At 51.3% G+C, this 69,529-nt stretch overlaps 1 protein-coding gene and 2 long non-coding RNA genes across 5 annotated transcripts; 2 read left to right on the forward strand and 1 right to left on the reverse strand.

The window, feature by feature from the left end:
• Positions 1-498: 498 nt before the first annotated feature.
• LOC116278705 (uncharacterized) lies at positions 499-5,721 on the reverse strand. 2 transcript variants are annotated; one of them, XR_012077694.1, is made up of 4 exons: positions 5,538-5,721; positions 4,325-4,401; positions 2,786-3,361; positions 499-818 (listed from the first exon to the last, which is right to left on the reverse strand). It is a non-coding gene; the product is annotated as an uncharacterized lncRNA (long non-coding RNA). The 2 variants fall into 2 exon arrangements; XR_012077693.1 differs by having other exon boundaries at positions 499-1,522.
• A 76-nt stretch (positions 5,722-5,797) lies between these two features.
• On the forward strand, positions 5,798-35,497 carry GLRX3 (glutaredoxin 3). 2 transcript variants are annotated; one of them, XM_072972131.1, is made up of 11 exons: positions 5,798-5,942; positions 11,344-11,452; positions 19,333-19,407; positions 20,149-20,350; positions 25,073-25,245; positions 25,480-25,541; positions 27,652-27,709; positions 29,439-29,491; positions 31,914-31,953; positions 32,043-32,135; positions 35,235-35,497. In XM_072972131.1, exons 1-11 carry the CDS (start codon positions 5,854-5,856, stop codon positions 35,283-35,285), a joined length of 1,005 nt encoding a protein of 334 aa, XP_072828232.1. In that variant the 5' UTR covers positions 5,798-5,853; the 3' UTR covers positions 35,286-35,497. The 2 variants fall into 2 exon arrangements, with proteins under 2 accessions (XP_072828232.1, XP_072828233.1); XM_072972132.1 differs by lacking the exon at positions 19,333-19,407.
• A 19,939-nt stretch (positions 35,498-55,436) lies between these two features.
• On the forward strand, positions 55,437-58,838 carry LOC140699490 (uncharacterized). The gene is made up of 3 exons (XR_012077702.1): positions 55,437-55,664; positions 55,750-55,908; positions 58,702-58,838. It is a non-coding gene; the product is annotated as an uncharacterized lncRNA (long non-coding RNA).
• The last annotated feature ends 10,691 nt before the right edge of the window (positions 58,839-69,529 follow it).

Raw genomic sequence — 69,529 nt, forward strand, 5'->3', positions numbered from 1 at the left:
TAATTCTGAACTGCAGCGTCTCTAGCTCGAATAAAGAAACCGCTCGACAAAGGATGCGCCTTCCCCAGCCTGGAGAGGCGGCTGATGCCACCTACAGCCTGTGAACTGGCTCTGCAACCGGCACCTGCACCCCTGGCTGGTCCTCGATGGGACAGATGAGAATTGATGCAGGGGTTGGAAGACCAGCAGTCAACTCTCAGGATGAATTGTTCTCTGATAAACTGTAAGCAACTAGAAATGTGCTTAAAAATTATTTTGACTAAAGGGTTTTTCAAGATTGTAGCAATTGGATCAAAATTTGTGAAATACATTTCTTACAAATATATTTCTTCTAGAGAGGACCTGATGGGATGTGGTTATATCTTTTTTTTTTTTAACGTATAGCAGCCCCCAGACGTTCAGCGCTGCTGGATTAGGTCAGCGGGTATGTGCTCATCCGCACAGTCTTATCTTCTTAGGCAAAACGGGATTACTGTGAAATCATCAGGTGACACACACTTCTGAAAAGAAATGAAATGTACTTTTATTGGTGGGGCCAAGATGAAGTATGTCTTCAAATCTGTTTTACAAATAAGCTTGCACATAAATTGTCCATTCATGGCTTCGAAATCTTTGTTCACATTTGAGAGGCTGTCAGAGGTCCCTAATAAACATGAGTCTTATTTAGTTTACAGGATATGCAATTCTTCTTTTCTTTGAAAATTATTATTTTTTCAAGCAAGTGCAGCAAAAATACAACCAATAAAAATCCAGCTATGGCAGCATAAACAACCTTTACAGCCAGCATATACATTGAGTTCTTCCAATAAAAGCAGTTCCTGGTAAGGAAGGGAACAGAAAATTGGCCCATGTTGCCAAGAGCAAGCGCAGGGCCTCTAAGGGCTGAGAAAGGAAACTAACAGCCTGTTCCCGCTTCCCTACTGCGGACTCATCTTGCTCTCTGGGTGCCAGGGGAGCAGCGCATTTGCAGGGAGGCCCTTGGGCCAAGGAGAACAAGGGCTGGTTGCTTGGTCGGATCCAGACTCCAGTTTGTCTCAACCTGATTTGTGAGGCAACCCCCCAAAGCCCATTCTTGGGGTCACCAAAACTGATGGATAGTGGGGTACAGTTCCCTGGAGGGCTCTCGAGGGGCAGAACACAGACCAGCCACCTCTCCGGTCCCCCGTGCTCGGTCCAGGCTGGTGGTCCCTCAGCAGGGCTGTGCCACGGTGGGTGGCAGGGCTGGGGTGGCCCCACGGGGGTGGACTTAGAAGGATCTGGCCCAGGGATTCTGCTCTGGGCTTGTGGTCAACTGTTGGGGCTCCCAGGAAGGGGCGATTGTTTCAGTGCCCAGCCACGGTCACGTGACCACGACCCCGGCTCCGGGCCACTTGCATGGACAGAGCCCAAGCCGGCAGCACAGGGCTCCAGGCGACCCCAGCCTGGCGTGGACTCCTCCCTGGCAGCTGCGTTCACAAGTTCTCAGCAGACGAGCGGGTGTTCATTTATGCCTTTTATAGTAGCTCGAAAGATGTTATCGCAGCTTGAGAACAGAAATTAAAATATGTATCCTTCAGGTGCAAATCTACTGTACTTACAGTTTTACTGTTTCTCTGCAGGGGGGCTCCATTAATCTTGTAACAGTGGAATTCCTGAGGAAATTAATTCCCTCCAGTTGGGGTTATTTTCAACTAGTCTTTAGGGGCGGAGTAATTGGGATTTAGGAGTCTCTCTTAAAAGGAAGGAAGAATTGGCCATTTTACTTGAGTAACAACACTTTTTAACGCCATGCTTTGCCCATTAAAAACCCCCTGTGGGCCTCTCAGCTCCTGGAGGGTAGACCCAGACAGGTGGGAATTCAATCCCAAGTCTTCATCTACAGTGACCAGGTGTTTTTCTCCACATGGGTTATCTGTGCCCCCTCGTACTCAGCACTGTGCCCCCTCGTACTCAGCCCTGTGCCCCCTCGTACTCAGCACTGTGCCCCCTAGTACTCAGCACTGTGCCCCCAGTACTCAGCCCTGTGCCCCTAGTAATCAGCCCTGTGCCCCCTTGTACTCAGCCCTGTGCCCCTAGTACTCAGCCCTGTGCGCCCTAGTACTCAGCACTGTGCCCCTAGTACTCAGCACTGTGCCCCCTAGTACTCAGCCCTGTGCCCCTAGTAATCAGCCCTGTGCCCCCTAGTACTCAGCCCTGTGCCCCTAGTGCTCAGCACTGTGCCTAGTACTCAGCCCTGTGCCCCCTAGTACTCAGCCCTGTGCCCCCTAGTACTCAGCACTGTGCCCTGCCGGGGAGGAACATTTGGGTCCAGGAGGGAATGATGCGTCATTAAAATGCATGGTTAAAATATTTCCTCACCTATTCAGGAGAGGTAAAATGTTAGCTGTTGTTAAAAATAATTACACCCCAATCACATACACACACATGCACACACACACCCTCTTTAAAGTGGTCACTTCACGGATACAGGGTGCAGCTCCTGTCACCCAGGAAGCCCCCACTGCAGTCTGATCTGGAGCTTTGGCTCTGCCAGGCCAGAACATCAGCCTCCGGGACCCAGAGCCCCAGCTTCCTGGTCCCCATGCTCCCAGCCTGTAAAGTACCACGTAGTACCCTCTGCAAAACCTGTCTGTCCCATCCTTCTCAGGGCTGTACTGTTGGGACGACTGTTCCTGGTTTCTGATCAAGCAGGCCTGGGAGCCCAGGAGAAACCCCTGCCCAGAGGGCACCAGGGGTCACTGGGTTCCCTAGGGGGATGGATCCCGCACCTCCAAGAGGGAATAGGACACAGCTAAAGGATGCTTACATATTGGGGCGGCAGAATGTCACTGTCTGGGATTCATCCACACTGGGGACAAGTGCCAAAATCACCCCAAACATCTTGCTTTCCTGTTTTCAGTCTTCACGCACTAAGTTCAAGATGATAATGCTGAATTTTTCCCTCTGGGCCTGCACGTGCTCAGAGAAACATAGGGCTGGGCTCTGAAGTAGCAGCAGCATGCCGGTTGGGGTTTGGTGGTGCAGCAGGAGGAGCGCGTGAGGCGGTGCAGGAGGGGGTGCTGGCACGGCCCCGTCTCCGCTGTGGGTCCGGGCAGTCTCCTTAGCTGTCGAGTGGGGGCAGGCACTGATGGTTTTGCATCATCAGCTGGAAGGAACATGGAATGACAGATACAGACACGTGTGTGCGGGGGCTTCGGGAGGCTGGAAGGCACTATAAAGCTGTGTATACCCTTATATACGTGTAACTCAGGTGTGACAGCCCCTCAAAATGTGGCTTGGGCTCAGGGCTGAGTGGAGTCGTCTTTGCTGCCGAAGTCAGAGCATCTCAAAGCTCAGAGATTCACCTGCTGAACGTCAGGCCTGTTGACATCAATAGTGATGACTGTAAAAAGGCAAGGAGGTAGAAATGGAAATGTTAGCTGGGAGTTTTCCCAGCATCTCTTTTTTAAGGTAGGGAGTGTGGTCTGTAGCTGGTGTATCCTGCTTTCAGCAAATTCCATTTAAAGGAAAAACCAGGATTTCTAAAACAGTCCCATTTAAAGGATAATTACAGCATTGTGGGGGGGGGCAGGTGGGTAATTAGGTTATTTATTTATTTATTTTTAATGGAGGTACTGGGGATTGAACCTAGCAACTGTACATGCTAAGCATGTGCTCTACCACTGAGCTACAGCCTCCCTCCAATTACTGCATTTTTTAAAAAAGTTTTACTATAGCACATTTCCCTAGTGTATTACAATTGCGCTATTTTTAAATTACAAAGTCAGTCATATTCTTTGAAAAAATGCAAACGACACTAGGAAGTGTGTAAGGTAAACACTCCCTTTAAAACTCCTCTATTTTCACCTTCTGGGAGCAAGTTCTCGTAACACTTTGGGGCACATGCTTCCAAAGACCTTTTCTGATGCTACATTCAGCCATATAGTTACATGTTTGATGTGAATATAATTCTGTCTAAATGATCATCAGAGTATACATCCTGTTTTGCAACATGCTATATTCTCCTCTCCTGCTGCATGTTTTCATAGTAATCTCTAGGCTTTATTTACTTAAAGAAAACTAACCTTTTTATTTTTAAATAATTGTAGGGTCACATGCAGTCTTAAGAAATAACACAGAGAGTCCATGTACGCTTTCCCCTGAGATAGCATCTTCAAACTGCAGTGCAATATCAGGACTAGGATGTTGACATTCATATCATCGGCTCATCTTCTTCCATTTCCCCAGTTTTACTTTTGTTCTGTGCAATTTTGATCACCTTTAGGTTTGTGTATCTATCACCACAGCCAGGAAACAAAACAGTTTCTTATCACTCTCTTATTGCATTTTAAATAATGTAACTTACCGACTTCAGTAACATCTACGTCTCAGAGGGAGGCACACATGTACTGGCCTCCTAAAAACCACTTTCAGTCATTGGAGCTGTGAGAAAATACAAAGTGAGTCATAAATAAAAGTCATCTATGTAATTTAAAAATTTCTAATAACCACATTTAAAAGGGAAAAAGAGGTAAATGTAATACTACGTTTCACAAAATCCAGTGTATCAGAAATAGTATTTCAACATGTAATCTATATAAAAATTATTAATGAGATATATCACACGGTTTATTTTTTGTGTGTGATTGATCTTTGAACTCCACAAGCCCACCGCTCCACCAGCTGCAGGTACTGAGCATGAGCTGAGCACCTACCATGTGCCTGGCTCTAACTCTGGCATGGGGACAGAGACACAGTTCCTGCCCCTGATGAGAACTGGGGCTGGTGGAGACCACAAGCAACCCTCTAACTTGGCGAGATGTGCACATGGTCAAAGGGCGCACAGGTGCCCTGAACACCCTGGGGAGGCTCCATGCAACCTGCACTCAAACTCAGTCCAGAGCCGGAGGACCCTAGGAGGAGCTCCAGTGTCTGGTTGAAAGCAATGCCTATTGGGATGGAACTACACCAGGAGGGGAGCTTTGGAGACAAGGCCGGGTGCGGTTTGGGGACAGACAAAAAGATACGTCCTCTCGCCCTCTCCCCCCTTCCAGGTTAGATGAATGCCTGGCTCTGGAGGCAGGGGAGAGCTCTTGGCTGGGGGCTGAGGATACTAGCAACATGGACAAGATTCCCCAGGCCCGAGAATGCGTGGGAAACATTGGAATGGGAGGTGGAAAGGTGGTGAGAGGGCACCACCTGGAGTGTTCACATTAGGGGGATGCCAGAGAAGGCCCCGAGGTTAGAGGGGCGCGGATCCTGGAGGCCTGAGGAAGAGGTCCTGGAGCTGGGAGCGTAGTGCCGGAAGGCGGCGCCCCTGCCCAGGCCGTGCTACCCGGAGGTCACAATGGTGATGTGTGTGCGCGCTGGCTGCGCCCAGGGTTGGCACCGCCTGGGGCGCGTGTGCCGGGACTCGCCGTGGCACGGGTTCGGCTCCTTCAGGACCGACTTCGAAGCTCCTGTCAGTACTGAGGTTCAGAGATGGCGCGATCTCCCTTTCCCTGACCTCCCGTTCCATCCCCACCTTTCTGTAATTTCATTTCAGATCAAGACTTCAGGTTGTTAAATACACAACTCACATCACACACGCGCGCACACCCTTCTCCCAGCTGCTGTACGGAGCGCCGGGGTCCAAAAGCCGCAGGAATCTGCACTCCGACCTCCGGGAGCCCCGGGAGTCTGGAGCCCCAGCGCACGTTCCTCGCCCTCAGGAGCCGAGGTCGGGAGCCGCGGTCGGGAGCCGCGCGCTCCCTCCGGCCGCTGCGGAAGCCCCGCCCCCGGAGTCGCCGTCGGGGCGCGGGCAGGCCCGGGGGCGGGGCTTCCGCGCGCAGCCGCCCCGAGGCCCCGCCCCCGCTGGCCGCCCGCGCTCGATTGCTCCTGTCTGGCGGCGGCAGCATGGCGGCGGGGGCGGCTGAGGCGGCGGCGGCCGTGGTGGAAGTCGGCTCCGCGGGGCAGTTTGAGGAGTTGCTGCGCCTCAGAGCCAAGTAAGCGGGGCGGCGGGCGGCAGCGGTGAGGGGACACGCGGGGGCCGGCCTCGCGGGCGAAGGCGGGCGGCCCGGCTCGGCCCGGCCTGGGCGGAGCGGCCGGCGCGGCCCCGGACCCCGAGCCCTGGCCTCCGCCCCGGAAGGGGAGCGGGGTCCGGCCGCAGACCCGCCGCCCCCCGGGCGCCCAAGGCCCGGGTCCCCACCCGCCGCCGGGCGCGGCGACGCGGTGACTCAGCCCCAGGCCGGGAGGGGCGCGGAGACCCCGGCCCCTTCCCGCCTGGCCGCGGCGGGCGGGCCTGGCTGGGTCGGTGGTGCCGTCTCCTTTACGAGGGGCGTTAAAGGTGGTGGGGAGCCGGCGAGCTGCCTTGGTCAGCTGGCGCGGCCGTAGGCGAGGGTTTCCTGTTTCATGAATGGGCTCAGCCGCGGTCTGTTCTTTTGGGCGCACGTGCCCCTCGCCCTTGGGAAGGCATCGGAAGGAGGCCGCGGGGATGCGGGGACTCTGGGGATAGGGGGAGCCCCGAGCAGTGTGGGTTGTCGCGGGTCGGCGCTGGCGGGCGCGCAGGGAGGCTTCCCCGGTAGGGCCTCGAGGGGCTGGGCAGTCTCCCGGGGCGTTACCGGTGGGGACGGTGGAGCTCCAGCCTGGGAGCCGGGCCCCGGCTCAGCCCCCCGCTAGCCCTGTAACCCCTGCGCAGGTTTCATACCCGGGCCTGTCTCTTTTGCGATGCGGCGGGTTAGGACGGCGCCCGCCGCGGGGTGCGGCGTGAGCTGCCGCGGTGCCCTGGCGGCCGGGGCACTCGCAGGACCCGAGCCCTCAGTCCTTTAAGTGTGGGACGGAGTGCCTGTGTGGCGTTCACGGGCATGAATGCTTATTGACCTCCGTGCGGTACCGAATTTGAATTCGAGGCAGGCAGTAAGTACTCTGGGAGAGTGGCGGAGACGCAGGGTGCAGGTGAGGGGAAGAGTTGCCTCTTGAAAATGGGAAAGGGTGAGTTCCTGTCTTACTAGTGGTTGGCCTAGCCTTACAGTGGTGAGGTTAAAAGTGGTAACCGAAACAGCTCTGTCGGCGTGGGAATTGTTAAAAAAGAAAAAGTGTGGGGCGGGGGGTGACGTTGACTCATTGATGAAAGGTGATTCATCCTGCACTTCACACATCTTAATAGCAGCCCGTTTGTGGAGTTCTCCAGAGTGACCTCTTGTAAAGAGCAGGACTTGTGTGGACCTGCCCTTACTAAGTGTTCATCTTAGTGTCACCTGGAAGACTATTTTGCTTTTTATGTGTTTCACGTTTTTGTTTTTATGTTTCACTTTTTAAATACAAAAGTCCTTAAAATTATCACAATGGGTAGAAGTTTAAATGTTAATACCATTTGGATGTGTTCTTGCCACTGGCCTGTGCTTGAAACGAGCCAGAAAACAGTTTACCTTTTCCTTGGTGATTAGTTTAAATGGGCATATGGGAAGCAATGCTGGGCATGTGGAGAAGGAACAGATCTCTGCTACTTGTTTGTGAAAATGGAAGCATGTAAGAATATTAAATAGTACTTGTTAACGTAATCATTTAAAGTCTACAAATAACTTCTCAATTTTAAAACTTCATGTGAATTGAAAATTTTTTTACTTAAGTCATCTAATCAGTTGTTTATGTTACTGAAACCTTAGCTGGTTTATACAGCGGGGATATGCATACCAATTTGCAGAGTAATTACGGTTTTGCCTATTTGTAGAATACTTAACAGTCTACTACTTTATGAGTTTAATAAATGGTGTTATCTGCAGGGGAATAACTGTAGGAGCACAACACCTGTAATAATAGAGAAAACAACCATTTATTGAACACTAATTATTTTACTGATGAAGAACCCAGGTTCATCACGTTGTTTAAAATCACAGTAGTTAGGGTTTGAACCTCGTGTTTCTCTAAAGGTTTTCCTTAAACAGTGTACCCTGCATATTGGGCCACCGTGAAGGTGGAGAGAACACTGTCACATGTAATCCCAGAGTGGGTGACAGCATTTGTATTTGTTTCAGGTTTATGTCCTTATGATGCTTGGCATCGTGTACTTAATTGGAAAGTGGAGTTAAGCATCTAACTCTGAGAATGTTGTGCGTAATTTAAAATAATAGCATTAATATCATCATCATGTTTTCAGAGTGCTTATATGTTTTTGTTGATAGTCTCAGCATCCCATGGTGTTAGTTATTGCTGTTTTACAGATGTGGAAGTTAAGTTAAATTACTCTTCAAAGCCACATTAGTAGTAATGAAATTTAAGTTGTGTATGTGTACTTTTTTCTTTTTTACATACGTTGGCTGATACTGTGAAGAGGTTTGGCACCCTATGTTAATTTTTTTAAAATGTAGTCATATTGTGAGCATCTTCCCATGTCATTAAACAGTCTTTGAATATGACTTCTAATGGCTTCGTAATATTTTCTTGCATGACCATTAAAAACTATATTGTTGAACAGTGGATGTTTTACAGTTATTTGATATGTAAAATACTGGGAAAGTATTCATAAACATAAATCTTTGTCTCTTTAATTTCTTCCTTAGGATAGGCATTTAAAAGTGTGTAAGAAGTTTCTGAAGGTTTCCAATTTAATTTTTACCAGCAGGATATGAAAGTGCTGTCTCACTTTATCCTTTTTTATCATCGAATATTATTATTTTAAAAATCTTTTTTTCAGTCTGGTAAAAGTGGTATCCTACTTTTAAGAAATTGAGGTATTACATACTATGATAAAATGTGCAGAGCTTAACCCTCAGGTATGGTGAATTTTAACATTTGTATAAACACAAAATAATCATCATTCAAAGCAAGAATAATTCTTCAGGCTCTTTCTGGGCGTCAGCCCCCCACCAATGATCTGCCTTCTGTTGCTATCGGTTAGTTCTACCTGTTCTTGGACTTCATGTAAATGGAGTCACAAAGCGCCTAGTCTTCCACGTCTGGCCTGTTTTGCGCAGTATGTTTTTGGGGCCCATCTGTGTTGTTGCATGTATCTATAGTTGGTTTCTTTTTTATTGCTGAGTGGTGTTCCATTGTATTAGTATTTAGCAGTTTTCCAGTTTGTGGGCATTTGGGTTATTTGCGGCTTTTGGCTGTTGTGTCCCAGGCTGCTGTGAACATTCTCTCGCACAGCCCTTGTGTGGGCCTGTTTTCCTGCGCACTGTCCTTCAGGCCTTGGAGCCTCCCCTGCCTCCTCTGCAGAAGCTCTGTGTAGGCAGAGGTTCACACTGGGGGGTCTTGAGGGGCCAGGCCAGGCCAGGACTCGGTTCCAGGGCCCCAACCAGCTGCAAGGAAGACTAAGAAATGTATTCTGGCCGTGTGCTCAAGAGGAAGAGGAAGCAGTGATTGGTGAACTACTCCGTGGTCTCTGCCCACCTGTGCACACACTGAAGCTTCTGAGTTCCAGATACAGTGAGAACCGTTGAGTGGGGGCCCTCCCACGAGTCCTTTACCACCTCCACCTCCCAGGGTCTTCCTTTAGAGCCGCCTGCTTTCCTCTCCTGTGCCCCTGGGCAGCTCTCCCTCCTTCCTCGGTCCTGTCTGTGACCCTGTCCATTTTCCTTGGTTTCAGCAAATGACCTTGCTTCCTACCTGGGACAACAGGACTTCCAGAAGCATCTTCCTGAGCTTTCCCTCTACTTGCCCCACCCTCCGCACCTACACATTTGTTTGTTTGTGGTTTATGAATCCTTGACTCTTTTGCTCCTGACCCAGAGACTGTCTATCTTCTCCAGGCGAGCTTTTCTCTCTAGATTTCCCTCTCCTGCTACCTCCGAGGCCCGGAATCCTCAGCTGTCTCTCGTGTCTTCAGCCTCTCCCTCTCCATGTGCTCTGTCCCCCCACAGAATAAACTATGAACATTTCTTGTATTGAAAAAAGCCCATTCCTCGATCCTGCCTCTATCCTTGGCCCCTCTGTTCATAGCCGAATCCCTTCAAGAGTAGGTGTCCAGCAGTCTCTGCTTTCTCATCCTTGGCTGTCGGCCACGTGCTGCAGCCCAACTTGCTCACCTGCATCCACTGCAGCTGCTCTCACTGTTGCCGGTCGCCCTTCCTGCTGCATTGGATGCTTGTCTCTCCTTCCTTCTTGACTTCTGTGCGACCCTCGCCCTTACTGTACCCACTTAGGCCCCTCCTCTGGGCTGCCACCTGGGCTCCTTTTCCTCCGTCTCTCCTGACTGAGGGTTGATGAGCCCCAGAGGCTGTGCCCTCAGTCACTGCGTTATCCTCTGGCAGGGGTGAGAGTGGTTCCAGCACTGCTGATTTCTTGACTCCCAGACCTGTAGGTCAAGCATGGACTTCTTTCCTGAGCTCCAGACCATCACTGATGGCCCCCTGGACATCCTTTCCTCTCAGCTGGCAGCTTCTGTGCAGTGATTCACGGCTAGTCCACCACTAGCTGTCAGCCACTGAGCCCGAAACCTACTGTGCCCCAGTGTCACCAGGTCCTGCCCCTCCTGCCTCCGAGTCTGCATTGCCTCCCTTGGCTTCCAGTCCCGAGACTGTGTGGTCGGCTCCTTCTTGGCTCACCTGTATGATTGTAATGGGTTACAGTTTGGTGCTGCTTTCTTGGCCCAAGAGTAGCTGGTCTTATTTCCTTTTTCCGTGTAACACGTAAACTGTATTTTCTTCCTGAGTTTTCAAAGTTGTGGTTGAGGGGGATTATATTTGAACTTAGAATTCTGTAAAGCTGAAGGGTTTTTCAGTTGAGCATGAAGGTAGACTTAAAGATCTCTTGCTAAGATAATTTTATATGAAAACGGTTGATAGATACACACCGAGGTTCCTAAGCGTTTCATCAACAGTTTGTTAATCCCCTAGTCTGTTCATACTATTCATTTTTTAGGAAAGCTTTTGTAGCATAATATAAAAAAGTGTGTCTGTAAAGAGTGCTTCCATTTTCCCCTTTTTTCCTGCTTGCACACCTTCATCTGCAACATCTCATTCCTGTCCCTGCAGTCACCTCGTCACAGTACCACATTTGAAAAGTAAATACTAGCATTAATAGTAACAACACATCTGCAGTCATTTTTCACAAATATGGTGCCTTGACTGCAGAAATCTAGTTTCCGTCTTTCCTAAGGGTCTGAAAACATAGTTGATTTACATGGCTAATAGTTGAGGTGGATAAATAATCAGAAACACTTCATATGAGGTAAGTATTGACTCAAGGTGTACCACTAATTTGAAAATTTATCCAAAAGACTCTCAAGACATTACAAGTCATCATATTTCAGTCTGTGTTTAATACAACAAAATTCTAGCAGTACAAAAACAATTCAGACAGTTCTTTTTAAAGATTTCTTTGCTAATGGAATCTAATCTCTATCAGTATTTGCTTGTTTCTAAAGCTACTGTAATTTTTTCAGTCTGTAACTTTATGGATTTACAGGTCCCTCGTTGTGGTCCATTTTTGGGCACCATGGGCCCCACAGTGCACCCAGATGAACGGCGTGATGGCAGAGTTAGCCAAAGAGCAGCCTCAGGTTTCGTTTGTGAAGGTACTGTATTTTCAGTGTCATACCTTTTATGAGTTTAATTCTGACTTACGGGTTAGAGTATATCTTGTTAACTAATGTAAGGGAGGAGTGGTGTGGAATTCCGCACGTTTATAGTTGGTGTTGGGATCTTTTATTTTCATAGTAGCTTATTCTTAAAAACCTTAAAATGGTTTTGCACATCTCAAGTGCTAAGTGGTATAAGACTCACCACACTTTCCCCAACACGTGCTCGCGCGGGAGGACAGGATGGGTGGGTGGAGGCAGGGGAGTGTTTGTGAGCAAAAGCGGAAGAGATCATTAATTGTGGATAGTTGTGGTTTTAATATAGTAAAAATATTAACATGACTTATTTCATTGAAAAACTAGGTGTCATGTGGAAAGTGATTAAAGGAAGCGTGTGTAAAGGCTGCTAGGAGGCAGGGGGTAGGAAGAGGTTGCTGTCTGGGACTGGGTGAACGCAGCCTGTGGGAGAGACGGAGAGTTCTCCTAGCCTGCTGGGCAGAGGACAAGCGAGCCTGTCCTCCCTTGCTGCCTTTGTTTTACTTCGTTTTGCATGTTGCCTTCTTTGTTTTGCCTCTGGTTTTCCATACTCTGAGCTCCTAGTATCTGTCTGTCTTGGGTGGGTAGGTACTAGGAAAGTGAGCCTTGTGACTGGGTTAGCTCGCTGTGGTTTAGCACATGTATTGTTGTCAATTAGGACTTCGTACTGGTTTAGGCAACTGGGCCAAAACATGAGTTGAATTATCTTAGAAATGAATTTTTATGAAGAGAAACCCACCCTGTGTTCAAAAGCTGAATCCTTAGGATTAAAAAAACCAAAAAACAAAAAAACCCAAAAGCCTTTTTTTTTTTTTTAAAACCAGAGCCTATGGGTTCAGAGGGTGTTGGCAAGTGTACCTGTATAAGAGGTTAAAAGTGACATCAACTGTGTCTGTATGTGTACACTTTTTATGTGAACTAAAACCACAGAATTCTGACATTAATTCATTTCTATACGTTTTCAGACAGTCTGTGTATAGACAAGGGTGCTTTGAATAGGCATGACACTTGGATGGTTCAAAATCAAAACAATGTAAAAAGCTGTACGTTGAGAAGGCTCACCCTACTCCTCCCTGGCAGCCTGGTTGTCCCATCCCATAAGTAACTGCTAGTATTAATTTTGTATGAATCCTTCCCGTGTTTTCTTTATGCAGACAGAGCAAGTATGAATGTAATAGTTAGCTTTTTAAAATTTAAGGACTTATTTAAAATTCCAGTGAAATGTGTAATGTAACCTTAGAATGTAACCCTAAAATGTCCAGTATAAATAATAGAAGGGGACATTAAAACTGCATGTTTGGTTAGTGATAGAAGATAATGATTACAAGTGAAATGAATGATTAAACATTTCAATCATAAGATTAATCAAGATGATGGTAATTGTTGTAAGTCTGCTTTTGTGTGTATAATGTTACTGGTTTGGGCGACACATTGTCCTTAGCTGCCATTTGAATGATTTATTTAAAGTGACTATAGGATTACTTCTCACATTGGTACCAAACTTGGCAGAGAGATTTTAAGTTGTTCAAGTGCTTAAGTGTCTCAGCAAGCCAAGGGTTGGGAAGCTTACCTGCTGGGGACACCTGAACCCGACTGCACCTGCCCTTCACGGGGCGGGCCACTGTGCCAGGCGCACAGTCTGTCCAGGTGTCTTTCCTTTCTGGAATTCACTCTGTGAATAGTTTTTCTTTCGGAGACAGACAGGCTGCGTGGAGTTTGTTAGGTAGGTAACTTCAAAGGCCACAGTGCTGAGCAACGGTGAGCCAGTGAGAGGCAGAGTATGTGAGAGGCCGCTGGCATTTCCCCGCCAGAGGAGTGCGGCTCACTTAAAACAGCTTTCTTAGAGCTTTTTGAAACTTCTGGGGTATGGAACTGAGATTCTACCACCTTAATATCCTCTGTTTTTTTAATTTGATTTCTTGTTTTTTTTTTTTTATGACTGCAATTGATCGGCATTTTTGACTTATGAAGTGTAGCAATTAGTTCATTCTATGACTTAGATTTACAGAATCGTAACATAAGTGATCTTACACACTATGTTTTTAATATTATGATTGTAAAGCTTTGTGATCATCAATTCCCTGTTTTGTAGAAGATGGTGAAATACCCTAGAAAAGCGAGCATACATTTTTGGTCCCAGTAGTTTGCGCTCATTGGAATGGTTTGCTGAAAGGCAGGCTGTCGCATTTCCTGCATCTGAATCCCCTCATTTCCTGGCCTGATGATGTGATAAGTACACCCGTGCTCCTTCCGGTGCCACCTGTTGCGCTCACCTGCGTGGGCTACCTTGTCTGCTCAGGTCCTGAGGCTGTGTCCCCGTGTTCTCACACCTCGAGGGGCTTAGAGGAAACACATAGGTTACTTCTGTTGGTAAAGTCTCACAGAAACCTTATGTTTACTAAGAATAAAATTAAATAGGGCTAATTAAAACGTCAAGTGCCTTTGCTTTTCAGGTTACATAAAGTCAGCTTGTTAGCACTTTAAAATGGAAATACATGTTTATTATTAAATCATACTGTTCGGTAGGTGGAGTCTTTCAAGACACAGTGTGATGGAGAGGTGGGGAGGAGGAAGAACGGCATTGGGTGATGAAATTTGGTACCTGAGTCGTGCTCATGGCCAAGTCAAATCTGCTTTTTATAGCAGTGGCATTTATTATTTTTAAAATTTTACATTTGATTTTGTTATTAATTTTATTTTTTAATAAAAAGTTGTGTTTATTTAAGGTGTACAACATGTTGATTTAAGCCGTCTCTTGTGTGTGAAGTCTTCCCTGTATCTCTCTATAGCTTTTTTTTTCCTTTTGCTCTGAACTTAATCTGTGTCGTTGGTTGGACTCTTAATCGGGGACTGTCCTGTGTTTTCATTTGCTCTGCCATTGTGTTCGCGTTGTTTGACTCCTTGACTAGATGGTGGTGCACTAGAGGTAGGGGCCATTACTTTAGCATGTTTTCTTTTTTTTTTTAAATTACTTCCTTTAATGCCAGTGGCTCCTGCCTCCCCCGCTTCCTCCACCCCTCATCCCAGCTTAATGCCTCAGTCCTCTGAGGCCGTGGTGCTCGTCTGACCATGTAGTGCACTTTGGTACAAAAACTTTCCAAGTCAGACTTACCAGCCACCGGTTGGTGAGATTTTATATCACTGTATTTCATTTAGTATTAATCCTGTTCGTATGGTAGCTGCTGTACTTGATTTTATGCCCCTATTAACTTCAGATATAAGGTCAAGGGAACAGAAGGAATTATATACTTAAATTTGTATTTTTTGATTCCTTCAGAAGTAGGAATCTTTATAGTTTGATTTATTCTCAAATGTGTGACCATCTTAAAGATACAGCTCATACTGTTTAATTTCTGAAGGTTTATATGATTAGTATCTGTAGCTTACACTGTTTAATTCTAAATACCTGTACAATTAGTATGTGTAAGCCGACAGTGTAGGGCGATCTCCAGAAGGGTACCAGCCAGCTGTATAAACTAGGTGCTAACCAGCTGAGTTCCTGTCTTGTTGGTGTCAGAATATTTGTCAGTTTATTTGGCATCTTAGCATATGTGGGATTCCTGTTGTAGAAACTCTAAAAATGTCTCTCAGATAATTCTAGTAGAATTGTTAAATCCTAAAAATATCCTACTTTTAATCTATGCTGTCTTGGTAATAAAAAAAACCCACAATTAACATAGTTTATTAACTTACTGGGTTAAATTTGGCAAGTCTTAGAACAAGTTATCAGAAATGTTAATTTAAATACTATTTTGATATTTATACTTGAATATTTGACAAATAAAGAATTTGATTTTGAAAATTTTTCCTTTTGTATCATGTCGCAGAGTAGAAAGAAGCCTCTGTATGAGGTATAACAGAATGCCCCAGAATGGCAGGTGTTTTGTTTGCTTGTTTTCCTGTTGAAGTATAGCTGATTACACTGGAATGTTAGGTTTAATCATTCTCACCTTAACCTTGGAACCTCAGTGCCACCACTGGCAAGTGGTCATTCCCCTTTTCTGGTTTAGGCATGGTAACCACCGTTAGCTCAATATTCTGTCGAAATTATTGAATACTTAATTATATGCTACAAATGATGCTAGTCACTGGGAATATGGAACAGTGAGGATACAGATAATAAATGATAACATATTGCCAAGGTAATTTCAGATGGTATTAAGTTCTGCAAAAGAAATAAACAGGCAGGCTAGGAAAGATGGGGACTCGGGTGAGTGGGGGCTTTATTTGAGGTTGGGCTGCGAGGGTGTATCTAATAAGTCAGAGTTAAAAATGAAAGGTGACAGTCATTGGAAGAGCCAGGGGAGAGCTTTTAGGCAGAGGGTTAGCAAGTGCAAACTTCAGAGGAGCAGCAGGCCGGTGGGGCTGGAGGGTAGTGATGGAGGGGAGGCTCTGACATGAGGTTGCTGAGGTGGGCAAGGGCCAGGCGGCCTTGTGTTGGCTTATTCTAAGTGCATTGACAGTGACGCAGACCAGTTCCTGAGTCGATTTCTCTGGCAGCTGTGTGGAGAATGGTTTGAAGAGGTAGGAGTGCAGCCAAGGAGTGGGGATGCCAGTTGGGAGGCTGTTTCACTCCGCCAGACGAGAGGTGCCCTGGGCACTCGTGGGGAGAACACTGAAATGACATCATGGTCTGAGTCGGCTTATATTTTGGAGGGGGAACCCAGAAGACCTATTGATGGATTGGATGTCGAGGGTGAAGGAACTAGATTCATTAAGATTGTCTCCTTTCTGATTTGAGCAACTAGGTGGATTAAATGAGATAGAGGTGCCCTGGGGGGGAACAGGTTTAGTGGGAGACATTAGTAGGGATCTGGGTGCAGATGTCCAGTGTGTGGCTTGGAGGTGAGGGGAGAGTCTGGCCTAGATAGAACTTGGGTGTCGGTGCCATATCACAGCCTAGATCCATGGGCTTGCGTGAGACCACTCTGGGAAAATGAGTGTAGATGACAGAAGTGGACCCAGAAGCATCTCCTGGGACATGCAGCCCTGTGGCGGTTGGCTGGAGGTGACGGAGGAAGTCAGAGGCTCAGTCGAAGAGTTAGGGCGAAAGAAAACACAGAAAGCCAAGGGCAGGGTATCAGAGGAGGTGGGTGTGGTCATGCGTACTGAATGGCACTGAAAGGTCAGTACAGTGAGGAAAAAGCAGTGACCGTTGGGTTTGGTGAAAAGGCAATAGGGCGTGTGGAGTGGAGTGTGGCTCTGGAGTCAGACTGCCTTGCTCCACCACGCAGCAGGGTTGTGATCTTGACCAAGGTTATCTGGCCTCTTTCAGTTCCAGTTTCTTCCGGTGATGACAGCATGTGGTGTGAGGTTAAATGAAGTGAGCACGTGATGTGCAGTTGGAGTGGTGTCTGGCCTAGAGTGCGTCATGACTGTAGCCCCTGTTCTCACGGTGGCCTCTGGTGACCCCTGGTAATTGAAGATGATGGAGAATTCCTCACCTCTGGATTCATCTTGCTGCAGGAACACCTCCCTGCCCTCCTCACCCCTCTCCCTGCGTGGGAAGGGTCTGAGGTTGGCATGCACGATACAGGAAGCCTGTGTTTCCCCCAAAGGCATTCTGGCTTGGAGTCCATTCTGGAAATGTTCATATTTGTTTGGTCCTGAAGTCATGTATAAAGCCTATCTTTGAAATTTGATCTTTTTGTTGTTGTTGTTAAGAGTAGAAAAGTTAACCATAGTATGGTGAAAAAAGCTCAGGCTTTGTAGCCGCTTGAACATGGGTTTGTTTGACAGCCCTGCTGCTTGTCACCGGTGCCTGGACAGGCGGCCCCTTGACCTTGCCCCATGCGGTCAAGGTGCTAGCACGGCCTGCGCGGTGCAGGCTGTGGAAAGTAAAGGCTGTCGTGGTTTACGGCGCAGTGAACGCCTCTGTGAAAGATAGCTCTTCTGACCACCTTTGGTCTCATCTAAATGCACATCATTTTTTAATATTTATACACTTATTTTTTGCTTTCTCTGTTATAACTTGTGTTGTTTCATACCCAACAGCAGTATTTCTGAACAGCCTTAGTGCTGCGGAAGTTCCCGACTTCAGATGCCCTTGATGTTCTGGGCAACGGCTTTGCCTTTAATGGTCCTCCTGGTCTGGGCTCAGGAGGATTTGTCTGTCACCACTGCCTATGTCTGACTGAGATCTTGTCTTCTGGGAGCTCATTTGAGGGGCGCACGTGTACTGATCCTCCTGGCTTCAGCAGGAGTTTCAAGAGCATCATTTGCCTCCCAGAAGAGCAGTCAGTAAGGGACCCCACTGGGATGCAGCAGGGATATGAGCTCAGCTTTTAAAAGCAGATAGGATTTTGTTTGTAAGAGTCAGGATGCTACCTGTTTTGTTCTGGTTGATTAAGACTGTATTATCTTGTTTCTGGTTAGTGTTGCCCGTTGTTTTTGATTTGTGTGACTTTTCTGTTAGAATCCAGGAGTTCTGGGATGGGGATCTTGACTGAGCTGGCCCAGCGCCTAGTGTGTGGTGGGCACCAACTGGGTGTTAGTCGGAAGACAGACAGTAACCAACTGCCTTTGTCATCACCTCTCTGCTCCTCTTAGGTCTGAGTGTGGGACTGAATGAAAGAACACAGCACAAAATTTCTCCACCCTGAGAAGTTAGCGTCTGTTCTGAACAGCTGTCTCTGCTGCTTTCCCTTCTCTCTGTTCTTTTTTTCAGTTTTATTGGACAGTTGACATTAATTTTAAAATGTATATAGTTTTTCACATAAATACATTAAAAATGAAAATAATGAAAAATAATGTTTCAAAAGGGTGTTCTAAAGAAAAAAGAATTAAAGTGGCAGAAGATGACCCAAGAATATATGCGATCATCCTCGTTCATTTGGGTAGAAACACTGCATTGGTTAAAGCTCTGGATAAAAATAGTATCTCAAGCCCAGTGGAAATCTTTTCATGCTTGGAAAAATACAGTGTATATATTTTAAAAATTCTTAACAATATGACATCAATAAATTTTATTTCCTACAGGTATATTGTGAATACAGATTTTTATTGGTTTTAAAAGTTTATATTACATTGACAGTCCTGTGAAGGAAATATACAGTATGTCAGTTTTTCCCACAAATTATACTGTTTATGAAGTCCTACATAAAAAGCTTACAGTAATTGTGTTCTAATTATTTAGAAAGTGTGTTACTAAATACGTTTAAATCCATGTATTGGATACCACATCATGTCTTGTTGAACTGCTTCAAGGAAATTACCAAACAGAATGCGGTCATCTTACTTAAAATGCATTTAAATGTGTGAGTAGACCCAGAAGTAAGTAATTTAGCAAGATGTCTGCTTGGTGTCCAGCAGCCTGGCAGGAGTTAAAAGTAAAATGTATCAGACATCAATAGTTTATTGAAGAAATACTCCTTTTTGCTTCATAATTTGCAGAAGGCAGCAACTGTCAGTCATGATGTACTGCCTCTTGAAATTAGTCAATAGAGCAAACAGCAAGAATTGCTGTGGGCAGAAAATAAGCACTGTAATCATGACATAACTGGGGTCAGTGATTTATGGATTTCAATATAGTAGTAGCTGCATATGATTGAAAATTTACTAGGTCACTAGTGCACCAAAAATTTTATTCGCAGCCTCCAGGCATCTTTTGAAATGTGCAACAAAATAAAAACCTCTGAACCTGTTTTGACACCACAGACTCAGTGGATGACATGCCAGCCCAGTGAGTCTCATTTAAATGTAAATGTGTCATAAACTTTTGTACCATACTCTTTAAAAAAACGTCAGCTACTTGAAAGGATAATGCCTGTGGGACTGATTTACATATTGAAGTAGTAAAAGGGACCTTCTTATAATCAAGCTTAAATTCTTTTATTTTAAAGTTGGAAGCCGAGGCTGTTCCTGAAGTATCTGAAAAATATGAAATTAGTTCTGTTCCCACCTTTCTGTTTTTCAAGGTAAGGATAAAGATGGCAGAAGAGACTGTCTCTGCAGGGGTCCACGGGGCTCTCTGTCTTGGTTCCTTCACCTGCTCCCCTGACCCCTGAACGTTAGGCGTTTGGTTACTCCTGGCCTTGTCCTTTCTTCTTGTAGTCTCATTGTTTGCTTGCCCTGGGGGTCCTGGAAAAGTGACCTGGACTGTGGGGGTCTAGCGATCAAAATTAGAGAAAAATCCAGATGCATGGCTGTAAAATAAACCCAAAATGTCCCCCGAGTTGGGTTAGAATTTGGTTGTTTGGGGCATATGCCAGGACATAATGAAACATCTGGCTGGTTCTGCTTTGATTAATGACTCTTTTGGGAAGTGAGTGCAAATCTGTGCTTCAGGGCACCCTGGGGTGTTACCATAGTTTCCCAAATACCTCATTTATACTTAATCATAGATTGATCCCTGCAAGGGTGGGGAAGTCCTTTTTGTTTTAGGTTAGACTCTGCTCTGGTTTGAGTTTGAGATGTAGCAATGCGTTCCTACCACGTTCCCAAAAAGGAAAAAAAGGACAGCATTTATTTATTTCTAAAATTGAGATGCGTGGCTGGCAATTTATAATCAGATATTTTAGAAACTTCTCCAGTAATAGTGCTGACCTCTTCAAAAGTCGGCTAGAACTGTGGATTTGTGCTTGTTATGATCTTGGAGCCTAAAATACAGAGATGATGAAGGAATGCGTATGTGTTCTAAATGACTTTTTTAACTTTAGAATTCTCAGAAAATCGACCGATTAGATGGCGCGCATGCCCCAGAGTTGACCAAAAAAGTTCAGCGACACGCATCCAGTGGCTCCTTCCCACCCAGTGGTAACGAGCACCCGAAAGAAGACCTGAGCCTTCGCCTGAAGAAGCTGATTCATGCCGCTCCTTGCATGTTGTTCATGAAGGGGACCCCTCAGGAGCCGCGCTGCGGTAAGAGCTGCTGCCGGTCCAGGCGCCGGTCCGGGCGCCGTGAGCAGATGAGCGCCCTCCCGGGTCGGCGAGCCCTTTGCAGGCTGCCCATCCGCCTCGCACTTGGTTCAGGCACCCTTGGAAGAGCGGAAAGGCTGTAATTCCCAGTGGGTTCTCTAATTAGGTGATAACTAGTTTGCAGAATAGACTCAGAGAATGCTGGAACCGAAAGGCATCTTGGAGATCATCTAAATGAAGATCTTTGCCGTGTGTTCAGTCCCAGGGACATGGAGGCAGCCTTGTAGCAGTGGGACTAGGTTCCAGCCACCGTGCTGTTGCCTCCATTAATGGGCTTTGGACTTGTTCAGTTAATTTTGCTCTAACGCTCATCCTCTCTCACAGCACCTCCTTTTCCTCACATAGTCCCCTCCAGCAGCTCACACGTCTGTTCGGGTTGCGGCAGTGTTCCCGTGTCTGCCCTGCGCGCTTTCCCTTCCCTGTTGTCTCAGCGTCTGGTGCTGCGTTACTCGCCCAGTGCTGTCATTTCCAGTTTACAGCTGCTTGCGATGTAAAGATTCCTAATTCTGTGGCTTATAGTCACTCTTACTGCCTTACCACTATATGCTTGTAATTTCATCTTTAAGTAAGTTTAAGAGTTGCTTGACCCCTCTGGTATTGGATTTATGTTGTTTTCTTTTTGCTAAGCCTCATGCAACATTATTATGCTGCGTAATTGAGCGTCTGATGCCTTTTGATGCTGCTGCTGAGACTCTAAGAGTCTCTGTTTCAGCTGCGCAGGAGGGAATGAGATCGGTGGCAGTGAAGTTGAGTGTGCTGTTGATACGATTATTGCATGTCCAGTGTGACGTTGTAGAAATAGCCAAGCTCCAATATAAACTTAATTGTAAATTCTTCCTTATATAGTGAACAAATTACATATTAAATTATGAAAAGTTCTAGTTTAACAAATAAAGTTTCACCGCAAATTCTGTCTTAGAAAGATAAAGAAATTTATCTCTCAGTTCTGCTTGAAAATTTTCCTTGCCAGAATTTACATGTCAGATGCCTGCTGTTTATGTATGGAAAGGCTCACAGTCTACACGAGAGTGAACCAAAGATGGCAACAGTCTGTGTTTTGGTCGGTTGTTTTTAATGGATACTGCAACTGGTTCACTTTCTGCCATCAGGCATGAAAATCATTTCTGATACTTTGTGTGGTGACCTGATAACAAGGACTTAACAGCATCGGCCCAGTGGGTTTATCCAGTCCCTTCAGTCAGGTCTGCAGTGCTGTGGAGCTGGCTGTGAAATGTGCACGAACCCGCAGGACAGGTTGTATGTAGTAAACCTGTGGTAAAGCCAGTGCAGTAGTATCTTCTTGGGATCCAACAGTGGCGTTCTCTGAATCTTTTCTGGTGACCTAGTGAAACTGGCAGGCGGTGAGAACTGAAGCTTGGGGAAGGTGAGGTACTGGAAAGCATCGCTGACTAGGTGTCACGGCAGGTGAGCTGCAGTCCTGACTGCCCCACGCCACCTGCCTCAGTCGCTTGAGGCACAAGTCAGTTACCTGCCTTGTGCCTTCAGGTCTTCCTTGGTGGTTTTAGGGGTTGGAGCCAATCTCAGAGATCCTTTCCAATTCAGATGTTGTATGGCTGTTCAGATAAATTAGAATTATACTTAGAAATAATCATTTTTCTGCTTACCTTTTACTTCATTAGACTGAATTTATGACATATTTTAGCCACTTTTATATTAACTGAGTGTCATTTAGAAGACTGTATAAATATCAAGTAGACTAAAAGAGCTTTGAAACATTTCAGAGCAACGTGAAAAACACTATTATAGACATTTAGATAATAATTAGGAAATTTAAAAAAGATTATTAGATACACATGGTAAAAGTTTCATTCTGTACAAATACCTATTTTATTTTTTATAATTTTTATAACTACATTTTTACAGGCTTTTCTGTTTTCCACTACTTTGGTTTCTGTTGCATCTCTTTCTGTCACGTGTAGTGAACAGATCGTTTTAGAGTGTTACTCTTTAAAAAAGCGTCTGCTTGAGGAGGAATTGGAAGAGTCTTATAAGTGACTGCCCTGCCGCTCCCTTCACTGACTGTTCTGCATGCCCTTCTCGGGGGGCACTGCCACACAGACATCTTATCTTTAGACTGTTCTCTTATGAGAACACACGTGACTTTCACCCTCTTCCTGTTTAGGGGAAAACTGTTTTTGCTTTCTTGGTGTTACATTAGAGATGAGGTGTGGGCAGAGCCTCCTTTCTGAAAGGATGGCCGTCGGCTCTGATGAACTCCAGCGGCCAGTATTTCTGTATTTTGCGCAGAATTCACTTTGAAAGCACTGCCATCTCCCTTTGACTCCCTTTGTGGAATAGAGCTATGCTTGATTTTTGGTTAGTGGACCCCTACCTTGCTTTCAGTTAATCAGGAAAACGTGGATGAATAACATTTAAATTTCCTATCAGGGAAACCTTGAGAGCCATTTCACGGTCTGCCCTGGAGTCTACTTTGGCTTCAGCCCAGCCTCTGCGCTCATCACGACTCTGTCTTCTTAACCTTTGCTTCTGGGCTCTGCCTACAGAATTGTGTAGTGTGTTACGAGCCTGACATATTGATAGGGTCTCAGTCGTTAAAGAATGAGATTATCCTTATTCTCTGCTCCTCGGGAGGACAGGAAAGCAGGCTCTTGTGTTTTAGGACGATTTCCAAGAAGCACTGAGATGCCCATCTTTTTAAACAGAATGTCAAACCCTTGAATATGCAGGTTAATTAAGTTATTTGGGAACTCTTGTATCTATTTCCATTAACAAAGCTTTTAGCAAAGCAAAAGGTATTTGAACTACAGTATAGAAATTTCTCCTGCAGTGAGAGTCCTCTAACTGAGTTTTTACTTTTTCAATCAGACACAAAAGCATTGCAGGTTCCAAGGGTTTTATTGTTGTCAGATAGTGATGAAATGTGGCGGTTAGGCCCCTTATTCATGTCTTCTGTCATGAGTAGAAATGATTGTGGATAGAAGTGTTTCTGTGACAGTTAATTTAAACATGGTTTTTTTACTTTTAAATATTTTTATTACATGCATGCATTTTTCTTCAAAAAAAAGTGTGTAAACATTTTGTTATTAGAATAAAGCCTTCTCACTATTTTATCCTTAAGCATAACATTTCCAGTCTGCCACTTTAACCCTTAAAAATGAAACACTACCAATCAATCTTTCTAGTCTGCATGTAATTGCCTAAAGCTAAAATAAAGCTTTTCCTCAGCCAGTTACAGTAGAAATGAGTTAATATATTGGCAACAGAATAACCATCAGCAATCAGCCGTTAGCTGTTTACTAATGAACTCCCAGATGAATGAAAAAATTTCAGAATCAGTGTTTTACTTCAGGCTGTACATGAACGCAACGCTTGTAGGAAAAGCAGCTCATACGCTACACAAATAAATACTGGTGCTTCATCTCAATGAACGGCAGGTCTAAAAATGTCTGGAGCTCAGGAATAGATCCATGTTTTAATAGTAAAAGTGCTTTTGCATGATGTCAGATAAAACCTATTTGTACAGCTAATCTTACACTGAATTTTGTGATTTGATTTTATTTGAAAATAATTGCAGATGCTGTTAAGTGTTATAGGAATTTTGAACCTGAAGTATAGGTTATTTTCCAGTGAATTACGACTGTATTTGAAAAGAATGATGGAATGTGAGAGTACAGTACATACTATTGAAAAACAATCAGGAAGAATTAGCTTATGGAAAGAAAAATAACCTTTTCAAACAAAACTAATAGATTTATAAAAGACTGATATTCACACTTACTCTTCAGTACTAATGTCATAATAGGAAAATGATGTCAAAAAAGTACAGAACAAAAATGTGTCACAAAAGTATAATAAAATCATGGAACATAAGATTGTCACTACAGTGCAGTAAAAAAAATCACATTACATACTACTTTGGGGAATATAAATAGTTTTAAAAAGGAAACTGTCAAGTTATGACACAAGATGAGAGAGTGCCGTCAGTCTGTTGACAGTTCATACACAACAGCAGAGAAGATAGCTTTGAAATTCAATGTGCTACATCCATTTTAGACTAAAAGAGAACACTTTTTTTCTTGATTTTTAATTTTTTCTATTGAGGGATGGTAAAAATTGAGAACTACTGAAATGGATACTCAGAAAGTAATAAAAGGCCGTGGAAACCAAACAGAATTGGATTCCAAGTATGGTCAAGTAGTAGTTAAAAATAACTCATGGAGTTTGTTTCATCCACCCGGTGTGGATTCTCGTGGGCACACAGAGCAGCAGTCCCTGGCGGATGGAAGTGCAGGCGCGGAGGTGGCTGTCCAGGGCTCACCTGAGCCTCCCCTCGGTGGGCGGGGCAGGGGCCCAGGCTCCAGGTCTCCGCTTTTTGGCCGGTACTGTTTCTCCTGCAACAAAACTGCCCCTGATACTGAAGAGGAACTCCAATAAACACACACACACTTTTGTTTTAGTGTGTTAAAAAGTTAAGCCATACCTGAACAGGTGGTATGGTTCTAGGTCAGGGAAAGGGTTCTTGGAGTTTGTTTTCTCTTTACATACTGTTTAGCCACGTTAATTAAGTCACTAGTGAAACACAGGCAGACATCTATGTTGAGCAGATAATATGTACTCTAAATTAGTTTTAAATTGTGTGTATGTGAGAGAAGTAAGCTCTTTATTTTCTTCTTCTGTACACAGGTTTCAGCAAGCAGATGGTGGAAATCCTTAACAAACACAATATTCAGTTTAGTAGTTTTGATATCTTCTCAGATGAAGAAGTCCGTCAGGGCCTCAAGACCTATTCCAGTTGGCCCACCTACCCCCAGCTCTACGTTTCTGGAGAGCTCATAGGAGGACTCGACATAGTTAAGGTTAGGCCTGAGAAGTCTGTACCTTGCAAAGAGTTTTCCTTTTAAGCGTGCTTTTTGTTAAGTGCTGTGATAAATGTAAAGTGTGAATTTCTCAATCTATATTTATGAATATGAATCTGAAATAAATACAAAGTATTTCTGGTGACATTCACTAATATTCTGTATTCTGGTATGACCAAGGAGGTTTACGTTATAATAAAAATTGTCTTAAACTTACACGTGCATTTGTCTTAGGAGCTGGAAGCGTCTGAAGAACTAGATACGATTTGCCCCAAAGCTCCCAAATTAGAGGAAAGGTAAGTGTTACAGAAGTGTCAGTCTGCTATTTATTATTTTAAAAATATTTTTAAATTTTCAGTTTTTGCATTCCTCTCTCTATATAGAAATCAGAGATTTGTTTTTGTACGCCACGGTCATACTGTGTCGTTTGCAAACTTGGAGGGGGGCTCTGATTTGGACTGGAGAAAGTTTTGCATCAGTTTAATGATTATGTGGAGGATATTCTTTGTTTTCATAGAAATTTTATTACCTCTGCATTACAGAGCTGGGACCCACGGTCTCGGTGTCCAGGTTTAGTCACTGTCCCTGCTCGTGGCATAGGCTGGGCTTACTCGTGTTTTCCTGCGTGGAGCCCTGCTGCCCCTTGCTGTCACCACCCTGTGGGGACACTGGGGAAAGTGCCATGTGGGAAGCAAATGCCTTGCCTGGAACTCCTGTGTAAACATTTTGGGGATTTTTCATTGCCTTTCTAAGAACTGTGATTGCTTAAAATTCAAGGAGACTTTGGAGCTGTAAAATCTGTTTTACGAAGGATCTCAATCCACTTTCGAAGAGATTTTATCTTACAGGACTTGTAGAATTTGGCCTGTAGGAAGACTTAAAGCTAGGGTTTTAATTGTAGTAAGTATTAACATAGAGGATTAAAAAGCAGTTTATTTTGAAGTACAGCAGCGTATCAGCCGTTCACAGTTGGGGCTTTGAGTTTGTAGGGCCAATCGTACTCTTGTAGTTTCCTTGCCATTTAACACCTTGAGATTTTCTGAAAGCATTTAGTAATAAACACATTGACCTGATTTTGATAATAAAGTGATCCTCGTAAATAGTTTGCATGTATGTCTAGCTGACCTCTTGGTGCCACATTCTCTCAAATGGTTTGCACACTTCACTGTCCTTTTGATAAGAAAGGGACGCCTGGCCCTGGGACACTCGGCACCCTCGTCGGGTCCCACTGCTCAGCAGGGCCTGGTGGCGCACGGGGCTTGTGCGGCCTCGGAAGGCTGCTGCACTTTTTCTGATTTCTTTTTACAAATATGCTTGTATTTGCTTTCAGTTCATTTTCCTCTGTGTTGAATACACTCTTGCGTTGTCTATGTCCCTGTCTTCATCAGACTTTCTCTCTCTCTTCAGAGTATGCTGCCTTTATATCGCCTGTGATTTCAGAGATCAGAAGATAACTGGCTAGAATTATATAGAAAGTAAAATTCAATGTATTTTGAGTAATAATTGAAAGGGCTCCAGGAAAGCAGAGTCAGGAGCCCGCACTCCTGGGCTTGCCAGCGTCTGTGTGGGTGGGCAGAGGGACCTCTCGGTTCCCTGGATGCAGGTAGCTGGGTCAGCAGGTGAGTGAGCGGGAGCTTTCTGAGAATTAGCAGGTCGCACCCTGTGACGGCTTTGTGCGTGAGCTGTGTGTTCCATTTGTGACGCCTTTGTTCTCTGAGGAGCTGTTGATTCATCAGTGGTCCAGAGCAGGTGGGAGGAGGTGCTGTGACCACCCTCGGGCCCAGAGGCCGTTCAGCAGCCTGTGGTCCTGATGTGGACTCCTCCTGAGAGTCGCTCCTGGACTGTAGGCTGTATACAGACAGTTAGCATTCCTGACAGCGAGTTGGGTCGTGAGGTTTGAAAGATGGTCCAAAATACCAAACATAAGTTAGGATGAGCGCATTTGGTTTTAGCAGCTGGTATTGGCTGGTGTTCCAAGATTTAGTGCTTCCCCTCCAGGTAGGACCTTTTGGGCATTAAGAGCATAGAGCTCTGCACGGTCTCGTGGTGGAAAAGGGAACACACATGGCTAGTTCTGAAAACTCTGGGCGGGCTCAGTGTGTAGGTCCCTTGCTGAACAGTTCCTTATTGAGTTGGTTGTTATTACTTTCTGAGTTCTGTGAGTTGATGGGCTTGAACTGCAACTTGAAGACACATTCGTTGCCTTAAAAAGCCATATTGTGTTTTAGGGTGGCTTGGGGAGCCAGTGAGATAAGGGAAGACGTCAGTGCATTTGCTTGTTTAATACACTCAAAGCTGTGAACTCTCATCCCGTTGTCCCTCAAAGCTGCGTGTTACCCGTGAAGCGGAGCGAAGTGATGTTTAATAATTGAGCTGAGCCATTTTATGTCAATTTTCTCTCTTTAGGCTCAAAGTACTGACAAATAAAGCTTCTGTGATGCTCTTTATGAAAGGAAACAAACAGGTAAAGAACTCAAAAATGGTTTTATTTGTAATTTCTTTTGATGTTAACATCTGCAACGAGGGGACACTTAAATCTTTTTTTCCAGCTTCAGCTAATGAAGCTGTAGTGGTATCAGGAAGTTATACAGGCCTTAATTGGTGCTTATAGAGATCAAACAAAGTAATCTACATTTTGTTTGACTTTATCATCAACATCTCAGTGGGGTGCATTTCTTTCTGCTGCCAAACTGTCAGCTAACGTGGTCAGCACTGTTAACACCGGACTGGCTCTGTGAGCTTTGGTCCCTTAGCTCCCTTAGTGTGTGACACAGTCACCCCCTGGAGTGCATTTGTGTTCTGTACTTCCCGAGTTCTGGGAACCTCCTAGTTCTAGGTTTGCAGCTCTGGACTATCCTTTAGAAGAGTCAATGATGGAGAAAGAAACCAGGGCTGCATCTTGGGGGCTCAGAACCTGTTTGATTGAATGAGTGAGAAACAGTTTGGCAGTTTTTATTTGTAAAGGGATGGCTCTTGAAGCTTTGATGAACATCATGTTGATTGTGCATCATTCTGAACATCAAGTTTGATAGATCACCCCACTAATAGTTCGAACAAAATTATCCTTTGTATTTGGATTAGAATGGTGGTCTCCAAAAACCAGCCTGTTACCTTACTTTTTTCTCAACCAGTTGTTAAGGTGGGCAAGGATGGACAGAGTCTGGCTTGTTCCAGAGATGAGGACAGAAGGCTCTGAAGGCAAGGCTGATGCAGTAAAGAAACTGCAGGGATGTTCTGTCTGCCTCACATGGTGACGGGGCTGTCGGGTGGGCCACTCAGCTTCCCATTCCCCTTTTGTGACCAGACAGCGTGATCCCTCACAGGATCACTTGAGAATAAGCTTGCCATAAGTGGTGTGAAAGTTACTGTAACGTAACTGATTAGTTAATACAGCTGTTACCACGGAAGTAATAATAACTAGGAAGATGGTAATGTGAGTTTCAGCACGTGGGGATCTCTAGATTAGGGCCTAGATTCTTTGACTGGTTCAGTGTATATTAAAACAGAGGAAGTTAATCATTCCCAGTCATCTGTTTTTTTCCTTCTTGGTGATTACTTAAAGCAAATTTTTATTCTCAAAGATTTTTTTTTTTTGGAAGTCCAGGAAGTATTGATACATTTGGGGAACATAATTACTGGCACTGTTAAGATGTTTTTATGGTGCGAAGTCTTTGCTACAGGATTGCTGGGATTTGGAATCCTGTGGCATGAAAAAAACTAAGATTTCCCCCACCTCAAGAAAGTTTGGCATTTGTAACGTAAAGATGAATTTAAAAAGTGGGAATGGAAGTCCCACTGGGAATAGGAAAACGATGATCCCAGCTGTCGTAGAAAGGTGGTGCTGTGATCGTCTGTGTGAGAGAAGAGGAGGGGGGCTGAGGTCCCAGCAGAGCATCAGGGTTTGACTCCGGAACTCTTGACCACGAAGACTGTAATGTTGGACGGACACATGGCCTCTCCATGGTTTCAAACTGAAGTAAGACTGTACGTCTGGGACGATGTCTGGACGGCCCAGGTCTCCTCGTCTGACTGCTCTTGTTGTGAAGGGGCCCTGGGAGGCTGGCTGGTCGTGGTGGTGGCTGCCTTCCGCAGGTGCTGTCCCCATTGACAAAGCGCTAGATACGAGCATGCTAGTGGGCTTTGTGTGTGGAGGATGCAGTACGTCTTAAAAATGTATTTTTTTCTAAATTTAGGAAGCTAAGTGTGGCTTCAGCAAACAAATTCTGGAAATACTAAATAGTACTGGGTAAGTAAATCTTATTTTCCAAAGGCATATTTAAGAAACTCCAACTTACCATTTATGCCACTGATGCTTTTCAGTTTAAATGTATATCTGTTCATGTATTTTTACCTTTTTATTTTTGCTATGATGTTCTGTGAATGCTTTAACTTAGACCATGATAGAATTTTCTGGCCAATGTCAACCTATCAGTAACATGAAGGAGGTGTTTTGGCAACCATTGAGATGACTGTCTGCCTGCTTCCTCAGAGGGGAGTTCATAATGGAGTTCTTACCATGCATAAAGGTATTTTAGGGGAAGTGTCTTACAGGCTTCTGATTTTCTTGAGACAAATATTCTAGTTTCTAAATAGCTCATGAAACGGCCAGGACGCACATCGAGGTCCCCTGTCTGCGTCTGAGCAGCAGGGAGGTCACCGCAGTGCTTCTGCTTCAGGTCTCCGCGGGCTCTGGCGCTGCCACGTCAGAACAGACCAGTGAGTTTTGTGGTTAAAGACAAAGCCACTTATTTGGAGATACTTAGCACATGTTCTGTGGAGTTGTCAAATGTTTTTTGCTAATTTTTCTTCCTTATTATTTCACAACTGCTTCTTTTTAATATTATAAAGATGCTAACTGTAGCTTTAAATAAATTAGCCAACCCTATGAAGTTACAGGGAACGTAATCTTCAAAATGTTCAGGCGTTCTTGAGCAGGGCTGAGTTGCACAGGTTCAGATACAACTTTAGGAACAAGAGAAGAGACACAGTTACCTTCAGATGACCGAGACGATTCAGAGAGCCAGTCGGTCTTGTCCTGTGGCCCGGTGGGGAGGAGGGGCTGGCTGGCTTTTGCTCATCATTTTCTCTGGCCCCTTTTCTCTGTTTCCTCTGCCACAGCTCCCAGTGGGTCACCCTCAGTCCCCCTCTCCCTAGCCCCAGCGTGTCCCCACGGGTACTGAGGCCAGGATGGGACAATGCTGGGCCTGTCACAACTCAAGTATTTGATGGAAAGTCTCCATAACTTTGCTCCCCCCCCCCCGTCTAATCCCGATTGGATGGGAGGTACCATTTGCCCCAGAGCAGAGGGCCTTCTTGGGGACAGAATGCCCCCCTGGCTCCAGACTTGCTAAACACCTCCCAGGGTCCTTTAACTTGAAGGGACCACGGTCTTGCTGGAGCCACTGGAATGTGGGGGGAGCTCCTGGCGCTTTGTTCCTTTCCTCCTTTCCCCGCACCTGTTCCTTCCCGCCCTTGAGGGGCGGAGTACCACGGGTTGAGGTGTGCAAGACACACTTCCCAGCCAGCTTTAGGAGATGTCTTGGCTGCTGTGATCACACATCTGTGTACTCTTGGGCCCAGGACTTCTCGGAGCCCATTTTATAGGGCGCTCTTACGTGTGGATTAGGAGATCTGCCTCTTCAGCTCAATCTGAAGGGAGACCTACATTGTGTGGGTTTTAATCTTTTTGCTCTTCTTTCACACATTCCTTTTCTGGTACTTGCTGCCGATTTATCCTGACAAGTTATGTTTTTGACTGTTTCCTGCCCCATGGGCAGTTTTCTTGGGAGCTTATTTACTAAGCAAACAAGATTTCCCTATGAAGATGATTTTGGTTTTATGGAATTCGAGATTTGGTTTTTTTGTATGTGATATTTTCTTTGGCCAGTTTTTGGAACTACACATATACCCAGGGTCTCCCTGCAGGGCTTCAGTCATACATTCATACTAACTCCTTCATCACCTCTTAATTTCATTCGTTTATACAAGCAGTGTTCATTACACAGCTTCCAGCCACAGCGCTTTCCTGGTTTTATGCGTACTGTCAATAGCATGTGCGTCTGAAGGAAGCCTGTTTCTTTCTGGACAGTGCATCTCCCTGGGGTGGAGGTGGCTGGCAGTGTGGCTGCCCCGGCCGGTGAGCCCCCTGCCAGCCAGTGCTTCCCAGCTTCCACCCAGGGGCGCCCGCAGGCTGCTCCGTCCTGCTCCCTCGGCAGCTTCCGAGAGGTTCGAAAGCAGCAGTCCCGAGGGGGCTGGGGATGAAGCGAGGGTGTTAACTGGTGAGTATGAGTGAAACTGCACTCAGTGAATAAAGTTTTATTGGAACCGGCCATTCAGTCCGCCTTGTCTGGCTGCTTCACGCCTCACAGCAGAGGTGAGCAGTTGGAGCAGAGACTGGCTGGCGGAGCTGAAATGTTTACCACCTCACCCTTCAGAAAAGGTTCGCCGACCCTTTTGTTGTCTAGAGAAGAATCCTGATAAGTCTGTGTCTTGGGGTGCTGTGCAGCACCCAACAGACTCAAAAGTAAAAGCGTTTCCATTTTCCACTGCAAATTTTGTTAGCAGCGAAATAGTTTTACTTTTCTTGACTGTTTTTGAAACACCAATTAGGTTTTATCATTTTTGTTTAAAACTGTATTTCTCATTAAAACATATTCTCCTGTTTGCAGTGTTGACTATGAGACATTTGATATATTGGAGGATGAAGAGGTAAGTTCTGCGTTTTGTGTTCCGTCCTGTGCCTTAGCTTTAATCCTTAGGGTCTGATAGGAGGCTTCAGGGTTCTGTTGTTTCTGTAGGTTCGGCAAGGATTGAAAACGTACTCCAACTGGCCCACGTACCCTCAGCTGTACGTGAAGGGAGAGCTTGTTGGAGGACTGGACATCGTTAAGGTAAGGAAGGCCGAGCTCCTCTTCTGTCCAGAGGCACTGAAACTTGGGCCTGTTGGAAACTGTCGTTTCATTGGGGTTGTCCTTGATGCCTTTGTTTTTTGGCCTCACATCTGATCCCTTCCAGACCAGCATCACCATCTCCATGACTACGACATCTCGTTACTCTCACTGTCGCTGCCGGGACGGGCTGTTCTTACCTCTCACCTGAGTGGGCCAAGTCATCTCCCTTCCTGTGCAGCCTTTCCTGCTGCTCTGGGTCCCCTGAGAGCCTCCTCCAGCTCTCGAGGGGCTGAGGTCCCAAGTGTAACTTGGGGTTCAGAGAAGCTTTGGGTGTGGCCAAGCTCCAAATGTGATTTTACTTACCCTGTACTCAGTTCTTCCATGTTTCAGCTCTTCCTCACACCACCTCAGCTTTGAGCTTCCTTGCATCGTCCATAGTTAAATATGCTTTCTGTTCCCTCAAGGCCCCTCTTAATCACGTACAGATTTTTTTCCAGCCAGAAATGTTTGTTGTGGCCCTGCTCTTGAAGTTCTGTTCTTTTATATTTACACTATCAAATCATTTTCTGGTGTCGGCTTACTTTGCCTTGCTCCTGTGCGCTCACTGGCAGGGTGAAGAGCAGCAGGCTGGGGCCGGGGCCCGAGACCCAGGGCCGGCCCAGGCCTGCCGGCTGCGCCCCTGAGGCCTGAGGTCATTGGCCTCAGTTTCCTAGAAGACACGTGCAGGACTGCACGAGGTCCTCTCCAAGTCCCTCTTTGGTTCTCAGATACTAGAAAACTGGAGAGCTGTCAGATTGTAGGCATGTTTCAGGAGGACACCGTGTCTTCTATGTCTTTGATGATTAATTTCCTTATTTGGTTCGCTTTAAGTAAATTCTAGTTGAAGTTTAAATGGACATGACTTTTCCTACAGGATTGAAAGTCCAGAGCTGTGGGCCACCCCTTACCCCCCAGCCTGGTGTGCTCCGTGCCGGCCTGGCTAGCTGGGGGACAGCAGGGGGCTGCTGGGCTCCGACAGCCCCAGACCCTGCACCCGAACCCAGGCCGTGCCCCCCCTCCCCCGCCCCCGGCTGCATCGCGTGGGGGAGGGTGGCGGGAGGCCTGGCGGGCCGGGGGGGGGGGGGGGGTCTGGGCGGGGAGGCGGCTGCGCGCTGCGCCAGGGCCCAGACCCTTCCCCTCTGCCCTCGCGGTTAGCGAGTTTTTTCTGAGGTCAGACCTCCGACTTTAAGTGGAAAACAAGTAGTACCGCCTCTGGTTACCTCGTAAAGTGCCGGTTTCTAAGGTGCGCTTCCCGCGGTGAGAGGAGAGCGCGGGGCCCTGCAGGTGTGTGGTGGTGGGGGGGGCTGACCTGGCGTGTCATGTGACCCCGCGGCCCCGCCCACGCCGGACGCCAGCTGGCACTCCTGGGGTCCTGGGTGTCCTTGCTGGGGGAAGAAAAAGCTTTCACACAGTAGCTTTTGACTAGCCCTGAAGCAACAAAAGTAGATCTGCATTTGTTATTTTATATGTATTTTTATTTTTGTAAGACAGTCTTCAAACCCCAAATACTCTTGAGCCCGCTCTTGTCTGGATATTTTACAGCCGGTACCTTAGCCATTTGGTGACTCTTGGGAAGATACAATCAATAAATCTCATGTAATTCTAGAGCTGAGCTGCGGGGGCAACTTCCTTTTAGGTATATAACAGGGTGTTATATGACTTTCTGTGTTCACCTGCCAAGAACTCATGCATTTGGAAATTTGTGATATTGTTAACATTTTTCTTTGAGCAGGTGACTGGGAATAGCTGTTGCAGTGCTGGTTTGGTCTGTCGCTGGCAGAGTGCCTTCTTCATCTCTGGGTCTCTCGGACCCTCAGCTGTGTGACCGGCGGGCTGACTCTGGCTGGCCTCCGCAGGAGCGCTTTTTTGGTTGAATGGGTGATTGAATAAATGAATTACTCTGTAACTCAACGACTCGGTTGGTCTAATGTCTTGAGAAAAATGTCTCCTAACTGATTCGTACACAGTGAATTAATGTTACCTCTAGAGAGTGAGCAGCGCTTCACCACCACAGAATGTTTGGACTCAAAAACAGTTTAGAGACAGTCAGTATTTAGAGCTGGATGCCGTCTAACCTGCTGGCTCTTGGTAACTGCGTGTGAAGGACCTGCACTGTGCCAGGCAGTCCGCTCCAGCTGTGCGGTGTTCCCTGCGTGTCACCTCCCGGCGGGAGAGCGCAGACTGAGAAGTCACCCTATGACGGCCAGCCAGTCGCTGGGTCCACGTCCCCGGGGCCAGCCATCTCCTACGCCGTGTGGCCTGCAGCCCCCGAGTCCTGCACTCAGAAGGGCCCTGCTTGGCCTTTTGGTGCAGCTGGGATCTGCTTGTTAAATGAGTAGAGGACCCCAGCCCTCCTGTCTGGGTTTGTGTGACAAAACCACGCCTATTTGGGCTTAATCCTGGGGGCAGCGCGAGAGGGTTTTAGTGGTTTGTTGATTGATGTTCATGCAGCTTTGTAACAGCCTGAAACGTTCTATCAAATTAAATGTTTATTTTAAACTAGAAAATCTTATCTTCATTGTCACATTTTACACTTGATGGCTGCATTCCAAACTTTACATCTGGAGGATAGGCAGAGACATTTCTGAGTGACTCTGTCTTTTAAATGGTTCTGCCTTTGCCTTTACACTCCCGTGCCAGTGCCGTGGCTTTTCCAGGTCGGGGTGAGGGAGGGGCGCCTGTTCACTGCGCGGAGGGCAGCAGGTGTCACGTGTGCTGTGCCCAAGTGGACCTTGCTGTCGTGTTGCTTCTCTTTTCACTGAGACTCTTCCCTGTTCATGGCTGTTGTTTACCGAGGAGGCTTCATGGTCTTGCTCCAATTGCTGTGTACGCTAAAGCTAGAAAAAAGCGTTGGTTTTAGAATACCTTAGTTTTAATTTTGTAACGGGACCGTGTGCTCAGTTTTTGGCCTGATCCTTACTTTGAGTGTTGGTGGACTGGAGTTTTAATTCAACAAGATGTTTCTTTGGGTTCTCTGATACAGATGCAGCCGCTCATTGTTTTGATGTTTTCATCTCTTACACACATGCATGATGTTATTGTTTCCTTCCTTACTTTTAGGAACTGAAAGAAAATGGCGAGTTGCTGTCTGTACTGAAAGGAGAAAATTAATAAACGTTAGCCTTGGTGCCCGATGATTGCCGGGAAGACCTCACCACCGGGGAGCAGTTCATGACGTGGTCCTCAGACATGGACGAGGAGCAGAAAGCACTCAGTTGTGCTTTGTGTATTTCACAAGGTTGTGCTAAATAAACGTGTATGACTTTTTTTCCACCAAAAATAGAACACAATAAACATCTTCAATTAAAAATGTATAAAAAATGTGTCTTTACAGTGATGCTAGGCATATAGTTACTGTAATTAACCTACTTTTAATCTTTTTCATCATATGTGGGCATTTTGAAGCAGTTGAGAAGTAGTCTTCAGAGAGTGGAGAAGGGTGACCGATCACAGCAGCATTTAGAACAGCTCACAGAGCAAGCCAACGGCTCCCCTCACTGGCCGAAGATCTCCTTACACTCGGGGAAACCCAGCCGCAGACTTTTCTCTGAGAGCGTCCCTGAGCGCGCGCTGGCAGGATCCAGCGGCGGTGCTGAGCGCCCACGGATTCGGGGACCCATCTCCCGAGGCCCCGGGAGGCTAGTCCCGGGACACGGTTGTCAGTGGGGGTGTCACGGCAGGGCTGCTTGATTGGTAGGAGGATGGGGAGCCTGCAGACGAGTGTGTCAGGGTGTGTTAAGCACCACAGCTTACTTTAATTTTTGTATTAAAAGTATGGATTTAGCTCTTCAATGTTGAGAACACCCAGAATTGCATGAAAACTTAAACAACATTTTTGATCCTGAATCTCACATGTTTAAAAGATGGCTGCTCTGTAGGCCTCTGTCGTGCAGACCTTAAGCGGGATGGCTGAGTTCACCGCCACGGTTCTTTGACTTTTGCGTTGCCTGCTACAAGGTCATCTTCATTAAATCTTCCCCGCCTGTTGATCTGGGCAGTTAAAGCTCCGAAAGTTGTCTGGTGGTAGTAAGGAAAGGGGTGGGGGAGTCAGCAATGTCGGTGAGAGAAACGAGGAAATGCGGGCCTTCTGATGAGAGTCAGGCCTCCCCAGGTGGTGTTTCCTCTCTGCAGCCACAGGCCGAGTCCGTGCTCTGACGGTGTGGGGAGGGAGGGCTGATGCATCGCTATTACCAAGGGCGTCCTGCACGAGCTCGTGAAGGTGGACGTGGCCTGGCCGCCTGCTCGGAGCGGTGTTTTCTTGCCACTGTGTGTAATTAGATGGGGCTCTTTTGGGCGTTAGTCCATGAACTGTTATTTTTCCATTTAAAATACTGAAAATAATTGTATAAACAAAACCTTTAAAAGCGCTATGCAGATGGGAATGGAATTTTGAAATTTTTTTAAGCCATAGCTTTCAGGGATGTGTATGAATCACGGCGGGGGGGTTGGTCCATAATTTTGTTGAATGCTTTATCCCAGACCTTCATCATCTGTGTGCTGCTTTCCTGAGTTTTGTTCTCCACAAGTGCTGCCTAAGTCACATTGAACCTCACCATATCCCAGGCAGCAGCACCTTTGCTGCCACGAGTGTCTTTGCTAGGTTTTTCTCCTCTTGCATGTTCAGATAAACAAAATGCGTAACTTCTCACAAAAATGCCGACTTTCAGTTTGGGAGCCACCGTTCTGGCTGAAAGTGTCACCCTGATAACATAAGGTTCGGCTGTGCCGTGGGACAGCCCTTGCCCTGGGGGACTCGCGCGTGATGGAGCAGCTTTGGCGTTACGGTTTGAGTTGGGGTGAGTGCTCAGTTTTCGGGGAGCTGTCCCCGTGTTGGACGTGAGTTTCTCTCAAATTCTGTTCAGTCTTGGCTCTCTTGGCTCCAAGGACATTACAGGTGTTTCCTGCTAGACGCTGGGAAGGCCGACGTGTTCATGCGAACCCAGCCATTCCTAATTAATTTTATTGGGCATATTTTAGGAGTTAGGTAGGTAATTCTTGGGCCCAACTGAACTTCAAATTCCGTAGGCAGTTCCTGATCAAGTTTTCTAACAGTCGGGCCTGCCCTTGAAGTAACGTTTTGTCAAAATTGTGATCCTCTCTCCAGTCCACAAACCCTAGAGACAGAGCGGTTCCCAGCACCTGGGAGACTGAGCAGGGCAGCGTATCACTTGGATGTTGCCCGGGTCTGAGCTTTGCTGGGGGCAGGTGCGGTGGTGGGGGGCTGTAGAGAGCTGGGATGTTTGGGGGAGCAGGGGTGCATGTGTGGACAGAAGTGCTGAGTTGTGCTGCGGGCCTGAGAAGGGCTGACCTGCTGTTGGGGAGCGGGGGGCCCTCTGCACCGCCCAGCTCTGCCTGGGCTCGCCTCCAGCTCCTTGTGCTTGAATTTACTTGTGACATGGAGCTTGTCGTGGGCCCTGGGGTTGGGGGGGTGTGGCAGGTCACCATGCAGGGGGCTGAGGACACGTGGCACTGTCCAGCCTCTCGGGCACAGGCGGCAGCCGGGATGACTCTTAACCCTTGGGACCCAAGCCTCCCGTTGTGCGGGCTGCCCCGGCTTCCTCGTGAGGGGAGGGGTCTTAGGAAATTGGTGTCCACTTGGGGAAACAGCCTGTGGGGATGGACTCTTTTAAACTCTGGTTTTGCTTTGTCACCGGAAGTGGGAAGAGAAAATAAAACCAATGAAAGGAGTTAGGGGTTCAGGTGGGGAACTTGCTCAAGGCCACAGCTGCAGAGTCGGGCTGGGCTTTCCATCCGGGGTTACCTGACTCCCCAAACCTGAGGCCACCCGTCAAGGTGTGTGGAATTAAATTGCCTTTATGTCTGGATGGAGGGACGTGGGGTGACTGGCCAGGACCCTCGCTCTGGCTCTGGCTGGAGTCTGTCGCTCTCCTGGGCGTTGGGAGGGCAGTTGCCCTCCCCTCTGCCCGGCCAGTGGCTCTGGCTCAGGACCCGCTACTGCAGCCCCGCGACCGGCGGGAAGGCGGCCGAGTGGGTAGGCGTGCAGAAGCTGCTATAGACTGTGAGTGGCCCTTGTGAAGGTGGCAGGATGGGGTGGCCTTGCCCCGTGGTGACGGCCGTGTGTGGACGGTGGAGCCCGGCAGCGTGGCCGTGCTGTGGTCGGCTTGTCAGGAACGTCAGGCCCTGTCCATCTTGACTGATCGTTAACTTGCTCAAGAAGAAGGAAAAAATGGTTTTCCATTTCAATTTTACAAAAAAACCTACTGATGAGTTTGAAATAAAGACTAATTTTATTTTTAAATAGTAAGCCTATTTTTATAATTAGAAAATCTCATATTAACTTTTTTTTTTCTTTAAACTACATTCTGGGCATGCAAAGTTGAGTTGACCTCTGCAACAGCTGTAGTGTATTTGAAGCGCTTGGCACAGCTAATCATTACCAGCCTCACTGCAAGGAATTACATAACTGGCCTATCCCACGGCCAAATCAGAAGTAAATATGAAAAGTGATTTCTGACTTAATTTTCGATTAAATCATTCTCTTAAACTTGACAATAGGCACTTGCTACCAAAATTCAATTTTTCTTTCCTAAATAAAAGTAACCTGGTTCTTTGCAGGTAAATTCATTTTTTATACCACATTTCAGATGCTGAGTTCTAGGAACGGGCACAAGTTGACGCCTCCTTCACCAAAATGGGTGACCTCAAAGACAAGGTCTTATAAGTAGGAACCCCACTCTGGTTCAGGACTCTAGGGGCTTTTTCATAGAGCTTTTGTCCGATATTTACAGATTTGGAAGACGTGAGTCCAGTCAGCTTCAGGGGCAGTCGGGGACCCAGCGTGGAGGGCGTGCGCGCGTGGTCGCCTCTTCCCGGCCCACCTGAGGTCGCAGCGTGCACTGAGGAAGCTCTGGTGCATTTAAGTCACTTTGCAAGGTTCCTGGGCTGGCAGCTGGTGTTTGAACCAGGAAGGACACCTGCCGCCTGCCCTGGATACTGTGCTTTGGGCACCATGACAGCTCCAGCCAGAGCGCCACCAGAGGCTGGGCTTCCAGAACGACAGGATTTTTACAGCCGAGTCAGAAGCCTTGTGGGTTTTTAAAAATTAAGTGGCAGGACTCAGCACTTATGACTAAAAGGGCCTCTCCTGTGCTCCTCCACCTTTATCTAAATGGTTATCATTTGTAGATGGTTAGTTTTTTAAACCATCTCCTAAACACATTCTGAGTAAGTTGTAAATTTCCCATATGAACCCCTCGAGAGAGAGCCTGACCTTTTTCGGGGTTGTCTGGGGGATGCTCCCACATGGCCTGTCTCCAGGAGCCAGTGCTGTACACAGGTGCAGCCCAGCTTTCGAGCCAGGGCCTTGAACCTGGTCATGGAAGTCTCTTCAGGAGGAAAAGAAGCTAGATATTTTCATAGGAGCTGAAATAGTGTTTTATGCTATTGCTCTGTGTTTTGCGTTTTAAAGAAAAGCCATGACTTAAAACAGGAGCTTGAATGCCCTTGGAGGGCCCCTGCCCCCCTCCTCCCTCTAAAGGAAGGTTCCAGGGCATTTGGCCTCTGTGGATGCAGGTAGGGAGGAAGCACAGGCTGGTTCTGGGCCCGCAGTGGAGGTCTGGCTGGGACTGGAGCAATCCAGGGCACTTGGCCTTCGAGTTTCCAGAGGGTCTCACCTAGAATCATTGGGTCCTGCTGGGCAGGCGTGTCCCACCCTGCAGGGCACCTCTGGCTGTCAGCTCGGTGGAGGCGGAGCAGCAGAGCAGGACGGCTGCGTCTGGGGCTTGAGGAGCAGGTGGCCTGTACAGTGCTGGGCCCTCCGGGTCGGCCTCCGTGCCAGACTTCTGCCCCCACCCTCCCTCCTTGAGCGAGTGTGCTCTGCACATTCCTGTCCAGAAAGAGAACCCTCCCGGGGCCCTTCCTGCCCCGGGCAGCAGCCTCCCGCATCACCCAGGTGGGGCCTGAGCGCTGGGCCCAGTGCAAAATGAAGACTCCGGCTTCTTGCTCAAACAGCAGATAAAAAGTGCCCGCAGAGGTGCTAAAGCGTGAAGCTTTTTTCTTCCACGTTTTCTGTGTCATGGTCTTAAAATTTTGCTATTTAATATTCTAAGTAGAGCAAAAATTAAAAAATTAAAATTATTAGCATGAGTCCATTTTTCTTTGAATCAAGGATTTAACACTGTACGTGGAGGGCCTGAAATAACGTGGTTTTCAAAGCTTGTCGTGCACGTGTATCTTGCTACCAGGACGCTGGAAACGCTGCACAAAATTAAACTATTTCCCTTCTTGATACGCTCACATCATCTTAGCACTGCCTTCTGCCAGAGCGTGAGGAAGGGCGGGGGTGGGGGGTGGGCGCTGTCTGTGCCTCCTGTCGGTGCAGTGTTTGGCCAGCGCGAGGGGAACCCGGCAGAGGGACAGACGGGTCCTGGCCACTGTGGCTCTTACACGGCTGTGGCCTTCTTCCTACGTATGAACGGAAAGCGTGGCCTCTCGGGGCTGCTGGGTCAGAGGTGTTACACGCTCACCTGTGCTCGCCCTGCGTGGGAATGGGGTGGTAGGGACGCAGGTAGCCGCGCACATTGTGGGCATCTCCTGTCCAAATGCACGCTTCACTTACCAAACCCAAGTTCAAAGATACAATGATGAAGAATCTCAGGGTGATGGTGGCGCGTTAAACAGCCTGGGGCCTTTCTGAGTGCGGGTCCTACCTGTGGGACTGCACAGGCCCACGAAGCCAGGGGTGGAGTGTGTGTGTGGAGGGGGGATGGCGCAGGGGGAGGTTAAGCCCTGACCCCTGTGTTCTTTCCTAGAGGTTCTGAAAGAACCCCTGAGTGTAACTGCTGTCCTGCTAATGAATCTTCTGTTTGAACTTGATCAGAACTGTTCACTAGGGAAACGTGCATATCGCCCTCAACAGTCACCGTGTCCTGTGAGTCCCTGCTCTGGGTGCTTTCCTGTGTTAGTGATGTGGCGTAAGGACAGCTAACATTGACCTGGTCCTTACTATGTGTCAGGTACTGTCCTATACGCTTGACACAGTCAATCACTTAATTCTCACAATACCTTGTGAGGTGGGGGCATTGTCAACCCCATTTTACAGACAGGGAAACTGAGGCACAGGTTAAGCAACCTGCTCCAGGTCACACAGTGCCAGGTGGAGTTGGGACTTGGCCCTGGGTCACCAGGCTCCAGAGCTCATTTTATACATAGTAGAGTCACTGAATCAGCTCCTTCCTCCACGCCTGGGAGACCACAGGGCAGAGGGCTGGCCTGCAGATGGGCCCCAGCTGGCCCTAATGGGGCAGAGGGCTGGTGCAGGAGGTGGGGTGGGGGCCGGCTCCCTCTGCTTCCATCAGGGGAGGAAACCCACGACCTCCCCGCCGCCCTCTGCTGAGCCTGTTGCTGCTGGAAGCACAGCGCCTGTTACTTAGAAACTGCTAAGGACCAACCACAGTGGGTGTCATGGGCGCTATTTCTGTCGGGGGAACAGATTCAGAAATTGGCCAGTCATTCAGCTAAGGGGGTGTTGAGCCAGGGTTCAAACCAGGCTCGCGATCCCTGCACCTCCTGGACGCAGCAAATGGTTGTTCTTAGCCAGCGCTGTGGTCAGGCTGGGTGCGGGCCAGGATGCACTCTGTCAGCAAGGCAGCCCCTCTGCGCAGGGACGAGCCCCTTCCCACTCGTGGGTCCTGGGTGGGTGCTGCTGCCCTGGGGCAGCCTGGGGAGCGGCTGGCGCTCGGGGAGCACGCCTCCAATCCTCCGGGCAAACACTGAAGTTCTAAATCAAGCGAACAAACGTTACAATGTGTGCTGTCCCCTTATCATGACAAATAGACCCTGCTAATGACCTGGAGGACTACGTCTGAGTCAGGCCTTGGAGTGCTGTTCTGGGTCAGGACAGACCGCCCCGCCCGCCCCTACCCCTCTCTCCCCGTCTTGTTTCTCCCCCCAACCCTGTTTCTCTTCGCCTCCTCGAGGGCCTGGGTGCACGGGGCGGGTGCCCCAACCGGGACACGCGGGCCGGGGCTGCCGGCCGCCCCTGGGGCAGGTGCGCGCCCCCGGGCGGGGCTGGGCGGGGCGGGGGGAGGCCGCGCGGGGCACGTGCTGAGCACGCGCGGGCCAGACTGCGCAGGCGCCCGGCGCGCCCCTCCCGGAGGGCTCGGTGCCTGAGTGCCAGCTTTGTGGAGGGGTGGGCCCAGCGCACCCCCTTTCTGGAAAGGTTGGCTCCGGGCACTTCCCCTTCTGGAGAGGTAAGTCTGGGTGCGCCCCCTTCTGCAGGCGAAGGGCCCAGTGCACCCCCTTTCTGGTGGGCCCGGCCTGGGCGCGTCTTCTCACTCCGGCAGACGCGCAGCGCGTGAGCCTGGCCCGGGGCGCCGTGCTGGGGAGGACGCGTGCCAGACCAGCCCTGGCGCAGATGCGGGGCTCGCGAGCCCTGCCTGGCTCGGGCCCCCGCCCCCTGCGTGCCACAGTCGTGGGGTCTACAGGGGTGCCCCTCCACCTCCAGCTCTAGAGCCAGGTGACGGCAGGAGACGCCCAGGGCCCCGCGTGACGCTGAGCTTTCCAACCCCCGCGGCCTGGCGAGGCCCGGGTGGCCTCGGAGGGACCAGGCTGGGGCGCGGACTGTCTTAAGCGGAAAGAGGTCCTCTAGGACCGCTCAAGTGTCAGTTCTGAGGAATGCAGGACGGCCCAGGCCGCTGCTCTCGCTCTCTGGCCACGACTGGGTCGTAGAGGTCCCCGCCAGCTTGGCGCACGGCTGGCCCCAGGGATGGCCTCTACGCGGGCCGCGGACCTCCCTAGCGGGCAGAGACGGCACGCGTCCACGAGAGGGCGCTGCTCACCGCGCTCGGGACCGGCCCGCGCCGCCTGCATGGGCGGCCGCTGGGCGCCAGGGGGAGCGCGAGGACCGCGGAGCGCGCAGGAGCCGGCCCGCGGGTCCCCGAGCGCGCGCCGGGCGGTGGGGGGATGGTCCCGGGCGCCCGCGCACCTGTGCAGGTGACACCTGTCACTTACGTGGCCTTTTAGATGAAGTGCTGGTCAGGCGTTTTGTAAGACGTGTCTCTGCTGGAGTCCGTCTGAGGGTTTTGTGGTGAGGAGACGGGGCCGCGGTGTCCTGGCGAGACGACCAGGGAGGCCGGGGTCCTGTGCCGCACCCTCCGGGCTGGCGCTGGCGGCGGCGTGTTGCTGCAGGTGCGGAGCGCGATCACCTGGCCGGGGGAGGGCGTGTCTGTCAGCCCCCCCCCTCCTCGGGGAGGAGGTCGCTCCGCGGGCCCACCCGTAGGGGCGTCGGCAGGGAGGGCGAGCAGTAAGCCACCTGGAGCCTTCCCGCATGGAGGGCTGGGGAGATCTGCCTCTTCCCTGCCTTTGTGTGTTTTCCCAGCCCTCACTAGTCGGCACGGACCCCGGCACGGACTTCACGCTCCCAGAGGAGGAGGGGGTGTGGCTGCAGGTGCGGTGAGGCGGGTGGCTGTACACAGCCTCTGTTCTGTGGGTCCCTGTGCTCGTGTTTGGCATGTTTCACGTGAGGTTTCCAGAAGACGAGGTGACGGTGATCCGGGGCCTGAACGGTCGCCGTCCCTGCGGTGCCCCCGCGGCAGCGGTGGCTGGGCTGCCCCGCTCCCTGCGCCTGCCCCCGTCTGTGCTCACGTCCAGGGCTCCTGGGGCAGACCCGGCAGCCCTTGGCATCCAGAACCTGCCCTGCTCAGCTCACACAGGCTGAGGGCGGGTCTGGGACCCGCTGGACCAGGGCCCTGGCCTCCCGGAGGCCCCCACTGAGCCCGCGCACTGCCCTGCCCTGTGCGTGGAGGGCCGTGTGGTTTAGCACGGTGCTGGGAGGCACCCACGGGCACTCTGCTCCCCGCCGAGCTCTGTGGTCAGATCTGTGATTTGTCCCCAGATGGGACTCCTAGCCCAGGACTGGACTGTGCCCACAGCCTGAGCGAGGCATGTCTGTGGGGGCCCGGCCCCTCTCCTGAGCCTGCCCCGCGTGCCCGCCCCGCGTACCTGGACCGCCACCCGCCTGGGCTGAAGGATAGAGGCTCATTATCTTGTCTGTCTTGGGGGAAGATACTAGCTTGGCAGTTAATAAAGGATTTTAATTAAGGAGGGAAGAATCATTTTGGCAAACTAGCCTTGTTCCCAAACTCAAATAACCTGTCAGAGTTTTAAGTTTAGTTCATTTCCATCTCAGCCTCTGCTGTCTTGGGGGAAACTCAGCCCAGAGCCTGGGGTGATGCTGGGCCCCCAGGGGAAGCGGGTTCCCTCTCCTGTCCCTTCGATAGCCGGAGCAGCCACCCCATGCTTGCTTCTCCACGCTGCCCCCCGCGCCATGCACCCACTGATCCTGTCTGCTAACCCCTCACCGGGTCGGGCCCCCTCTCCGCGTGCCGGCCGGTGGGACTTCGACAAAACTTCTGGAGATGACTGTAGGCTCCCATGCGACTGTGAGACATCGCAGAGAAGCCCCAGGGACCCTCACCCGGCTCCCCCGGGGGAGCGTGGTGCAGCGTCACAGCCGGCATACGTGACCATGCGACCCCCTAACCTCCGTGAGATCTCAGCGCACGTGTGTGTGGGCACATGCGCGTGTTAGTTCTCTGCAGTTTACCACGCGTGTGAAGTCATGCACCCGCCTCCGCTGTCAGGACACAGAGCAGCCCGGTCACCGCAGGGCCCCTCCTGCTGCCCTTCTGTGGCCACAGCCTCCTCCCCGCCCCCCACCTGGCCAGTGGGTCTAACGCATCGCTCGTGGTCCCCAATTCTCCCTTAGTCTCCTGACCCTTGACCTTCTGCGGCTCAGCGCAAGGGCTCTTGGTGATGGTGAGAGATGTGGCTCCTGTCTTGAAGCCGGCTGCCTGCATGGGGCTCTGTCTGTTCCTGTGGTTCTTCCCCTGTGCCCAGAGCCCCCGTCACCCACTTCACGTCGCCTCCCGCGCACAGCCCGCACACAGCCTGCACTCAGCCCGCACTCAGCCCGCGGTGGGGGGGATGGGGTGCTTCCCGGGAGCCTCTCGCATCTCTGCCTCTGTCTCTCTGTGTCCCTCCCTCCCCTCCTCCCTCCCCCTTCACTGCTGCACCCCTAGCCTGGTGTGAGCCAGCCCCCTGCTCCCTCCTGCCTCTTCTGAGCCTGTGGCCTGGGAAAAAAAAGCAAGTATAACCTAAAAAGAGAGTTAGCTTCACTTGGCACACGGTTCTGAGGACTTAAGTCAAGACTTAAGCCCAGGATGACAGCCTCTCAGGCGGCTCCGGAGAGGCCGGGAGGAGCCAGGATACACGGGAGTTTTTACCACAAAGACCAGGCAGTCGGAACATCAAAAGATGGCTGTTAAAGAGAGAAAGCCAGGCGTCTCAAGGAATTCAGTGCTTTTCTGTGCATGTGAAGATGCAAAGGTCTGGGCTCACAGGAATCCTTCCTCTGATCTGCACCTGAGCTGCCGGGACCAGTGTCCTGTGCTTTCCCGTCCTGCGTCCCCTCGGGGGCACCGCTGGGGGCCTCCTCCTGGTCTCCATCCTGAGTCCCCTGCGCTCACTGTTGGGGTGGGGCAGTGGCTGGTGACCTGCTGGCCACAGCGTTTTTGTTTACTGTTAGGCAGGCAGTATTTTTCATTCACAAGCCCAGGCACCTCTGTATGGGGACATTGAACATGGGATGTGGGGACATGGGGGCGTGTGCCTGTCTCACCTCCTGCTCCCTCCTCCTCCCACACCGGGACCCACCAGCCCCTGGGAGTCCTCCTCCTCTCCCCGCTCTGTCCCCCACTCCTCCTCCTCCCCCACGCACCTCAGTGCCCCTGGTCCATGACTGGCCCTCCTATGTCTGCTGCCGGCCAGGGGGTCCGGGCCTCTTACATACGTGGGGTACGTGGGGTACATGGGGTTGCCGGGGGCTGGCTGGCCTTGTGGGGTCCCTCATCTTCCCCCAGCCAGCCTGGGTCACTGTGGTCACAGGGTCAACTGTTGCCAATTTTTATGGGCTCGGTGGCTTCATATGCTAATAAGTGGAAGGACCAGTCTAACGACCCTGGGGAAGGGGCTGGGATTCCCAGGAAGTTGGCCATTTTCCACTCTGACCTTTTGTGGCCAGCCTTGGGACTGCTGTGGTGCCTGTGGGCGTGTTATTCACCATGTTAATACAGTACAATGGGCGTGTAATGAAGTTCAAGGGAGTCAGATCTCCCACCATCTTGAGCCTCAAGGCCCCCTGGGGGTTGACTCCTCCGCCATCCCGATGTTAATTGTTGTTCCTTGAATGGCTGTGCCCTGCCCCCTTCCTGTCTCAGTGTGGGCCCTGAAGTCGGGGGAGGTCCCCTGGTCCGCACATTCTCTGTCTGTCCCAAACCCTCTGTGTCGCCTGGAATCAGTGGGGTTTGTTACTGCTTTGAAGTGGACGACGCCTCGCAGATTTAGGTAGAAACAAGATGCGCCGGGCCAGTGCTCTGTCCCCGTCAGGGGCACGCTCCACGGTACTGTTGCATAAACATCTGTATGAAGCCCCGAGTCCTCCTGAGATGCCCTTGGACTTTTACTTGCTAATTTCTGGAAGCCCAGATGACAAGGAGGTGACCCTGCCCCAGGACCGGGCTCCAGGTGGGGTCCTGGAGCGTGTAGCCTGGGTGACCCTGGCCGCCCTTCCCAGCTCTGACTGCTGGGCTGTGGCCCAGGTGGTGAGGCAGAGGCACACGTCCCATGTCCCCACGTCCCATGTTCAGTGTCTCCTGCTGGCTGCGCCCGAGCCCTGGTGGCTGTGTTGTTGCAGCTTGCTTTGTACAGTGCGCTGCTCTCCAGTCTGGACTTCACTGAGAAAGGAGACTTCAGAGCTTTATGAAAGTCCACATGCCCCAGAGGGATTTACAGGTCTGGGAGGTAGAAATCAGTGACACTTTGCTCTGATGGTGTTCGAGTTGCTTCCTGCCTAGAGGGATGTCAGATTTCAGAGTATCTGCGTATCAGTGGGGCCGGCTGTTCTGAGACATCAACTCCTGTGTTCACTTCCGCCCTGTTTCCCTGCCCCCTGCAGCAGGTGTCTGCCTCCGGAGCGTCTGTGCCTGGGGTTGGGGAGGCAGAGGAGGCCCAGTCCCACTTCCTGGGCTCTGGTCCTCCTTCACTTATAGATGGGGTCGGGCCGGGGGAGGAAGGGGCTTGGTTGGGGGGTGGATGAGAGAGGGGACAGGGAAGGGGAGAAGGGGAAGCTTCTCTCAGTGACTCCCTTCCCCGTCGGGGGTCTGAGAGAACCCGGTGGGCCCCTGGGATGGTGGTGGGACTCCAAGGAGGAGAGACACGGAGGGAGGTGGGATGAGGGGAGGTGGGAGCAGCCGGACCCCTTCTCGAGGCTCTCCCGGGGTAGGGTGGGGCTGTGGCCCTGGGGCTCCTTCCCACCCCCCGCCACGTCTGGGCATCGTGCTGCAGAGCACAGGCCACGCGTGCTGAGCCTCGGAGGGCCCGGCTCTGCAGTGAGACGTGGGCAGCCCACGGGGAGGAGCCACTCCATGTTGTTGGGGTGCTGAGCAGGTGGCCTGCCGGGCTGGTTGCCCTTGGCCGCAGAGAACAATGCCCCTGGGGTTCATGATTCTTACAGCCTGGGACCTGTGGGGGGCCCCCGGGGGGCACATGGCATCCCTGGGGACCGGGTCATGAACCGCCATCATCATTGTCCCCTTGTAACTATTTCATATGGGAAACCTTTTTCCTGTGCCCAGTGGCCCTCTATACATTGGTCAGACAGGAGACGTGGCCCCAGAATCCACCCCTGGTGGAGAGGAAGGGACCCATGAAGGCGAGGCCCACCTCTCTGGTCAGACCCACTGTCCAGTGGCCTGTGCTGGCCTAAAGCGTTGGGAGCATCTGTGCACAGGGCTGGGGGGTGCTCCTGTCACTCAGAGGAGAGGGTGACATGGGGGACTGAGGCCAGGGGAGGAGGGCAGCTCATCCAGGGCCTCCCAGGGAGCGGATGGTGGAGCTGTGCGGAGACAGGACACCCCATGCACAGCAGCACAGCCTGCGCCGAAGGGTGCCGTGGAGGATGGGGGATGGGATGATGGGTCCCAGCATGTCCACGTGGATTGATGGAGTGAGGACAGAGGTGAGCGGGCCCGCCCCCGGGACCCTCCTGCCTCCTTGGAGCTTCCAGCTTCGTCTGCACAGGACACACCAGAGAGGCCGCGGGCACACCAAGGGCTTGGTGCAGGGAGGTCACGCGCCCCCTCCTGAGCCCTCAGCCTCTGCACCGCTAGCGCACGTAGGACTGGGGACATCTGCGTGGGGCCGGGACCTGAGTTACCCGTCTGTGCGAGTCAGGGTCCGTTTACCGTGGAGGTGGTTTTACTCAGGGGTTTCCCGTTCAGTGCTCCACAGGGTTTGGGAATAAACGGCCCTCCCCCGCCGCCGTGCTCCCTCCAGGCTGCGCGCCTCCCAGTGCGCTGCGGGCGCCCGTGTCGGGCGAAGTGTCCTGTTTGCCCGGGGGCCCTGCAGCCTCTGCAGCCGGCAGCTCGTTCCCGAGGAGTCCCGGCGGGCCCTGGCAACGGGCAGAAGGGCCCCCCCCCCCGTCAGCGTGGCACGTGGCCCCAGAGCCGCACGGGGCCCCTGGAACGGGTGAGCGGGGACGAGCGCCATCTTTCAGAGCTGGCTTCTCCTTCCAGTGAGCGTCACGTCCCGAAGCTTCGTTAGGAGCAGCCTGGGTCTCCGTCTGTTTCTGTTACTTTGAAAGCTGCTCTCAGGGCACGTGCGGAGCGGCCCCAGAGGACAGGGCCGCTCACCAGGCACGAGGAGGAGAATCCAGCCCGCGGTCTCGGCCAACGCGCCTGCCGCCCAGCCCGCAGGCCGGCCTCTCCCACTGGGCCCTTCTGGCCTTGAGGCAACCTCAGAGGCTGGGAACGGCTTTCTGTTTTTAAAAACCCGCATGCCCACCTGCAGTGGACTGTTGCTTGGCATTAGAAGGGGGTTCCGACACCTGCCACAAGTGGATGGACCTTGTGGCGGTGTGCTGGGTGATGTCAGCCGGCACCCAGGGACAAACACCAGATGACTCTGTGTTTAGGAAGCGTCTCGAGTAGCCAAAGTCGCAGAGGCAGGAAGTAGGCGGTGGGTGGGGTGGTGGGCGCCAGGGGCCCCGGGGGGAGGGGTCGAGGAGCTGGTGTTTAACGGGGGCAGTTTCAGTTCTGCAGGACGGGGAGTTCTGGAGATGGGGGGTCGTAGTGATGGTTGTCCAGCACTGAGAAGTCCTTAATCCTGACTGTGTGCTTACAAAATGGCAAATTTTATGTTCTGTGTATTTTATCATCATTGACAAGATAAGAAATGGTGAATTCTCTTTGGCATTGACCTTTGAGCCCCCAGTAAACCTGGACGCTCATCAGCGCATGTGATAAACCGGCGCTGGATCTCAGGTCAGGCTGCAGCGTGTGGGGGACCTGGGGGCTTTCGCTGCAGGCGCCTGGGTCATCCTGTGCGCTGGGAGCTGGGGCATCTCCCCCGGCCCCGAGCCCCTGGTTCTCCTGTGAACAGGGGCGGTACCATCAGCACCTTTCCAAGCGTGGAAGCCGGGGGACGAGGAAAGCCTGAGAGTGTGTGTTTGCATCAGGTGACTGTCTTTGCTCTAGGTCCCCAGGTACCAGGGTGAGGTCCCTGCGACTAGGGTGCCTGCACATGCCAGCTCAGCTGGTCCAGCCCAGTGCCTGCCTGCAGAGTGAGTAGTGGGACCCTCTGGCCATTCTCTAGAGCGTCTCCTTGTGTGGGTGACATTATTGGGCTGTCCTGATACAAGATGCCGGAATGAACCCCAGCTCCTCTTCGTGTGCAAAGGCTTCTGCCCTCAGCCGCTGGGAGGCTGCCCTCAGGTCATCCCTCTCTGGGAATGGCCCTCCGCTGGCTGAGGTCAGGCACCTTCCTGGGGCATCAGCTCCACCAGCCCCTCTGACGAGTGTCCGGTACCAGAGCTCCCTGAGGATGGACTGAGGCCTTTGTGGGAGCCAGTGACAGCCCATGCCTCCCCTGCCCCTGCGGGTTGGTGCTCAGAGCATCCCTGTAAACCTTCTGGACACTGGTCTCCATCCCAGCACCGGCTCCCCCAGAAAGACCTCCAACGGCGGATGCTAAGATGGGGTTGGGAGCTGGCAGTGAGGACCCGCACTTGTGGTGGCAGTGAGGCCTGGCCTGGCCCAGGGTCCCTCACTGGAACTTTCAGGGGTGGTGAGCTGGAGAAGGTGAGGGACACGCCTGTGGGTGTTGGAGGAGTCCCGACAGGTCCTCCAAGAGCCCCCAAGCTGTTGTAATTGTCCCGCTTTGCTGGCGACTTTGTCCAGTCCTTGGTGGTCGCAGAGGAAGCACTGAACCTCCTCCTGGTTTCCCCAAGTCTGCACAATTAACCTCTTTCCAGTTGAGACCGAGAATGACCATTTGTTCCTAGATCTTAATTGGTTCTTAACCCTTGAAAGAATCTTACTGTGACCCTCCCCTAAGGAAGTCCTCAGCCTTTCTGCGGGGCTTGGAAGTCAGAATAATTCCCGCCGATTATTTGAATGTTCTCCTTGCAGGAGTCGCACGGGCAGCAGTCAGCAGCCGGATGCGGCTTCCCTCCTTCCCTCCTTCGAGCTCCGGGGTTGTGTCAGCCTGGAGAGCCCCGCCCGCTGCTCTGGCCCCGCACCCACCGCCGTCCACCTCCTCTTCCCTGTCTGGTGGCTCTGGGGCTTGCAGCTGTCAGGCTGATAGCTCGGTGGCTCCTCCACGTGTGGTCCCGTGTCTCATGCCCGGTGCTCTGAGTGGCAGGGGTCCCTAAGTGCCTGCTGTGGTCTGAGCGTTGGTTAGTGGGTACCTGCTGTGGTCTGTGCTTGGGTAGCAGGTCTCGGCCACCCTGCCTGGCTCAGGCCTGCCGGGCTGGCTCAGAGGTGGTGTCTGGTGTACAAACTGTCCACCCACGGGGGCCAGAAGCCCAGTGTCCTTGGTTTGGCCTGGGGTTCAGGTGGTTTTCTGGTCCATTGCCTCATTCAGGGAAGCAGTGTTCTCCACGTCTGTGGCCACAGTGGGTGACGTCCAGGCCAGGAGGCACCCTCATGGTTGTGGGCAAGGCCTGCTGACAGCCCTCAGCCCAGGGCCATGCTCTGTGTACCTGCGGACCCTTGGCTGGGTGTGCACGAGGGTCCTGCCCCAGCCGGCCCTCCAGTGAGGCTCTCGGGTGAGGCCCTCCTGGCTTCTTGTCTTTCTGACGTTGGCGGCCAACGCTGAGAAACACTGCTGAGAATGTAATGTTACAGATCCCTCAAATACTGTTGTTTCATGTTGAAGATGCTGGCCCGGAGACTTAATCAGTCTTGAAGGTCACAGAGCGTTTATGAAGCCAATTTGGAAAGGTGCTTGTGATGAACACAGACTTATGGACATTTTTCTGTTTCTTGTGGGTTTTCACTATTCAACAATGAAATTTATCTCACACTTTTGTTCTCATTTTCCTCCAAAGATAATTATGTGTGGTATGCTCTGGTGTGCTGAGTTCCCCTTCCTCGTTCCTTGACTTTGAAAATGGGACGGTGTTATAAATTGTACAATAAAAAGCTGATTCTGTATCGAATGAAACAAAAAGGCTCTTTTTCTAATTGCATCTGTTAATCTCGTACATGTCTTCATTAGGGCCTTTGGTATATTGGAAACATGCATCAAAGTTGGCAATTAAGAAGGCATCCTCATCACACACGGGTTAATACATCTTTCTCAAGTCTGCACCCAGGACGCCGCCTATCCCTCTCTCTTGGCTGAGACAAGTGTCCGCATCTTGGGGTGCATAGACTTGTGTGTGGGGGGTGCTGCGAGCCAAGCACTTTACATGTCCTTAGCTTCCCAGCAAAACCGAGTGCTAACCCAGACTCCCTTCTGCAGACGGGGACCGGGTTCAGAGAGGTAAGGAGAGGCACTGGGCGCCCGACAGGGATTTGAGCCTGAGCCCCGCTGTTCCCCGTCAAGCACGGGCTTCTCAGCCTGAGGGACAGGTGCCCCCAGGAACAGTCAGGAAGCAAGGTGTCTTAGAGTGTTTGTCCTTTTTCCCAGCGGGGACTCAGTCCATGGCTGCCTCTGGTCCTCCTGCTGGTCAGTGGAGGAGCTTGGCCCCCTTCCGGCTGGTCCCCTCCAGCACCATGGACAGAGGAGGGAGGGGAAGGGGCGAGGAGGGGGCCGGGGGAGGGAGAGGGGAGAGGATGGGGAGAGAAAATTTAAAACTTCCGTCTCTGCTAAATGTAGACATTTGGCTTCAAGAGCTCAGAGGAATTAGGAGAACTTTTAAGTGGGAAAAAAACAGTGAAGTAACAGTTTATTCGTCTCGTTGAGGAAAGAATGATGGGAATTTATTTTCCAAAGGAGCTGGGTTTTCAGTCAGACGCTGATGAACAGGCCTGCTCGAGTCTTACTCAGAATTTTGAGGGGCTTTATTTTCCTGTTGCTGCTGCCATGGAGAGCGGCGTAGCTCAGTGTGTTTTTACCATTATTTTCGTTCTTAATTAACTCTGCCGGCCAGATGTGGCATTTATAAAAGGACTGTCCTGTGCAGAGGCCACGTTCACCTGAGAAGGCGTCCTGCTGCGAGTGGGGGGGAGGCGGTCCCGAAGGGCCCCCACGCTTGCCCCGGCCCTGGAGCGTCCTGCGCCCGGTGGTCAGGAGCGGGGTTTCCAGGCCGGCGCACTGGCCTAGCATCAGGCTGGCAGAGCAGGTAGGGCCGATGTTTGCTGGCAGGAGGAAGCCTTTGAGGCACCACCCCTGGGCCCAAGAGCGTGGCTGGGGGACGTGCCAGCCCTGCCCGGGGGAGGGGGCTTTGCATCTCCAGTGAGTCTTCCTGAGGCACCGGCACCTGCCGCCCGGTCGGGCAGCACAGGCGTAACTGCGAGAAACACGAGACCCCTCCGGCTGGACGTTTCAGTGCTTCCGTGTGGCCGGCACTGTGCTCCGCCTTCTCAGATGCTTAATTCTCACTCAGTCCTCTGAACAGCATTGTGGGTTATTGTTCTTACTTGAAAGATGAGAAAACTGACACTTAAAGAATTTAAGAATCTTGACCGAAGCCGTATAACTAATAAACCAGAAATTCAGGGACAACAGAAATCCTAAATACTGGGCTTACCATGTGATGTGTATCAGTGTACACGTGGAATGCACTTTAGAACATTCTAGAATGTGAGTTCACGTTGAGTGTTTTCTACCGCCAGGCACTGTGGCGGTTTCAGGAGCAAAGGTGAATGAGGCCCAGTCACCCCAGCCCTCAGGGTCTGCAGGACCAGGGTGGACGAGTGCCAGCTGGGATGCTGGGGGCGGCCCCATGCTGGGGGCGCTGCTCTGGACACTCGACAGCCCCCTGTACTCAGAAGTCATCAGCACAAGTTCAGGCGGCAGACGCCCTCGAGCGGGGTTGGGTGAGCCGGCTCTGGGTGGGACCCGGAAGAACATTCTGGCCCAGCACTGTTCTTCCTGTGTGGCTGGCACAAATTACTTGACCTCTCTGAGCTGTTGCCGTCTCATCTGTCATAGGAGGTGGCGACAGCGGCTGCTTGGAGGCTTAGTGAGTGCTGGCACGTGACATTCCTAGTGCAGGCCTGCAGACGTATGGGCTGTTACAACTGTTACTCATCCACACATACTTCTGGAGAACGTGTTTCCCTTTTTCTTTAAAAATTACAGAGGTAATATGTACTCACTCTGAAGTTCCAACAAGGTAGGGGCGTTTAGTTGTAAAGCAGTCTGCAAACCTGTGTCAGGCTTTGCCTGCACCTCCGGACTGGAAACCACTGCCAGCGCTGGCAGGTCACTGCCCAGGTCTTCATCCCCAGGTGCTTACACCTGGCGTTGGATCCAGATGTGCACGCTCTTCTGTTTATCTTTGCATCATTGAAATCCAGCAGTGCTCATTATTCTGCACAAGCGGCGGCACGCATCCTCGCCACACTTGTGTCATTAGATGTACAGCGTCAGCATTTACAAGTTCTGTCTTTCCTGTGGCATAACCTTCCTCAGGTTTTAAGTCACTCCCTTACCTGATGGGGTCTGGTCTGCATCCTCCCCACCCCCACTTTTCAGTTAGCAAGAATGTTGCATCAGACATCCCTGTACATTCATCTTTCATTTGGGGGAAGGTTTGGGTTTAGTGAAAGAAAAGCCAGCACGTTCAGTGTCTGCGCAGTGGTGCTCCGAGAACTGGCTGGTGAGTCAGCGCCCCGTCCCCGGGGTAGTCCAGTGGGGCAGGCTGGCGTCTGTTAGGGGACCAGAGGGATGGCTGGGCTGTGGGTGCATAGCTCTGCTCTTGAAGAATTTTGGCAGTGGAATTAGGAGTCTAAATAGACTTGTCAATGGCAAAAACGAAATGGTGAGAATTATATTAAGGAAATTATATTAAGAGAATTAAATATTAATTGACAAATCGGAGTGCATCTGAGGGAGGAGTTTCAGGCTGGTGAAAGATTTCAAAACTGTGTTTCAAGTAGCAGGGATGTTCAGCCTGAAAAAGAGTGGGGGCCACCCTCAGGGACCACCCTCGGGGAACACCTTGGAAGGACATCACAGAAGAATGAAACCTTTTTTCTGTGGCTTCAGAGGGTGGAGGCGAAACTGAGGAATACAACTCAGAGGCGGCCAACTTAGACACAAAATGCAGAAGGACCTTTTAAGATGCAGACTCAGCTCCTGAAGGGCTGGGCTGAACTTCCAAGCCCAGGCAGGGGGTGGGGTGGGTCCAGACAAAGTCCTCTCTTCTCTGCCCCCGACTCAAGTGCGTGACAAGTCAGCTGTTAAGAAAATAAACAGAAGTAACCATATTCAGTAGGAAGAGGGAGGCGCCCAGGCCCGGGGTGGAGCGAAGGCCCAGGGGTGAGCTGAGGCCAGAGCGGCGGGTTGGTGGGGGGGGCGGGGCAGAGCGTGGGACCAAGGCTTTTCAAACCCAAATGCTTCCTGTAAGATCAGCTTTCAACCACACAGCCTGCAGGCCAGGCTGAGGCAACTGCAAAATCAGGTAACAGGGAAAAAGTCCACGGCACACGTTGCAGACAAAATGATAAATCCCAGGAGGAGACTCACGGCCCTGAGGAACTTTCAGGAGATGACCCGCGTGGAGAACGCACACCCAGGGAAAAAGAAATAACAACAGCCGGCAAACAGCTCTCCGGGGCAGGGCTCAGAATTCTCAAGGGGACTGAGGAGGAAACAGAATCCTTGAAATGGGAGCAGGAGGGTGTTAAGCTGCTTGGGTCGGATTCCCGTAGAGCGAACCCCGGGAGGGAGACGTCTGTGCGGGGCGTTTGTCTAGGGGTCCCGGAGCTGTGCGTGCGAGGACGCAAGGGGAGACGGGGCAGAACGAGGGGCTGAATGCGGTGCTGCCACAGCAGGGGCCACACAAGCCCAGGGATGCTTGCCTCTTGGATGGCTCTTGGAATCGTCCCCGGGGGGCAGGGGCATCGGTGCCCCTGGGCAGGACAGCTGTGTTCAGCGGGGCTTGGAGGCCGGAGCTTGGTTCTGCGGTAGTCTTGGCACAGATGCTGCCTCCGCATTCTGTGGACACCGTGGTGGCTTCAGGTGGGTGTCTGGGGCCCAGATGTCTCATTTTTTTGTTACTTGATGCAATGCTTAGACGTGACGATCAGATTTCTGCTTTCTGCAGATGTTGTTTCTCTTGTGTTACAACCTAATCAAACGGCCCCCAGCTATACAGCACTTGGAAGCAGACACTCAACTACGAGGAAATTTTTCCAGCTAAGAAGCCGTGCACGGCAGTGCTTGTGTTTATTTCATCATTGCTGTTGTCTGAAATCATTCACAGGTAAGAAAAACAGAAATTTCTGGCTGGGAAAAGGTAATAGATAGAGCCCGAAGCCAGCTGGAATCACGGAAGACCGTGCGCCTTCAGGCGGAGGTGCTTGCCCGGCTGTCGCCAGTGCAGAGCTGGCCCCGCGGTCCCTGGGCCGCAGGAGGTCTGACCCCTCCTCCCCTGCCAGGTCCGGAGTCCACAAAACCAGGCGGTGTGCACTTTTGTGACTTTGGGATGTCTTAAATGCTTGCTTGTCTGCAGTTCTCTGGCTGTCATGGCCCTGCCCTGTGGATATGGAGACCTGGAGACCCTTACTCGGAACAAATGGTCCTGGAGATTCAGGGTTGGCACTGAGAAGGGGCCCAGGCATTTTACCCACAGGGGTCTTGCCGTGGAGCCAAACTTGGGTCCCGCGTGCAGTAAAGCCAACCTACTCACCCCGGCTGTGGTGGAGGAAGGTGCAGTGTTCAGTGGAGGCGCCCGGCGAGGAGGACGGGCCGCTGGTGCTGAAGAGACCCGAGCTCCCCGAAGGCTTTCAGGGAAAGGTTTTTAAAGGCAGGCTGAGGGGGGGTGCGGGGTGTGACCAGCTCCTGGACGCCCTTCAGGCTGGCTGGGGGCGAAGGTGCCGGGGTCAGCGCCCGCAACCTTCCGGCCCCAGCTGGTCTGGGCTCCACGTGCTGGTGGGCAGCACCGCCTGGGGGGGCTCCGTCTCTGCCAGACAGCTCTAGGCCAGGGCGCGGGTCGCCGGGTGCAGCCCGTGGGGAGGAGCCAGAGGTCCTTGACTTTGTTTATGGCTAAACTGTTACTGTTTTGTCTTGCTTGGCTGTTCTCCTTTGTTTCTGCATTTTCTCACTTCTCTGTTTATATTTACTCTGTAAGTTGCAGAAGGCCTAGGAGGCCGAAGCTTTCTCCAAAAGGCAGGCGGAGGACGCAGGGTGGGGAGAGGTGGGGGTGGGGTGGGGCTTCTGTCCCGAGAAGGCCCCTGGGGTCCTGCCTGGTCATGGTCTCGGTTTTCGGACCCCTCTGCTTTGGCAGAGCCCCTCCCTCCCCCTGACCTGCAGGAGGGTTGCTCCAGGACCGGGAGCAGTTCCCCGGGGGCTCAGTAGAAACCAGTTTCTGTCCTCTCCCCCCTTGTGTAGTTCTTTCCCCAGGTGAGCCGTCAGGGCAGGAACGTGAGGACCGCTGTTTGTTTTCCCGCTGGCCAAACATCTGTTTGTCAACTGTGTGGGTTTCTTGGGGCTGCTGTGACAAATGACCACAACCTGGGCAGCTTAAAACACCAGGAGTTCATTCTCTCACAGTCTGAGGTCGGAAGTCCGAAATCGAGGTGTCGGTGGGGCTGGGCTCCCTCCAGAAGCTCTGGGTGGCGCGGGGGGGATCTTTTCTTTCATCTTCTGCTTCTGGTGGCTCCAGGTGTCCTTGGTTTGTGACCCTGTCACCCCCATCTCCGCCTCTGTCTTTACCTGGCCGTCTTCCCTGCGTCTTCTCTCCTTCTGTCCCTTGAAAGGACACTTGTTGCTGGATTAGGCCCCCCCAGGGTGATCAGGATGGTCTCATCTCAAGATCCTTGATTTAATTACATCTGCAAAGACTCTATTTCCAAATAAGGCTGACGTCACAGGCTCTGGACAGGATGTGGACACATCTTTTGAGGCCACTGTGTGACCACTGCATCACCCAAGGTGCATATGAACCCGCGGACTTGAGCGCACGCCCTGAGTTTGGGCGCGGTCAGTAGTTTCACGGCCAAGGACGAAAACCGGATGGGCTTTCTGAGGCTGGAAGGTCCTGGGGCTGAGCTGAGTGCGTGAACGTCAGGACGGCCAGAGGGCTTGCTCCCTAGGCCTGGGGAAGCTGGTGCGGTGTTTGAGAGATGGGGGTCGGGGAGGGGTGAGGACGCGGGGGTCTGCCCCGGCTGGGCTGCTCTGGGTCTGTGTCCTCCAGTCAGAGCCCGCTGCCTCGGCCTGGGCGAGCTGGAGGGCCGGGGCGGCGTGCCGGAGGGCAGAGCTTGGTCCTCGTGGGGCTGGCTCTCGCCCTGCCCTCCGAGGGGTTGGCTGCACTCTGGGTTGACGAGGGGCTGCGGCTGTGGTTGGTGAGAGAGGCCTGTGCCCTTGCTGTATCAGGGCCCCGGTGACGACCTAGGGTTGAGACAGCAGGAGGGCAGTGGGCCCCCCCCCTCCCCCGCCCCAGTGGTCCTTTACAGGGCTGCTCTGGCTGTTCTCCGCCTGCCTGGAGCCGGCTCTCCAGCCCCCTCACCCTGGGCCTCCCGCCACCCTAGGGAGGCCTTGGTCGGCGGCACACTCGTCCCCCCGCCCCTGCCCTCGCTGGTCCTCTGTCGTGTCTGCAGGGGCTGCACTGGGGCTTCCCCGGGTCCTGGGCGCTTTAGCTTCTGGGGGCCCTTCCTCCATAAACACACAGTAAAATTGTATTTTCTGACTGTGTTAGTATAAAGACGGACAGGATGCCGAAGTTATGAGTCCTGCTTACTGGGAGAAGTGAAGCATTTCCAGGGCCCTGGCCCGAGCCTGGTGCGGCCAGCGGTTGGGTGGGCCAACTGCCCTCCTGCCCGGGGGCCCTGCCTGGAGCTCCTTCAGTGACAGGACAGCAGTCACACTCACTGTCCCCCTGCCCGTCCTGCACCCCCGCACCCCCACAGGGAAAAAACTGCACTTAAAAAAATCCTGAACTGTAGTTGATTTACAATATTGCGTTAGTTTCAGGTGTACAGCACATATATACATAGTGTGTGTGTGTGTGTGTATATATACACACATATAACTAAATATACATATATATTTTTTTCAGATTAGCTTCCGCTTTCGGTTACCGCAAGACACTGAGTAGAGCTCCCTGGGTGTGCGGTGAGTCCTCGCTGCTGGTCTGCTTCCTGCTTAGTGGTGTGGCTCTGTTACCCCACACTCCTGATTTATCCCTCCCTCCGCCTTTCGCCTTGGTGACCACAGGTTTGTGTTCTGGATCTGCGAGCCGGTTTCTGCTTTGTATAGAGATTGATTTCTGTTATTGTTTTAGATTCCGCATGTAAGTGATACCGTATTTGTCTTTCTCTGTCTGGCTTACTTCATTCAGTACGACGATCCCCAGCTCCATCCATGTTGCTGCGAGCGGCATTGTGTTCATCTTTTTCTGTGGCTGAGTGTGTTCCATCGTGTGCATACGGCATCTGATCGTGGGCACTTGGGCTGTTTCTGAGTCTTGGCTGTTGTAAGTACCGCTGCTGCGACCACTGGGGTGCACGTGTCTTTTCAAACTAGAGTTTTCGTCTTTTCTGGTTGTGTGCCCAGGAGTGCGACTGCTGGACATATACGGTAGTTATACCTTTAGTTTTCTGAGCGCCCTTCATGCTGTTCTCCACAGTGGCTGCCCCACCACAGTGCACTCCCACCAGCAGTGTCGGAGGGCCCCCTTTTCTCCACACCCTCTCTGGCATTTATTGTTTGTAGACTTTTTGATGATGGCCATTCTGACTGGTGTGAGGTGATACCTCATTGTGGTTTTGATTTGCATTTCTCTGATAATTAATGATACTGAGCAATTTTTCATGACCCTGTTGGCCATCTGGATGCCTTCTTTGGAGAAACGTCTGCTTAGGTCTTCTGCCTGCTTTTTAACTGGGTGGTTTGCCTTTTTGATATTGAGCTGTGTGAGCTATTTGTATATTTTGGAAATTAACCCCTTGTCAGTCACATGATTTGCAAATATCTTCTCCCATCCTGTAGAATGTCTTTCCGTTTTACTGATGGTTTCCTCTGCTGTGCAAAAGCTTTTAAGTTCGGTTGAGTCCCACTTGTTTAATTTTTGTTTTTATTTCTTTTGCCTTGGGAGACTGATCTAAGAACACACTGCACTTTTGAGTAAACAAATGTCAGAATGACTCCTGACCCCAGTGGTTTTGGGCGCCCGCGGGGGTTTTGCGTTGCTCCTAAGTCTAATGATTTTTATTACTCTAAGATTTTACATCGACCATTACCGTAGCAGTTGGGAACTTAATTGGCAAAATTAAGGACACACACTTAAGAATGTACAGTAAATATTTGCTGATGGATTAACGCAGGCCTGTCCTGCTGGGCCATCTGGTACAGTGTCTGTCTGAAATGTACCCCGATGTCGGAGGGAGCTGCGAGGGAGCCTCTTCCCTGGACTGGACTTTCTCTGGTGCTCTGGGGGGTGACAGCTCTTGGCAAAAGGTGGACAGGGTTGGTGGAATTTGGATCCATGAAAGCAGGAGAGGGGAGAGGGGATGAAACTTAACCTAGAGCCACTCTCTGACTCCTGGGTGTCGGTGTGACAGCTGGGGTCTGGGAAAACAAACCTGCCATCGCTGGCGTCCTGGTGAGGATGTCAGTCGGGGGTGATGGCCAAGGGAAACCCGTGGGTCTCCTGCTAACACATCCCTAGCGCCCGCAGTGCCACCGGGCCAGGTGCGGCTGTGGCAGGAGGGCGCCCCCCCCTCCGGCGCACGGACCCTTGGCGCACGGTGTCCTGGGGCGATTGTTGCCCTGAACGGCAGGCGGGATTACGGGGTGCTGCCAGGGTCCCTCCAAAGTTTGTAAGCCCCTGTCCCCTTGAGAATTCTGAATTGACCCCAAGTGGAGGGAATACCAGGAGGATTTAAAAAAAATCAAACAAAACCACAGGACCTCATCGTTGTGGTTCTCTGGGTTCATGGTCTGCGCGCTTACAGACCCCCCCACTGGGCAGAGGACCTTTAGTGCTCCCCCCTCAGGTCATCGTGGGGGCCAGGGATGGGGGCCCAGCCCGGTGTCCAGCCCCTCCCAGGACAGCCATTCCCCGAGGGACCTGCAGAGGGACACCCTGTTTCACGCTGTGGGTTCTTCTGTGTGAGCTTTTCCTGGGATGGGCGAGGGGAGAAGTGGGTGAACCGGGCTCAGTCTGCAGCTTCAGCCTGACCTGAGCTTCAGCATGGGTCACCTCCCTGGGTGGGCCGGGAAGCATCTAGACGGCAGCCTTGTCGCCTGAGCTGGTCCTGCCCAACCAGAGTGACCTCAGGACCGGCTGGAGCGGGAGCGTCTTGGCGTGGGAAGGAGGCTGTTTTCAAGGGAAAACTGCATGGCCAGCCCCCCTTGTGAATTCTGGGATGGCCCCCCTGCTGCGTGTGGAGCCCTCAGGCCAGGGTGTGAGGAGCTGGTGCTTGGGAGACATGTTTCATGAATTCGTATTTCTGCGTGTTTTCCTTCTAAACCCGGTTTGTCATGTAATAGATCTGTTCCCAGACGGCCAAGCTCGGAATCACAGGAAGAGCTTAAAACTGCACATCTCCAGGCCCCTCCCAGAGGCTCTGAGGGGCCTGTCCCTGCCACCCCCGCTGTGTGTATTTCTAAAACTTCAGGGCAGTGTTTTGGCCAGCTGAATTGAACGAAGAGGAAGGAGAAGGAAAGAGAAGCAGCTGAGACACCGCAGCTTCCCTCTTTGCGCGATGACACAGCCCCGACTCGGTGGCCGCCTGGCCTGCTTCAGCACGTGTAGGAAGTGCAGGTTCCGGCCCCACCCTGGAACCACTGCACTGGCCTGGCATCTAGAGTGTGCACCTTGGAGACGACCCGGGGGCTCTGTGCTGCGGGCCTGTCGATGGTGCTCACGTCAGGCCACAGTAGCTGTAAAGGGCCCCCGTGGGGCAGGCCCTAAGCACTTTCCCTGAGCATGCAGACCCGGCTGCCGGGGCCTGGCAAGGACCACACAGTGCCCTTCTAGTGTGGGCAGGACGGCACTGAGAGCCCCAGGTTTTTCCACTGCCTGGCCACCCCCAGCCCCGCCGTCACGCTGGGCCCCTGCTCCTCCGCCCTGTGGCCCATGAAAAGCTCACCGCCCTGCGGGGGCAGCGAATGGACAGTGGAGACGTGGCATTCATTAATAATGCAGTCCGGGGGTCAGCTGCGGGGCCATCAATTAAAACAGGATCCCGCCAGCTTCTGACACAAAATCAATGCCATGAGCATCAGTCGAGTGGCTAGGGGTGGGGGGCTTTGCTGTGCCCCCGAGGGCTGGGCCACGTGGCTTGCTCAGCTTGCTGCCCCTCTGTGCAGACCCGCGCCAGCTCCTCGGAGGGCCCAGAGGGTGGGGAGGGGCTGGCCACCCGCATGCCCTCTGGATGGGCCTGGTGGGGGATGGGCTAGGGGTGTCTCTGCAGGTGCGGGCACCTCCCCGGAAGCCTGGTTCCTGGTCTGGGGCAGCGTCTGTACTGAGCACTGGCCCCAAGTTTGCTGCAAAAGCCAATCAGCTCTTGGGCAGACAAGCTTGGAGTCCCCGGAGGTCCCATCCAACTTGCCTTCTTTGGTGCCTTGTTGCATTTGCATTTGTTTAACGAATTTGAGTCAAAGCTGATTTCCTTTTAGGTGCAGTCACACGCTGTGGTGGGGTGTGCACTGGGTAGCTTTTCTGGAAGACAGCACACACCAAGCAGCATGTACACAGCCCTTGATGGGTGATTCCGCGGCCAGGAAGGTGTTACGCTCCCGCTCGACAAGCGGTCTTCGGTACGCATCTCGGCTGCGCTCCTGGTGGTAAAAGCGTGCAGGCAGCCGCGTGTTCTCCATTATGACTTAGCGCAAGTGCAATATGGCGAGCCATATAGTGGCATATTGTACCGTGATTAAAATGCAACACTCTAGAAGAGAGTTGATCATGTGGGGAGATTTTGTAATAGGTAACATTTTAAAAGGCATTAAAAGAGCAGATAAGGTAAATCTTATTTTGTTTGGAGATGAGAAATAAAAACAGTAGACCTGATTGTGCTGGTGTGTGGACGGTTGTCTGGAATGTGTGTGTGTGTGTGTCTGGCAGGGGAGGAGACTTCCTCCTCCTCTGAGGCTCTGGCTGGCCCTCAGGACTAAGCTGACCTAAGACAGCTTAGCAGGAGGAGGATCATGGCATCGGCATGTGTGCACGAGCCTTCGCGGGGGTCGGGTGATGTGAAGAGTCCAGAGCCTGCGGCTTGTCCACCTCGTGAACAAAGGGACGTTTATGAAGAAGGGACAGGACAGCGGGGCGGGGCTGGGGGTCGTCCACGGAGATGAGGCTAGTCTCATAGGCTCGTGTGTGCGGACGTCTTGGCCCTGGTTCCATGTCTGTCTTCTTCCCGGGGCAGGGAGGCACCTTCCCCGGGGAGTTCTGTCTCCTGCTTTCAGGAGGAGGAAGAGGGTCCTCCCGGCCCCGCATGTGTCTTGGGTGCTGTGGATTCGGAGTGCCCAGCGTGCCAGGGCGGCATGTTCCCAGGCGACGCAGTCTGCGCCCCTCCAGTCTGGAGGCATCCATCAGACCCCGGAGTATGAGAGGGGTCGTTTCTGGGTGGCAGGGTTACCAACAACTTCAGTGTTCTTTTGTGCTGAGAAAATTTTCTATAATAAAAATGCAGGTTTAAAAATTGTAATACAAAAGTGTCCAGGAGGGGTGGGTTAACCTGTTTTGTCCTGCAGTGTTGTGAATTCGCCTCTTCCGGGCACCTCAGGTGAGTGGAATCATCCAGTATTTGTCCTTTTGTGACGGGATTACTTCACTGAGCATAATGTCCTCAAGGGTCATCCATAGTGTAGCACGTGTCTGAACTCATTGCTTTAAAAAATTTTTTTTATTGGAGTGTAATTGATTTACAGTGCTGGTTTCAGGTGTGCAGCAGAGTGATTCAGTTATACGTGAACACACACAGGTATTTTTCTCTTTTCAGATTCTTTTCCATTATACGTTATTACCAGAAATTGAATATAGTCTAGGTCCTTGCTGTTTATCTGTTCAGAATTTCACTGCCTTTTAAGGCTGAGTGACCCCCCCGTTGCACGGACGGACCCCACGCTGTTGACCTCGCCTGTCGTGCCATTCGGGTGTTGTGAACCACGCTGCTGTAAACGCCGGTGTGCTGTCTGAGCCCCTGCTTTCAGTTCTTCTGGGTGTGTGCCCAGCAGCGGGATCGCAGGCTCGTGTGGCAGTTCTGTCTTTGACTTTTTGAGGGGCTGCCGTACTGTCTTCCGCAGAGGCTGCCCCCTATCACGTGCCCACCAGCAGCACGTGACGATTTTGGGAGGGAGTCCTTCCCTTCGCCGGCTCAGCTTGTCTGAAGCAAGCCCGCCTCAGGGTATCAGAATTATTGCCCGTTTGTGTGTTTTGTTTGCCCCGTGGGACTTGCTTAGCAGAGCTTTGGTCAGGCCTGAGCTGGGCTGTGGCCCCGGGGACAGGTGGGATTCAGGGCCGCTGACCTCCAGGACCAGAAACCAAGCAGAAGCCCGCGGTGGCCTCTCTGTGCTCCCCGGGGGCTGCCGCCCTTCCCACCGCGGCGTGTCCTCATGGAATCGCGACTGGCTCCTTAGTTGGTGGGGCCCAGTGCAAAACAAAATGTGGAGCCCCCTTTCCAAAAATTGTTTACAGCTTCAAGACCGAGCTAACCCATTGGTCCCCACCAGCCCAGAGAGTAAACATCCTGGCAACGAAGAGACCTCAGACCGGAGGGGCAGGTGTCCATCGGGTACGCTCAGGGCTGGGTGAGCGGGTCACCAGTCGTCACGCCTGCATCGAGTGAGTCGCTGGTGAAGGGCTGGCAGCAGTTTCCACAGTGGTTGGGGTTGGTGGGCCTCACGGGCTCCGAGGGCAAGTTTAGGGTCTTTGAGAGCCCAGCCGACGTGCTGGCTGAGTTGAGGGCTCTGATTTAGGATGCCTTCCAGTCGCGGGCCTGACAGGGATGTGGTCATCCATCACGTCTGCAGAGGACTTTCCGCAGCAAGCATCTGTCTTCCAGCAGAGCGACTCCGGGACCCTGACAGCGTGGGACCAGAGAGACATTAGTTCAGGGCTTAGAAAGTATTCTTGCCATAAACTTCCTGCAGAATCATGGGGATATTATAAACTTACCATCACAAGGTGTATCTTTTTAGCATTGTGATGTTTTCAGTGATTTTCTGGCTTGGCTGCCAGCCCTGGCCCACTGTGCCTGCCCGGGCAGGAGGCGAGCTCTCTTGTAGCCACAGGCGGGGGGCTGACCCTGGTGTCATCCAGATGTGCTTTTGGGTGAAACACTGACATTTGGCCATGATCACAGCGGAAGCAGACGCGCTTCCCCTGAAGAGAAGGAGGGTATTTGTGCGTAGATTTCACTTCATGAGTCACAGGGATGCTGAGACGTGGGGAAGGTAATGAGCCTGGTCAGTGCGTGACGCCAAGCTTCGCGCTCCCCCCGAGGGTGCGGATGGTTTGCAGAATGGCCCGCACATCTGAGTTGATCGGGGCGTGTCTGTAGGAGCGCAGCGGTCCTGACTGTCTTCCCGAAGCCACCGACACCAGTTGGCGTTCACTGTTGAGTAGCCTTGATTGCAGTGTGCTTGGGATGCACGTGTGTCCACTGTGTGTGTGTGTGTGGATAGTGTACACGCATGCAGTTATGTGTGTATGTGTGTATAGTGTACATGTGTGTAGTATTGTGTGTGTGTGTGTGTGTATGTTTGCACGTGTGCTAAGTTGGACGGACATCCAAGCCGTGCTGACTTACAAAGACAGCAGCTCCCTACGGCTTGGTCTAACAACCGTGTGAGTGTGTGTGTACTCTGTGTTACATTTCAGAAACATTTGTTTTGACTATAAAATGTGATAAAACTATTGTGAGAAATTGGAAAGTAAAGAAAGGTTTAAAGAAGCAAATAAAGGTCCCCCCAAGCCCTCAGCGTGCGGTGATGGTCCTCTCCTGCCCTGTGATGTGCAGGTGTGTTCTGTTCTCAGTTATTCACACAATTATTATAATACTCGTGTAATATCGTGGGGTGGGGTCCTGCACTAACCACAGGATTCAAACCCCTGGCCGTCCGTGGTCTCCACCCTGCACCCCCCGGGCCTCCCCCCAGTTCCCTTCCCTCCTTTCTCTGCCCTTGTGGACGCCCTGGCAGGCCTCCCTCTGTGGGCGGCGTCTCCTGGGCCCCCTTCCCTTACTGGCTGGGTTTCGGTTGGGTTCAGCCAATGAGAGGCCAGCAGGAGACCGGGGGGCGGGAGGAGAAAGTGGTCCAGCATTTCTTCCCACTTCCTCTTTGCTTTGGTGCTGGTTCTCTGGCAGTCTCCTCCCTTCTCACTTCTAGATCCACCCGCCCACCCGCCCGCAACCCTGTTCTCCCTTCGGCCCCGCCCCTCGCCCTGCGGGTGATTCATGCCGAGGGGTGGCAGTGGCTGGCCTCCCCTGTTTGGTTACCTGGCTCTCTAGGTCATGGTTACATCAGAGACTTTTCCTCTGGGCCTCCCAGGGTGACTCTTTCCTGGTGGGTACAGCCCAGGTGAAAACAGCCCTGTCACATCCAGCTCGTTCAGATGTCACAGCCGCCCAGGGATGCAGTGTCACGGGACTCCTCCTGTGGCTTGTGCTGTGTTCACCCCTGACAAGGCTGGTCAGGGGCAGGTCGTGTAAGTGTGAGCTGATGTGCAAGTGGTCTGTTCCGGCCCAACGCCAAAACCGCAGCGTGGAGCACGGAGACCTGGGCAAACTCGTGTGGCCTTTTGACCTCTGAGAGGCCACGCTGCATAGGTGGCTGACAGCCACGTGTTGCAGAAGGAGGTGTGTGCACAGCAAGGCTGGGCCCCCCCCCCAACCAGGGGGACCACCTGGCCGGGCCCTGAGAACCCGGCGACACCTGCCTGCAGGCACGTGTGGGTGCTCTCATTTCATAGGAGGAAACGGGCGCTCAGAGAGTTAAGGTGACTCGCTCCAAGCCCCACGCTTCGTAAATAGTCATCATTATTCTTTTTAATTATAATGTATTTTATTTTTTTGGAGGGGGTAGTTAGGGTTACATATTCGTTTTCGGAGGAGGTGCTGGGGATTGAACTCAGGACCTTGTGCATGCTAAGCATGCGCTCTACCCCCGCGCTGTGCCTTCCCCCCGTTTTGTAAATAGTCAGTGGGATTCACAGCAGGCAATTTCCATTTTGTGTCTTGAAAAAAACGCTCTAGACTGCCAGTTACATGACTGTCTTCAGCTTGCTCTGACTTGCCTGTCCCCCGGGTCTCGCACCCACTGTGACCGCAGAATCCCCAGGGGTCGCGCCGTGGAACAGTGAGGCTGCAGGAGGCGACGACTTCCCCTTCCCTGGTGCTGTGGTCTGGGTGCTGCGTCCCCCCAGATGCACCTGCTGAGATCCCGACCCCCAGCTGGCGGTGCTCGGAGGTGGGGCCGTTGGGAGGTGGTCAGGGCGAGGGGTGGAGCCCCATGGAAGGGATCCATGCTCTTTAAAGGGGGCTTCAGAGAGTGCACTCCGCCCTGCCGCCACGTGAGGACACAGACGGCGGCCGTCTGCAGCCCAAAGAGGTTCTCACCCACACCTGACGGCGCCGGCTCCCTGGTCCCAGACTTCGGCCTCCAGAACTGCCAGAAATGACGTCTGTGGTTTGTAAGTCATCCAGTCTGTGATACTTGGTCACTGAAGCTTGAACAGGCTGACACGCATCTTCCTAGGAAACCAGACCTCGGCCATCCGTTTACCAAGGCCCAGAGGAAGAGGTCAGCCCAGAGGCTGTCGGAACCTGCCAGCCTTCGCTGACAGATTTAATTACTTGAATATATTTTTCAAGAGAGTCTGCCTGGTTGCTTAGCTGGATTATGGCAGAAGCAGAGCCTACTGAACGCTGCCTAGTGAATGACACAGAATACCTTCAGGGGGAGGCGGGAGGGGCCGAGCGGGGAGTCTGTGCGTCACCCTTTGGTCGTCGTGGGGAGAGGAGGATGCTTCTCAACACAACGAGCTTTGGAAGAGGTCTCAAGGATGCCCAGACCCTGTGCTGCTATTTTTAAGTAAACTTTTTATTTTGAAACAATTTTAGATGTACAGGAAAGTTGCACAGGTGGTACAGAGCGTTCCCGTATACCCCTCTCCCAGTTTCCCCGAACGTCAACACCTTATGTTACCTGTTCTTTTTTAATCAAAACTAAGAAGCCGGCGCTGGCACGTAAGTAGTGACTAACCTGCAGACTTCACTTGGAGCTCGCCGGTTTCCCCACTAGCTCCTTTTCTCTTCCAGGGCCCTGCTCAGGAGGCAATGACGGTACCGCCTGTGGTCGTGTCCCCTGAGGCTCCTCTGGTCTGCCGTGGGTTCTCATGTTCCACCTCGCTTCACGTGACCTCCGCAGGCGTGCGGATACTGGTTGTGTACTTCTGGGTTTTCACGAGGTATCGTGGTTCCGGGGGAGGACACCGCACAGGTCAAGTGCCCGTTTGGTCGCTTCACGTCAGAGGGTGCGTACTGTCAACACGGCAGCCCCCAGTGGCGTCGGCCTCGACACACGCCTAAGGTTGTGACTGCCAGGCCTGCCCTCTGTCACGTCCCTTCCCGCCCAGGCTCCGTTCTGTGGAAGCAAGTGGCCGAGTCCAGCCCCGCTCGGAATTCAGCTAAACTTCCTGGAGGGGGAGTCGCGACATAAGTTATTTGAACAACTTCTGTGAGGAAGACCTGTCTCTTCTCCCCGTTTACTCACCCCCTCGTCTGTTTCTGTCAGTAGGGACTTGTGTGTGCTTTTTATGTTTTTTATTGATGTATAGTCAGTTTGCATGTTCTGTCGCGTGTATTTATTTTATGCTGTTGTTTATAATCCGATTTTACATTATTTTTTTGTTGTTCAGATTGTTCCAGCTTTGGCCATTGGGGGCTTTACACGCTCCCACCCTTTTGTTTTCCGAGCACTTCTTTACTCTCAGGCACTAGAAGATGCCCTGTGTTCGTCTTTTATTGTCCCGCCCTGATTCTGGACTCAGACTCTTCTCCAAGCAGTCCTCGTTCCTTTCACTGGGGGATGGCGTTTAGAAACCAACTCGGCGCTGAGTGTGTAGCGGCCGCGGGGGTGGCGTTGCTCCAGCCAGGGAGTGCTGTGTGTGCGCTGACCCCCGCTTGCTCAGATGCCTGCACGTGTGCCCGTGTTGTCCGTGTGTTAACCACACACGAGTCACACTGATGTTTCAGACTCAGATCCAGGAGCACGTGGCCCACCCTGCTCACCTGTAACCTTCCTCTCCGCCAGTGGGGACCCCGGTAGCTTGCACGCACCCCCCAGGTACCTGCTTGTTCCACTCCCACGTGCGTGGAAAGCTGTTTCGGGATTGCTAGCCCAGCTTCTGTGGGGAAAACAGCTTTGCCGGGAAGAGCACAGCGTCTCTGTAAGGTTCCTTTGTCTTGAGCCTCATAGGTTCAGTCAAAACACCGTTTCCAAGCTCGAGGTCAGCTCCATCCGCCCCTTCAGTGATCATGTCGTGTACTCGTGTCTGTTTCATTCTTCCGTCGCAGTTTGCCTTCCATCCTGGAGCCTCTATCCTCTTAGTTGACGTTTTAAAATTTGTGTTCAGTCAAGTTCACTTTCCATCCAGATGAGTTCTGTTCCCCCCACAGCCCCCCTTACGATATCCCCTTTGCGGTAACCACACCTGCCCCTCTCAGCGCCTGGCAGCGCCCGGCGGCTCGCTGTCCCTGGACGTTGCCTTTCCAGACGCCACGTGGCGGAACTGTGCAGCGGCGCCTTCCGGTCTGGCTCCTTTCGTTGGGTTGTTGCATGTTGTTGCTTGTTCCTTTTGTTTCCTGTTGTTTTTATTTTAATCTCTATCTTTATTATTTCTTTCCTTCCACTTTACATTTTTTCTTTCTGTAATT

The sequence above is a fragment of the Vicugna pacos genome, chromosome 11, assembly GCF_048564905.1.
Source record: "Vicugna pacos chromosome 11, VicPac4, whole genome shotgun sequence".
Classification (NCBI taxonomy): Eukaryota; Metazoa; Chordata; class Mammalia; order Artiodactyla; family Camelidae; genus Vicugna; species Vicugna pacos.

Coding starts and splice junctions, on each gene's coding strand:
- GLRX3 (XM_072972131.1), top strand. CDS start 5,854: ATGGCGGCGGGGGCGGCTGAGGCGGCGGCGGCCGTGGTGGAAGTCGGC. Junction 5,943..11,343: donor TTGCTGCGCCTCAGAGCCAA/GTAAGCGGGGCG, acceptor ATGGATTTACAG/GTCCCTCGTTGTGGTCCATT. Junction 25,246..25,479: donor GAGGACTCGACATAGTTAAG/GTTAGGCCTGAG, acceptor CATTTGTCTTAG/GAGCTGGAAGCGTCTGAAGA.